The following is a 72,089-nucleotide window of genomic DNA, read 5'->3' as shown; positions in this document are numbered from 1 at the left end:
GTTTGTGAACCTAGTTCTAGCATCATGGCCTTTTTTCCAGTTGCTCCTTTGGGCTGTGAACTGGGATTTATTTCAGATTCACCAAGTTTACAGAACCATGGCTATGGGAAACCTCAGTGATGAGGAATGAGTCCTTTGTATGCAGGAATACCAGCTCCCAGAGCTGCCTTGGCTGGTGTCCTGGCTCTGCCAGTGCGTTTGACAGCATCAGATAACTGAAGTTGTAAGAATGGCACAGTAGGCAGATAAATCCTTCTTTGCAACTTTTTTCCCCTTGATTACAGATATTGAAAGATGAGTTTAAAACCATAAAATATGTGACTCAGCCTTTCAAAATGATATGTTGGTTTCACGGAATCTGACTATCTTTGAAAGCTGCACAAGTTATGTATGGCTTTCAAAACTTTCAAAAATTGTATTTTGATTTTTTTTTGTGTGTCTGTAAACCAGTATTGATTACTTTTTATTTCTGAGTTTCTCTGCCTTTAGTCTCATTGCACGATTCCTTGTCCTTGTGTTATGAGACGGGGATCTTTGATTCTAACTTCTCTATGCAATTCCTACTTTATTTTTATATCCTAGACGTTCTTATTCTTCTTTTGCTTGAACAAAGCAAAAAGACTTAAAGTTGGAGACTTTTTAGTTTCATGCTACCAAGTTGTTCCATTTCCCTCAATCAGAATGGTGCCGATAAGGTTAGTGGATAGGCCATGACAGATCGTGGCACATTTCCCTGTGTGTGCGGCCTCTCCGTTTTCTCCTTCACATTATTCTTGGCTGTTTATGCTTCTTACCTGCCTCTGCCTTGTTGTTACAAGTTCTGTGGTATCCTCTCTGTTTTAAAATATTCCAAATGTTTGGCTTTTTCTGGGCAAGAGGCAATACAGCTAGGTGGATGGACATGCACTGTGGCTGGACAGGTGATGGAGGTAGCTGGGAGCTGCTGGGCCAAGTCAGCTTCTGCCACAGGTTCTTGACAGGCAAGAGACAATTTACCCTTTCATGGTGTACTCATTTTAATAGCACCAGTGTGATACAGGGGTGATGAATTTAAACTGCTCTTTGTTGAGCCTAGAGTACATCTATATATCGTTATGTTTCCTGTTTGAATATGTAGCTTCAGTTTAGCAGGAAGCTGTTGGAGAAAAATTTAGTAGTGAAAATAAGTATCAAAAGGTGAACTTCTGTACAAATACCCAAAAACCATTGGTGGAGAGTGACAGGACAAGGACAGGTGGCAATGCAGAATGCAGTGGAGATCTGAGGAAAGGAGCCTGTTTAGGAGATTAAATGGTTTTCTTGGTGAGGGAGAGGGACAAATGAAGCTAGGATGGCAGCAGGGCCTATGTGAGGCCTTTCCTAGTTTCCTGGAGACGACAGTCAGTCTTTGCATTGTAAAGAGTTTCACACAGAAATGCATTTTTTCTAGAGACGGTGGAAAGCCACTTGTGCTTTCAGGTGGCTCTGCAGCAGGTCGCGGGTGACAGGCGGCTGGCAGCCCAGCCTGGCGGCCCAGCCGTGCCGGGACCGGTCGCACGTGCACAGCAGGCAGGCCCAGGAGTGGCAGGGGCTGTGGTGTGGGAGAGTTGCCAGGCTCTGCCATAGGGGTTGCAAAGGCTGCCCAGGTGTAAGTGGAGCATCCCTCTGAGCAAAATGGAACCTTTTTCTCCTCTAGAAGTGAGAGGCAGTACTGGATGGGCAGAGAATGATGAGGGAGCTGGGGCAGCCCCGCTGCCCCAGAGGGCAGGGCTGCCTCTTTCTCCCCCAGGCAGGAGTCACTGCCTTGTCTTGCACTCTCCCTTGGCACCACCATCAGCACCTCTAGCTTGGAAAAACAAGCAGAAGGGCTAGGAATTTTTACCTGGTGCCAGCAGTCTACTTGTCTACTAAAGCTGCCTGGATTAGAGGATCCTGCACAGAGAAATCTGAAGGAGGTAGCCGGTGGCAGCAATGCGAGTTCTGCCAAATGCCAACATATTGGAAAGCTGAATTTGAAGAGGCATAGCAATGGTATTTTATTGTCTCTTTATTCAAGGTGTCAGTACAGGTTGATGGTTGTATATGTATATATATATATATGTGTGTGTGTGTATTTCTGTGTGTAAGTGGGAGAAAACCAAGAGAGACTTTCTGAGCTTGCTAGCAATGAAGGTCTTTAACATAAGTCTGTTGAAGGGATATGAAGTTATTTTGCAGGGTATTTATAAGTCCTTTCTGTTCAGTCCTTGCCGGTATTTGCACCTTGTCCCATATATTTTTTTTGAGAACTGTGTTATACTCCAGCTAAACTTGTGATGGAGCCCAGGAATCATCAGACTGAATTTTCTTGCAGGGTTGCAATGTACATTTCTGTAAGGGTTCTTTACTATAAAGATTGTGATAAAAAATATGCTCTGATAGAATATGCATGCTTTTCAAATACTTTGCTCAGATTAATTTTTTATTCCCAGTGAGTCCAATAGCAATGTATAACTGGAGTTTTTTCATTAAGTTGTTGGGAATAACTGTACTGCAGCAGATGATAAACATGCTGTATTATTCTTAAAATTCTGTACTGCAAAGCATGGACATAATTTTCTAACTTGTAAGGTACTTTCCATGCTGTGCACAAATCTCTTATTATGTGTCTTGTGTTGTAGTTGTCCTTATTTTTGTTTAAATTTATTGCAGTTCTTTTTCTGAAGAAAATATTTTGATTGGTTAGTAAACATGCCACAGGGGGTAGGTAATTTGCATTAACTGGCAATTCTGTTGAAATTGCTATTCAGCAGTTTAAACTATCTTATTCTTTCTGTACTTAAACAAGGAGGAGCTCCCCAGTACACAACCTAGCAAAAAAGAAAACTGAAAACTGTATAAAGCCCAAAACCCAAAAAACAAACCCTACCGGTTCTAGGTGGGTTTTTTGTTTATTTTATTTTAATAAGGGAATAATTTTCTGGGAAAATAATAGGAGTCTCTCTGAACACCCCAGTGATGTGTTTCTATTGCAATCAATTTCTGTTGACATTGGTGCTGCTTTGTATAAAACTAGGTGGGACTGAAGTTCGTAGTACCTTGAGACAAATTTATATTCTCTTCTACTCCAACTAGCACTAAAAGATGCCTATTAAGCAGCAACTTCATGGACAAAATGAAGCAAAAGAAAGTCAATGTCAGAGATCTGTGAAGTATGAGAATGCTGTTTCCTCCAGAACATGAAGCTTCTTTAAAAGCTGTTGTTTGCTCTTGCTCTGGTTATAATAAATCTGTTAAGTATTTAATAACTAAGACATAATTGATTCAGTAAAACCACCTAATTCCTTAAATATCAACTGAGGATTGTGAAGGAAGGTTTGAGCTGTTAATGGCCTCTGAGTTCTGCTACAGAACTTTTGAAAGTTGTGCAGTCCTGGGCCTTCATTTTCCCAGCCTTTCATGACTGTGTCAGGTTGCAAGTGAAAAAGCATTTGTGTTTGGGAACACCTGAAGTACACATAGTGCTGAATACTTTAAATATGTAAAAGAGTCTGCTCTGGGACATGATGTGTCAGAAAATGTCCTTTGTTACTTTTAGACACTGCGGAACATCTTTCACTCTCTACATTTGTGAAATGTTCCCTGTCAAAACACTTTCTGCCCCTGCCTCACTCCTTCTGTTTCCATTTTCATGCATTCCAGCAAACTACTGAGACCCAAGACCCAGTGGGCCCAAAACTAGATAAAAGAAGTCTAGAAGCCTAATTATGTTCTCAAGATATGTTTAACCACACACGTCTCAAGTTAATTACTGTCTAGATTTTCATTACTAAAATTTTCTGAGAGAAGGAAGTTCTCTTTCTGCCTAGGTATTAAGATGTCTGCAGTATCCATATGATTATTCCTGTCATTTTGCTGCCCTGGAAAATCACAGCATGTCTGCAAAAGATGGAAGAAAAACGCATCCCAAAATGGGAGGGAGGAAGCAGCCTTCCCATGTCTGTTCTAGAGAGCTCAGCAAGGAAGTGAGAGATTGAAGATTTCTTCTCTCTCCCATCTGGGAATGTGCTAGCCACACACCACAGGAAAGTGTCCTGCCTTGCAGCTGCCACTCATCGGGAATGAGGGACAGTCCTGAAACTGTTTCTAACCAAAAGATGTAACACTTATTTAAAAACAGGAATGCATCTAACTCTTGGACTACAATCCAAGCTGTTTAAATTGGCACATTGCGGTTTGTGCTACAGGAGAAGTTGGGTTAAAAATGCTCCATTAGGCTCCCCACTAGCATTTATTGTTCCTGTTGGCTAACTTGGGTGTTTCCCTAGCCAGGTTGCTAGTTTCTGAGCGTGCCCTGTGAGGCAACTCCTTTCCCTATGAATGCAGAGTGCTGTGCATTGTTACATAGCAGCATGTGCTAATTATGTCCACATATAACAAGGTGGTTGAAAAGCCACCAGTTTTACTTTTTCCAGATAGTCTTCTTGAAACCCTAGTGACATTTATAAATCCTGCACATCTGAAGAATTAAAAGTAAGTCTTGAGACCAGCTGCAACACATCTGGAGATTAAATATGGTGATCCAGGGACAGAATAATTCATTCAGTGCTGAGCCACAGTTTTACAGCATCCCTTTCTGTTGTATTTCATGTTGCCTGCAGATGAGCGTGTGAGATTGACTCACCACCCAGATTATACAACACAAGCTCATTAACTTTCCACTCATTTGTCAGATACTTTTTGCACCAATAAAAGTAATTAATTAAAAATCAAAGTACAAGATACCATAATATTGCTTTGCATGCATACATGCAAGCAGTTTCTGTTTTTTTCTTTCATTTCTTACATAAGCTCCTCTGATTCAGTGACAATTCATTATGTAAATATATTTTATAAAATGTGCCTCACTTTTCATTCCAGTTTCAAAAATGGTTGAGTTTGGAATGCTTTGTCTTTACTGCAGCTCTGTAGTAGAAATACTTCCTGTCACTCACACGAAGGCCAGGCTAAGTAGCAAGCTATACCAGAATTTTCCTGGCTTCAGCCTTAATAGGGAAGTGATCAGGAATTTCCTGCTTTGAAGTGTTGTTGATGGAATTTTCATATTGTTGTGACATTCCAATTCCATAGTATTTACATTAAATAGTTGTGCTTTACTCTTTGGTGTTTATTTCAAAAGCCATAGTGATTTACGGTAATTTTTTATTTTTTTTTTATGTGCAGCCATCAAAATAAAACATTCAGATTGGTTTAGGAATACTTTTGGCTGGTGGCCATGTTTCAATTTTTGAAGTTTTATTCATATTTACAAAAAAAAATTCCAAATTTTGTGTGGCAGCAAAAATTACTCAATCTTTGTCCAGCATTAATATTGTATTAAGCTAGCTTTTCATATTGGAACTTATGAATGGAGGAAGAATATGGTAAGGCTATATTTCTTAGGCACAAGAAGAAATCATTATGAATGCCATTAAAAAAAACTGCTAACCTTCAGTTGACAAAGTCATTGTCATAAATATGCTTTCATATGCTCTGGCCTTAAATATTTTTAAAGCAACAGCCACCACTTGAGTATTTTCTCAGAGTTTAAGTATCTCCTTTTTTTTCCCCTTTTGCTCCTATTTTCCCCTTTTGCTCCTAGCTCATGCAGATGAGTTTGGTATTTGTAACATTACAGATATTCTTGCTTCCCTGAAGTGTGCAAAAGCTCAGTAGCTGATGAATTTATAATGACAATATGATAATACTTTTACTCTGTCCAATGCCTAATCTGATGCAGTTGTCTGTGAGGTGGTTCTTATTTACGTATTACCAAGTTAGGAGCAAATTAAGGGTTGGCAAAAATGACACTTTCACTCATAAATAATCTTCAACCTGTGTGAAATACCTGTTGCCATTTGACGTTTTACAGCTGGGCTGATTTCTGTTAAGTTCTGCTGGTGCTAAAGCGAGAAAGAGGAACAACTGTCTACCCCCAAAACGATGCTGTTGTTTTGAAATATTGCATAGAGTCTGGATGCGTGTATGATTTTGTTGGAAAGCTAGGATGAGCCAGTGTACCTATTAGAATGGTAGAAAGTCTATCAACAACTCCCTTTTTAGCTATATGGTAATATATTTTGAGTAATTTCTTTTTTAGGAACAGCCCATCACAGCAAATAAGTTATTTCTGAACAGTTAAACTTGAGTTGCAACAGCACAAACAATTTTTTTTGTTTCCTTGTCCGCATGTGGAGAGATTCAAAATCCAGGCTCAAAATGGGCCACAGCAAACCTCCTTGAAAATGGCAACTTGGCAAAAGTGTGATGTAATTATCCAAAAGAACAAAAGCCACTGTTATTTTATAGGCAGAAAACTAGTTATAGGCCACAGCTGGGGACAGGGATGGAGTGAAAAGAAAGCACACCAAGACTACAAGAAAGAAATGGCTTTTTGTTGAGCAAACTCAAGATGTTCAAGGCAGGCTCATAGGTCATTGGTGCATGGGTTTTTTGCCCACCTGACAAGCAGTACTCCTGCTGGGGAAATATGCATGATGGAAACACTGACAATAGTACGTTATTGTTAACTGTAATAATATTAAATGGCTTACAAGCAGTAACCATTTAAAAAGAAAATGTATTTGAGGGTGTTTTAGAATAAAAATAATTTAAGTTGGAGGGGACTTTGGAGCCCTAGGTCCAGCTCTCCACTCCAGGCAGGACCAACTACAACAGGTTGCCCAGCACCTCATCCATTGCAGTTTTGAGTTATCTCCAAAGATGAGCATTCAACAACTTCACTGGGCAGCGCTCAACTGTTTCATTGTAAAAACTGATTTCCTAATACCTCACTGGAATTTCCTGTGTTACTACCCTTGTCAATGTCACTCATCCTGTCTCTGTGCACTTCTCAGAAACACCCACACACACCCTCTTTCCTCCATCGTCCATTTGGCTAGTTTACATTGCCATGTTATCATATCCATGCTGACTGTAATGGAAAGAAGGAAGGAGTAGCCTGGTTTCCAAGAGGAGTTGCACATTCCAACTCACGTAGTTTTGCAGGGACCCAGAACAAAGAATTAAGAATACAAACCCAACATCTAACATGTAGCATTTTACTTATGCGTCATATTAAATATCAGCAGCAACAGAGCAGTAATTTTTATATCTCATTTGTTTCCTAGTTTAAAAAATGCCTGGTCTAGTATGATATTCAAAATGGGTATTTAAGATGGACTCTTTAGTGTTATTACTAGCAGGACTCTAGTGTACACCTTCCCCCCTTTTTACAATTTCCATTCTAAATATGTGTTGATATCAGTTAATTAGGTTTAATAATGACATCTTCAGTTCAAACATAACTTTGTCTTTGCATGCTCCTTGATATATACCATAACAGAAAGAAGTGACCTCTCTTTGTCATCCTCTTAGCCCTTGCCTGCCCCACTTCACTGCTGAGTAGCTGCTGTGATTTATAGGATAGTTTCTGTGCCAGTTACATGAAGTCTGAGGTGACAAGTTCATAATTAGTAAATAATATATACAGCTGATCACAGGAAAAATTGATTATGCTAATACAGTACAACACTGGCGCCATTGTGGTGCTTTGATGAACCAAGGACAAATGCCTGACATGTTTTTCATGTGTGTAATTCTGCTTTATTTTGTTGTCTATGATGAGTTTCAAGTCACCTAAATCTAGCTGTCTGGACATGCACTAGGCTTGAGCATCTCCACATTGATTTTTCTTGCCTACCTCTAAAGATGTTCTCTACCCTTTTCTGTAATAAGAGTGTGTGCTTGGATTATTTTTTGTTGGGGTTTTTTTGTTGTGTTTTTAAAGCTGCCCAAAACTATATAGATAAATTCTACCTCTAAGCAGTATCTATCCCCTGTGTAATACTCAAGTTCATTTTCATAATAGCACAGCTCTTTTCATACCTTCTACTTCTCTTTCGTGGATTTCAAAACACAGTGGAGACCAGTAGCAATATACCAGTTTCTGGGTGGGAAACTGAAGCATCAGGAGCTGAGAGTGGAAGCAGATAACAAGAAAGCCATAATTAAAATCTTTATTTTCTAATTCCCAACGTAATGCCCTAAGGTCTAGGACAAACTGTAACATCAGTCCTCTAGGGATTTTATTATTATTTTCAGAAATGCTAGAGAATTAGGTTATCATGTGATAACTCCCATTTCCTTTATAAATTTTAATTAAACCCCTAGTTTGAAGATGTAAGACTCAAAACTCTGAATGTGTAAAGAAAATAAAGGATTTTACATACAATCTGTAAGAGAAAGACTATTTTTAAACATAATCTCCTGAGTTTTGACAAGGGTCTTGTCAAAGAGTCATGGCTCTTTCCTGCCAAATGCCTAAGATTTCACATTTTATTCTTAACTTATACTGTCTCTTTTTATCTGTATGTATTTAGCCAGCACAGTGGGCTCTGTTTATGCAGGGCTGGTGGTCAATAACAATAAATATATTGCAGAACAGGAAGAGTTGCAGGTCTTTGCACAGAGAGCTGTGGTAGTAGTAGTTTAATCTGTCTAGTGCAGAGATGATTCAGTATTGAAAATCTGGGTGGTCTTGGAGGGGAAAGAAACAATAGCCTGGCTTAAGTAGCTATATTTTAATCAGACCACCTCCTTGCTTTTTAGTAGGAGGGGAAAGAAAGTAACAGTGGAATAATTTGATCCATCATCAAAAGCCCAACAAGTCTGGAAGGGCTTCTTTTCAAAATCTTTTACATTTTGTTGTGTGATGTTTTTTCAGTTTGAAAACAAAACAGAATCCTGCTGGAATTCTTTATGGGGTTTGCGAGGGGTTTTTGCATGTTTTTTGCATAACAGTGCTGCTCAGATACAATTATGGGAGTCTCTTTCTGGATCGATGGCAATTTACAGTAAGGCTCTGAATCTGTTGCTGTAATTAACAATATAGAGCAGTACAGGTGCTCCCCCTGAACCCCTGAAAGGTCAATGAGACCTTTGTGCTCCTAGAGCTAATTGCAATAAGTCTGCACAGCAGGGCATCATACTGTAGGAAATACCTCTTAAACATTGTAGTTTAGTTCAATGTGAAAGAATTTAGCAGTAAGGCTGATTAGGATTAATGAGTTATGTGAGTCAAAATAATTTTTCTGTGTGGTTATCTTAAACTAAAGGTAATATAATTTTGCTCGTGATTTTCAGTCACCTACAAGTAGGTAGATGCTGATTTTATGTCTGAATATACTATGTGATAATGTTCTGTATATTGTTAAATAATGTGAATTTCTTACCTTTTTCAAATATAAGCACAAAAAATACGAAAATTGCATCACTCTGGTAACCTAGAATGGTGTTAGAAAGATACAGAATGGAGTTCAGAGGTGTAAACATTCACTCTATATGTGGTGAAAAAAAAATCCCAGTGAGGCATGCATAACTTCTTCAGTGTGTGTGTGTGGGGATAAAATGTATGTACTCTTGTTACCACCTCAGCAAATGTATATGTGTCATTTCAGTAAAGTTAACTTACTACTCATAATGCAACAAACAGCACCATTAAGTGATATTTAAGAGAGCAGTTTAATTAAAGTTAAGCCTTTAAATTGAATTAATAGGTTGTGTGTCCTAATCACCCCTAAATAAAAAGGAACTTGTTTTGTTTTCTGTTGAAGAACAAATGGTTTCATACGTAATAAATTGCTTCAGGATTTTTCGTTTCTAAACCTTTAAAAGCTGATTTGGTCTTTACAGAAGAAAATTCAGTTGCAGCTCCCGCTTGTGTTGCCCTGCTGCCAACATACTTAGTGAATGAGGAAGATGGTGCTGCATGTTATTGTGCAAGTTGAAGAAAATATAATGTATTTTCAGTACTGCTCACTATTTTGCATGTGCGCATTTATATGTGTAAAAAGTAAACACCAAGGTTTCTAGCTGAAGCTGTTTGTAAGCATTGATTGGCTATATTTTTTCCCTAAATGTATGGCTATATAATTTTGCATATTTGGAGTAATTTCAGATACTGCTATTTATTTCCTTTCAGTAAATGCTGGCTAGCTGCCTTCATTTCTTTATGTCTGTGCCTGTGATAAGTTTCTGGACAAATAGTGCTATACTTCAGAATTCTGGTGGTATAGTTCAAACATCATTTTAGCAGACAATTGAATGGAATGTTTACTATTATTTAAATGAAGCTGTAGCCTTTTTTAATTAGCAATATAGTATACTTTGCCACATTACATTTATGAAATCAATTTTTAGAGAGTTTTTTTTTCTACTTAATTTTTTATCTGGCAGCCCCTGAAAAATACCTGGAAACATAACTATTCCTGTTTATTCCTTACTTTGATATTTGTTTCTTCTGTTTCCTTTCCTCAAGGTTTGCTTGTTCATTTTTAAGTACAATCAGTCCTTTGCTTGAAATAAAATTTCTAAAATATATGGTATTGTAGTAAGCAAGCGATGGACTGCAGCCCTTGTTATATGCTTGTTGCATGGCTCAGATTTGTATTTGGACAGAGTGCAAACAACCCTCAGAAGTGGAGAATGGCTTCACGGAGAAGGGATAGAGATGTCCTTTTACAGTTGACTGACAAGTTGCTGGTAGAACAAGAGCAGAAGCTGGACCTACAAAAGAAAGCAGCCCTCCACTTAAGGAGTCAGATATTTTCAGGTGACTTCATGCTGTGCTCCCCTCAATGCAATTCAGCAGAGGAGCATTAGGAAACATATATTGCAACAGTATACTTTTACTCTCTTCTGGAACTTGAGGGAAAGAACACTAACCAAGTCAGTGTCCGTCTTAGACTGTTTCTGAGGTTGCACAACTGTGTCCTATTTGCTTGTGACCTGTATTGACTGCAACTCTATTAAAAATGCCTTTTTAGGCACTTAACAAGGGACCAGGGTGGTTTTATTTGCAGACCTCTCTCGCACAAGGCTGTATTTTAGTCATAAGTACTAAAGCCTGTGTGATTGAAAACATGTGACACTGCTAATTAAAGCAACACCCAGCTTGAAGCATTTGTAGTGCTTGTCTTGGTGAAATCAGAAAGCACTTAGTAAGCTTAATGTCATGGGCCTTAATTTTGATGATAGGGAAACTGAGGCACAAAGTGGGAAGTCATATGTCTAGGTCAGTGAGCCAATGGCAGGTCGTGCTCAACCCAACACGCAGTTCAATAGGCCATTAACTTTTCTTTGGCCCATGTGCTGTCTTTGAAATCAATGTGATTGATTCAAGGGCCCTCTGGATACATAAGAGCACTGTGTAAATGATCTGTTCCTTTAAAGTTATGAAAGATTTTTTTTTTTTTTTAATGCTGTTAAATATACATCTATGTTCTGCAATCAGTCATTGGCTTGTGCTTTTAATCTTTTGTTCTCGTATTGTACCTGATCCATCTCTCTTTCTTCCTTACCTGTTAGTGTGTAATGTTAAAACTTTTGTAGTTTGACAAAGGTTGATGGATTTCCATAATAGTTTTTATGCTTACACATACTTAATCTAAAATCAGTTTTCAACAATAAGGATATAGAAGCTTAATTTTAAAAGGTGGAGTAGAATTTCCCATGTCTCATGTGATTTTAAGCCTTGGATAGCAATGGAAGCACTGTTGCTAGTGTTTGGGTTTTTTTCTGTAGGGGAGTGTTTCGCAATTTTGCAAGAATGACAAATGCCCTCGGAAATCATGGAAAAAAATCAAGCATGAGAAATTTTGTCCCAAAGGATGACCTCCCTAAGAAAATGTATGAAAATGCCTGATATGTAGGAATTGATGATAAAAATTATTTCTAAATCATAGTTATTACATTGTCCCTCTGATCCTGAAGTCTGATGCACAGATGCAACAAATAAGATTGGATTTTGTTTGGGTGTTTTTGTTTGGCATTACACGGCTGCTGTTACTGCTAATCCTTCAAGCAGCTTATTAGAGCAGTTACTCTGTTGTTCTGCTGCATCATTAACTTAGCTCTGAGTATAGAGTGGGCCTGCTGCTCCCCTGCAACTTCCCGGTTAGGATGCATGTAGAATATGCTGCTTTAACACAGAAGTTCTTGTCATATTGTCAAGCGAGGGTTGGCTTCAGCATTGCTAAAAATTAAATTGATGCTATGCCAGATTCATTCATGACAAAGCATCGTTGGCTTCAGTGGCATTACACCAGATCTGACTTCAGTCTATTGTGCTTCTGTTGCTTAGTTTTTCCAGGCACAGATACAGGAAAGAACAGGGTGGATGTAGAATAGTTGATATCTTCTTTGCCTTTCCCATGATTCATTTTCCTTGTAAATTAGTTTCATTGAAGGAAATTATATAGCTTAGCAGTTCTTCTCATGAAACACAGTATAGAAAAAAAAATATATTTGTACATTATAATTTGACAGTATTGTGTTCACTAACTGTGTCTGACATATGAAAACATAATAGGACCACTGCATTTGAAGCAAGGAATGAGCAAAAAAAGCATTTCAAATAGGATAGCAGTGACCAAATAAAGTTTCACAATGCAAGTTTTTGTTTACATTCTTTTAGATGTTTTATAACATTGTGGTAATCTTTTCAAAGCCCAACTAAACCAAAGAGCTTACACAATAGTTTGGTTTGGAGTATTGTCTGTTAAAATAGGACACAGTAGAAAAGTGGACAGATTTAGTGTATGCAGCAAATTTGGTCTAACCATCATGTCTCCTGGAAAGATATTTAAGAGGGAAGGCAGCTTAGTCCTGGATTCTACTCTGTGCACAAACATGATTGTTAATTGTGAATCTGAAAGTGACATTTTTGGGAGTATATCTTAATTTACTTATTTGTTTTCTATTCATAATTTTTTCAACAGCTCTTGGAGCCAGCAGAGAAAAGGACAAACTTAGTGTTCATCCTATCTCTTTTGTAGGCACTTACCCTTCTCTTTTCCTCTGTAAATGAAGATTGTTTGTCTTGCCTCTTTTCAGGCTGCTGCATGGTATGTCCTTTTCCTGGCCTGTTGCCTTGACTGTGCTGCTCTTTGAGTCTGTGCACTTGCTACTTATTTTCTACTACCTACCTACCATAGATACTTGTCTTTGCTTCTTATTTCATCTATGTTCCCTCTTGGCGGCAGCTTGCTCTTCCACTGGATAGGTCTAAAATAAAACTGCTCTTGAGAGCATAATCTTCTCCCTTGCACAGGCATATGATCTTTATCTGTGTTGCTTACTAAAGAGATTCACAAATGAGCATCCATTCCAGTTTCTCTCATGTTTCCCGTATGGGATGGAGCTCATAATGGAGACCTGCAGAGCTACTTCATTGCTTTCCTTCGTGTTCCTTCTTTAAACTGTCCTTCATCATGAGACCAATGGAAAACAGACTTTAATAGGTGGCTGTTAGGCTGACCCATACTGCTCCCACTTTGTTTTTTGGGACTTCCATCTCCAAATCCATTTCCTCACCTTCCTTAAGTATAATCTTTTACTAAATAGAAGGACTATAGATTTTTTCCTCATTCTGTTTTCTACAACAGAGACATCTTGATCTATAGCTAAGGCAAACAGCAAGTCATCTTGTATTTGTTAGCATGTTGCTTGAAGCAAGGACATGATGGAAGGATAAGGAGAGCAACAGTTAGAAAAAGTGCTAAATTTAAAAAGTGGCTGAGGTGTCAAGGCCAGTCTTGTTTTACTCCAATGCTGCATGGCACAGTTCCTTGCAATAGGATTTATTTCAGGACTGTTTTTCCTTATAGTTCTTTACGTTTCAGTGTCAGCACCCTGAATTATCTATCTCCAGTGCTCATGACAGAAAATTATTTTGTGGTTTAGAGTTGGCATGCAAATCTAAAAAGTAAACCAGACTGGTAGTCAATCTGCTCTTGAAAGCAGCACTGCTTGGAAATAAAATTCTCTTCCTCCTGCAATCCTGTTCATTTTACATACAAGGATGGGTCTGTGTGAAGGAGAGACCAGCCATGATACACAGCAGTACAGATAAACGTTAGTGGGGTTTTCCTGGGGATGTGAGAGGTGGGGGAAGAGCAGCAATGGGAGGAATTCTGATTATAGATTCTATTGATGCCTGCTTTGCCACTTTTCTGATCTGGTTGGCAGGAAACTGGTGGAACTCCCTTTAAAACTATTTTGGGGATAGGGTACCCTGTGTGCTTCAGAAGTTGCACAAAGTCATTCACTAAAACCTTTTACTATCCTTTTTTCCACTGGCCCCTTGATGAGAACTGCAAATTCCTGCAGATTGCTGTTGTACACTGAAGTTACTGTGTGTACTTTTGAGATGTATAGCTCTGTTTTGGTTTTTTTTCCCTGGCATTGTCTATATGTGAGAATACATCATTATGGTGGTAGGTTCTGCCTTTAAAGGCAGAGTAACATATTGCAATCATATATTAATTTTTAGGTGTGGTATTTAAGCATGTTGCTCTTGAAGTCCAGTCAGATTTCACAACCTAGTGAATTAACACAAATCTTTAGGAACTATTATAGCTATTCCAGCAAATGCCTCAAGCCAAATCCTGTTTGGTTTGTACTAGTGTAACACAAGTTATATTTGCTGATCTAGCATGGATTTACACTAATGTCACAGATGCCTTTAGTTCTTTGGACTTTGAAAAATTAGGCTGCTATTAAATGCAGCATAAAGTAGAGCAGAAAGCAGAAAGAAAATCTTTCAATGTTATGTTTTACGTTATTTTCTAATAGTGATGGACCTGTTTATAGAAAAAAAGAACAGACTCATTTAAAAAATGCGTTTTCTTATTTTTTTAATCAAAATGTATTTTCATAAAGCTTTTTTTTTGCTGACGGTGCTTTAAGAGGGAAGTAGAAAGCCATAACTAACTACAGAACTAATCCAGTAGCTTATTTGTTATTTACTGCTTATGAAAATTGGGGATTAGAATATTTTTTTGACATGGAGATAGAACTTAATGGTGCATATGACATTGGGGTTTACAGAAGCTTAATTGTCAGGGGGAACTCTTTCTTGTTGAGCAACAGGGCATTTGTTTAGTGGCAGGAGAGTATCCCGTGCAGCATCAGCTATGCCTTCCCCAACAGGTGGGCAGCCGAGACGGCTGCTGAGTTTGCTCTTGGACTGTGACAGGTGAAAAATGCTATTTAATGAGTTTTCTTCCCAGTCAATTAGCAGAAGGAAGAGCTTTCCCATCTGTGCCTGACAGAACCGGGGTTTGCCGGTTGCCACATTTCCTTTGTGAGAGTGATGAGCAATTCATAGAATGGGGTAGTAACAGTGACTTTGCTGGCTGCAGTCAGTCTCACTAACTGCTCTGATCTGTTTAGTCTCAGGGTTTTGTTAATGAAATACTTCCCACTAGTGAAAAAGGCTGATATGAAAGATTCTCACTGAGACAGTGCAGTGCTGTATGTGCACTACAGATGTCTCACAGTAGAATAAACAGAAGAAAACCAGTAGCTCCTAAGCTGTGCTTAATATTCTCATCTATACATGTAATGTGTCAATAAGAGATGCATGTTTGTTTGGATCACTCACTATCTGCAGGAGCTACTGGTAAATGTTGTCTTATTTTTGACTACTACTATCTTTCCTGAAGAAGGATTTTAGCCCGACATCAGTGAAATATGCATAAATCCTTCTCAAGATTTTATTAATCTTTTCCCATGTTTATTTTTTCAGGGTATCTTAGTAAAGAAAATTTCAGTCTGACACCAGAAAGCACAAAAAAAAAAAATAATTCAGTTGATTGCCATTCACATGAATGTAATGTGCCTTCCTCTTTGCAAATTCTCTTTTTAATTTAACCAGAAATTTCTAATTGAGTATTTTATTCATTCCTAGATTCTATTAATCCGTCTAATGCATGGACTTTAAATTTCTTCACACATCAGTTCTGCTGAAGTAATGGAAATTAGAGCATATTAACATATCACATCCTACTGCTGATACATTATATTTGCTTGCAGTGATACATAGAATTTTTACAGGGGAAAGGGCAAGATGGGTAGCTATGCCTTCTGTACAGCAAATCAAAATCTCATTGCAAGTTTTCCTGGAAAATAAGATTCTTGTAAGTATATAGCATTTGGTGTAGAATCTATATATTGAATGGCATTTGATTTCCTGGTAGCAGTGTTATTGCTGTTACCTATGCTCTTAGTACTTATTTTTCGCTTTCCAAGAAATATTTTTATCTTAAAATCTACTTGAGCAACTTTATTTCATATGTTTTATTGTGAGTTTATAAACTAGCATAAATACAGTTTTGAGTAGAAAGAGTTGCTTTGTTTTTTCTTTTATTTTAAATCTTCAGTTCTGTGAAATATAGTCGCCTTGGGGATTCCTTTGAAAAACCTGATAATGAATGTAAGATGTGAGTGACTGGTGTGTGATTGTGTTGATGTTTTCCCTTCTCTTGAGCCCAGTTTGAAATTCAGCTCTGCACAGCAGGGATTGTCCTCAGCCACATATGACTATTTTGAGGATTGTGTGCTCGAGTAGCTGTGGAGGCTTTGCGCAACTGGCAGCAGTTTGTCATGGTTGCCTTTAGGCTAGTAAACCTTGGGGATTTTAATCCTTGCCCCTCTCTGTCAATCAAGTCTGGTTTACTTTTTAATGTAGTATTGTATATTTTCAAACAAATGGTGTTCATTCTACAGAAGGTGCAAGAAATACCAAAAGGCAAAATGCTTAATGTCAGGGGTTGTCCTTTTTTCCCCTGGCTGTGTCACTGAAAATTATTTGCTCTGTGATATAATTGTTCATATTTAAATAATCAAGCTCACTTGCCTATTTTCTCATTGTTTTATTTTGATTGAGTACTTTGATGCTGTGAATCCTGCTGCATTTAATTCACTATAATCATATGAAACTAAACCCTGAATGGCTTCCAAATGAATATTATTTAATTTTCTTTGGCATTCACACAAGCAGCTTCTTTGCCAGCTGAGTAGTAAGTATAGACATGGTTTTTTCACTTCTGTGTGACACAGATTTCAGAGCTGTTCTGTTTTGCATTCAGTACATTTCTAAAGTACTGAATAGGCTGTTCTGAATATTATTTTTACAATTTCTCCTTCCTTTTAGTCCCAAAATGTGAAAAGTAAATGGCAGTTATAGGCTTTTTCAGTGATGTACTGAAAAGGGACTTTTCACACTTAATAGCTAGGTACTGTGCAAAGATGATCAGACATTACTGAATGTCCAGGAAGAATAATTTGATGTTTATTTGTGACATATTTTGTAATATTATATAATATGGAAAAATAAAAATAAATGAAAAATGGGTTTATGTGAATGGCCATGCTATTCCATTGCAAAAACCTCAAATTGCAATGTTGACAGTTCTTCCAACACTTCAAGTGAACTTGTTTTGATTTTAGGCTTCTGTTAGTCCCTTTTTACTTCTTGGGCAAATCAGTGAATGTTCTTCATAGTCTCTATAGGTAACCTATACTAAAATGTTAGAATTTTTATTTCAATAGTTATCAATACAAAACAAATTAGAAACAACTGTACTCAAATATGGGTGATTTCAGGAGGATGCTGAGATACCCTCTTTTATTGCCCAATGTGTAGCTTTCAAAGGCTTTTTTTGGTTGCTGAAATGATATAAATCTTTGCATGTCTGAAAGGAGGAGGCAGCCAAGAAGCCAAAGGTTGCTCACAGTGAGCTGGTGGAGCTGCACTGCTAATGGTGGTGTGCTAGAAGCAAACCAACAAAACCCATCCTCTGCTGGCTTCTTCCAGTGGGCTTTGCAGCATTTTTTTGCAAAGAAAGGGCAATATTGTTCCTGTTATGTGACACCTCCAATGTTGTCACAACGCATGAAGCTCACATGCTTGGATTTAAGCCCTGTTCTTTTTTTCCACCTGTTGGGGATTGCTACCTTATTGTAGGAACATACATTTGGTTTTTTAATGAAATGCAGGATTATCAATTGAGGGAATTCCCTCTCCTACAGCAGATTATATGGTGAGCAACAGCTTCCATGCTATGTTAATACGGTTAATGCCAGGTTGCCTGTCTTCTCCTGACTTCCTTTCGAGTGTGTGAATTAGTAAGTTCCGAAAGCCCTTGCTTAGAATAGGGAACTGGTAAAAACCTTCCATGATGGACTCTACATGGAACAAAAAGCAGGAACTTTGTTCAGAACATAGAGGTCATGCTTTAATGATTGTTAACATGGGCCCTCTGGTCACCATAGTACATGCGCTCCTATGAGATGTCTTCCATTCTATTTATTTTGTTTGGTTTTCTAATAGGGTTTGAATACATAAGGCTGCACTGCATGTGTTTGAGTGTTATGAGCATTAGCCCAAAACAGGAATCAAATGGGAATCCAAATAATTAAAACATAATGTGGCAGCCAGTCCCAATAGATGAACAGGAAAAAGGGGAATGGAGGAAATGCTTAAATCTCATGAGATATTTGAGACAGCTCTTGAATCCCATTTCACTATGACAGTGAGGAGGCATGTCAAATACGAATACGACATAACATCTTACCCTTCTAGTGTTCTGCAAGTCTGACCACACACTTGATTTTATAGGACCCCTGATTCTACATGCCAGACCGAGACCTGAATTTCCTGAGGGACATGCCTAGATATGTCTACATTTCCTGTAGTAATTCTGTTTTTAAGGTTTATTTTGCCTTTTAATTTCCATACTGTTATTATTCTCTTACCTATTCAGTCAACTAAACTCTGTATTTTGCAAAATGTTGACCCCAGTATTCATCAGGCTTTCAGTCTCCCACATTACAATTACACAATGCATGAGGGAGGTTTAAAATTTTTTCGGTCCCTTAGTTTTTAACAGTTTTACATATGATTAACTACTAATAGTCTCAAAATGCTGCTGTAAGCACCATCTTTATATTCCACTAGAGATGTGCTCTCGGGAGAACAATGAGACATTTATAGTATTTGGGTGGGAGTGAGATTAGAAAGTGTGAAATAATTTCTTACTCATAAACTCCCAGTAAATTATCTTTTAATTTTGTAGCAAAATACTGTTTCAATAATGATATACATAGTGGATCACTAGAAAATGGTACTATATTTCTAGTCCTTACTGGAGGTGAACGGTCAAATAATCAGTGTTTTTTGGAAATTGTTTCTCACAAATCTTTGGATCTTTTTTTTGTGGAAATTCCAGTACTGAGCGCTTTCATTTATACTCCCTCTCATCATCTCATTTGCTTCAATTCAAAACTGAAGTGCTTTAATTCAGAACTGCTTTACTTCAGGTTACTGAATTGTGTGGCCTACTTTTCATTTAAATTGCAGTACATTAACAAAGGTAGTATGTCATACTCAGATGGTAGTGCCATTTTTGTCCTGAAAATAGAAGGCATAGAGTGCAAGACCCAAATTTTCCTCTGCCCCAAAAGAAGACATGGTCCCACAGAAATCCAGTCTCATCCAGTCTGGTCCACCTGCTTCTGTCGCACCCTTGCAATGTCTTACATGGAGGATACAGTCACATTTTGTAACATTCTAGGTGATGACCCTTTGCCTACCTGGTCTTTAGCATGCTTTTCTAAAGAGCTCCCTAGTCTGGTTGAATTTGTGTGGCAAAGTAACAAGAGAGTGATTTAATATTATGGAAGTATTAGACAACTCTTCCTGGGTCCCAAATTTCACCTTTCATACATAAGGCTGAATGGACACGAGGTGATTTGGACTCAAGGATGTTAGGACAACCCACAAGTTTTTCCTGCAATTCAGATAATTGGCATTATTCCAGTTCTGTTTCTGGAGCAGAGATGCTGAGTTTGAGCTGAATTATCAGGCTGCAGCATCACATTTGCTCAAAATTTGCCTCGTGGGTTTAAATTCTTCAGTCTTAACCCTGGGAATAGAGGTAGAATTACTTTTATAAATGTCATCAAAGACACAAGGTAAAGAGTCTGGAAATCATGTCCTTGGGAATGGAAGTTATTCTCATTAAATACCTATCTATGTACCATGCTTACAGTATGGATCTTAGTCTTACTCTGACGATTGGAAAACCAGACTGCAATGCATCTGGCAACTATTGGTTAGAGATTGTGATTATCTATAAAGCATTATTTTGATACAACTCCAGACAGTTGGGTAATGTCTAATAGGTAAACTGAGGTACACATGGTATTCCCAGTTAATAATATGCCTCCTGAGTTCATGATAATCCTTATATGGTTATTCTGTATTATAAAATAAGAAATAATTGTGGCATTTTCTGATATTACCACTGTTTAATTTTATTTTCAAAATTATACACAATCCATTCTTATGCTATCTAATTCTACACTAAAGTAGAATTGCAGTAAGTTTAGTTTTCTAGATGCTTAGTCTTTGGCTTCAGACTTTTTCTTCCTCTCTGGTTGATTCAGGTTCCTGTTTTTTTCACTTAACATCCAGGATTCAGGAGCCTAAACTAATGTACCTGTGTGTGTGTCTCTTCAAACAGCTCACATCGGTATCCAGTCAGCTGAGTGCTGAGCAGCTGGAGATTCTTTACCAGTTTCTCTGCCCAGCATTTATTAAGGGGTGTGCAGTGCCTGGCTGATGTGTGGATAACTTTTTTAATTGGGAACATGTTAGATGGACAGAACAGATTTGACAAAATGATTACTTTTCCAAGGGAAGTTCAGCCAATTTATTTATTTTTTCTTTTATTTGTGAATTTCAAAATATATGACCAGACTTCAAATTAGCTGATCAGCTTGCTTGATCAGAAGAACTTGCATAAAATTACCATGTTTCTACACTTGCTTCCTTCAATGCAATAGAAAATGAGGGGCAATATGTGAATGGCATACTGAAAGCAACAGCTTGAGGATGTATTCACAACTGAGCAGTGTTGCATTGACTAGCCTTAAAAAGAAAGTGCAGTAATCAAGGTGTGAGATGCTGTGGGCTTGCCATGAGCATTATAGCCATGTGGATGGATACAGAATCATCCTATCTTCCTTCTTCCAACAACACAGACAGCCTCCTTTTGCTTGCACTAGTGCCTCAGTTTATAAATCACAGAACTAAAAAAAAAGATTAAGTTTAAAACCCAAACAAAAAAACCCCAAACCCACAAATGCTACATATAAGTACAAAGAAATAGAAACTATTTACCATACTGTGTTGCTATGCTTACATGTAAAGTAAGTCAGTCCCTGTGGAATTATGTAATTGCTTTTTTTATTTTAAAATAAAGGATCATACCAATTATGAGGTCTTCTATTCAGTTGTTTTCTTCATTTGTAATACAATACATATTTATAAACTATTAATACATATTTATGGATTGCTTTTAAGACTGCAAGTATTCCACAGTTTGTATAGAAAATGGTTCACACGGCTCTACTATGTAATTTTCAGAGCTTGTGGAAAAAGAACAGATATGTTACCTTCTTTTGAGGAGATTCACCCTTAGCAGATTTCACTGTTAAATTTAAAAAATTTCGATCATGCCTTTATAGCTACTAAGGTTTTGCTTTTTTGAAACATGACAGGAGCTCAATTGTCCTGAAATGGATTTGTTTTTCCCCCCTGCCTCCCCAAACTCCAAGCAATGGAGAAGGAGTGGTGTAAGTCATTTGTAGCCTTCCCACTCACAACATGTAGTACAGTCTGGTGTGTTGGGACAGAGCCTTTGGACCAAACAGAAACATTGCTTTGCTGTTTTGGAGAATGAAGCTGTCCTCTGGTAGCTGGGAGATGGAGCTGATGTGAGTAATGGAGCATCCTCTGAGAGGTTTAATGCAGATAGGAGACATAAAGGTGACTTAGCTTCTTCATGCTCCTGGATTAAGTCTACTGCACTTCTTAATTCACCCAGCACAGGATATAGCAGTTGATTTTTGTGGTCCAAATAAAACAGAGCTAAGCAGATGAATCCGAACCAATCTCTTTTAATACATGTCTTTGTGGCTGCTTTCTTAAAATTATCACATTTAATGAAGAGTTGGACAAAAGAGATGACTAGCAACTTCCTAGCAAGTTATTACAGGAAGGAGTTGTGGCTGCTTTTTAAAAGTAGATAGCAGTGGGAAAGAGGTATTTCCAAGATTTAAAATGTTCTACCTTCATAGCATAATATTACTGATCATTGTAACTTTTGTGCTTGACTTCTACAAGGAAAAAAATGGGGTTGTCTGATTCCTCAGTTCATTGATGTTTGTAGCCCCTCTGCTGCCGGGCTCAGTTCAACAGGCCAACAGCAAGTCTCCCACCTACATAGGAGGTAATCAAAGGTTCGTATTATGTGGGTCTTAGTTTCTCAGAATATACATTGTCTGTCAAGTGAATCTTAAGTTCACTTTAAGAACAACTTTTTCCCTTTTCAGGATGATGAATATATTGCATACCTAACTTGAGGTAGCAGAACACCTCTGTGCTGAAGCTCACAGTAAGTGAATGGAGAAAGTGAGAAAGATGAAAGGCTATTTCTTCACTTTTGCTCATCTCTAAATTATGAGTCTTGTAGTGTCCCAGATTCATGTTGGTACAAGTCTAGACTACACAGTAATTCCTCCTACTCCTGTTGCCCTTCTCTTTTGTCTTTTCCCCGCACCCACACACAGGTTGGATGACCTGCAGTTCAGACACAGTCTTTGTGACTAACAAGCCCGGAAAGAGTTATTTCCAAGATTTAAAATGTTCTACCTTCATAGCATAATATTACTGATCATTGTAACTTTTGTGCTTGACTTCTACAAGGAAAAAAATGGGGTTGTCTGATTCCTCAGTTCATTGATGTTTGTAGCCCCTCTGCTGCCGGGCTCAGTTCAACAGGCCAACAGCAAGTCTCCCACCTACATAGGAGGTAATCAAAGGTTCGTATTATGTGGGTCTTAGTTTCTCAGAATATACATTGTCTGTCAAGTGAATCTTAAGTTCACTTTAAGAACAACTTTTTCCCTTTTCAGGATGATGAATATATTGCATACCTAACTTGAGGTAGCAGAACACCTCTGTGCTGAAGCTCACAGTAAGTGAATGGAGAAAGTGAGAAAGATGAAAGGCTATTTCTTCACTTTTGCTCATCTCTAAATTATGAGTCTTGTAGTGTCCCAGATTCATGTTGGTACAAGTCTAGACTACACAGTAATTCCTCCTACTCCTGTTGCCCTTCTCTTTTGTCTTTTCCCCGCACCCACACACAGGTTGGATGACCTGCAGTTCAGACACAGTCTTTGTGACTAACAAGCCCCAGTAGTATGGGAATCTCCAGGTGCCTTGTTGCTGCAGCACCAAAGGAGCCGCCTGTTGGGACTACAAGGCAAATCTTGTTTTTTATAGAGAGGTTGTTGTATTCTGAAATGCTCTGTATCTGCTACATCTTGAAAATTTGACCTTTAAGCTTTTTTTTGTGTGTGTGATTTCTCCATATTCTTTTTATTACTACTTTAACGTTATGTACTTATTGTTTTGTGGAGACTTTGCTACACTACTGCAAATACGTTTGCGTTGCAAAGAGAAATGCTTTAAAAGAGAATTGAAATTTATAGGTGCTTAGAATCTTTTTTTGTAAAGTAATTTATGTTCATCTTTATCAGGGTCCAAACCAGTGGGTTTGCAAGATCTTCCAGCTTTAAATGTTACTAGTAACATTGCTAATCACTTTGCTTTGCACATTTGGGAGGATAACTGAAGATACCATTGCAGTTTTGCCTTTGCATTGTGTAGTCTTTGTTGTCTGGAAATGAGGAAGGACCTTCATGTTGAGGGGAAGAAGAAAGGAGCTTTCTAATGAAAATTCCAGAGAACTACAGTCACTGTACTTTTTTCAGAGGACATAAGTGGACATAATACTTCTTCCAATATTTACAGCCTGTCTTATGTGGCTGAAGATTGGAAAAAAAAATAAGAAACTACACAACAAACTAAAACTACATAATTTAATATTCCTAACTACAGAAGTACGGTTTTGATAGATCTGAAAATAGAATTTCCTGTCTCGGGGCTTGGCAAGCAGTCTGGGAGCATAATGCATATTAAAACCATGGCTACTAAACTGTGTAAGGTAAATTAAGCTGTGATTCTCAGCAGTGTTCCAGGTATCAGTATCCAGACAGGCAGCAAGGGAATTCATAGCAAGGCTGAGGCATTACAGAGAAGTATAGGTGGCAAGTACTTCTTGTTTCCTATCACTTTTAGGGGAAAAATAATGTTTTAAATGGATCTGTACACAAGCTTGACAGGCTTTAAGAGGGGATTTCTGCTCTTATTCTCTTTCCTTTCACTTTCTTTAACTGAATCTGTTATCATGTATCAAGAATGAAGAGTTTTACAGTACTAGAAAATGAATGAGTGTGGTGCCAGTGCACTCCAATTAACCAGCTGATACAGTCCTCTGCTGAGGGCGATGCTTTTCGGTTGCCACTGTTTTCTTAAAGTTTTCTGACTGTCAGAGTAGCTGTGATACATGAAACTGATTTCCATTTTAAATAATTTACCTCAGTGTTGGCAATTCAGCAGGGTTAGTTAGTTTTAATGGCTGTAATATATGCTCGTTCACCTTCTCTGCTCCCCACCCCGCCTTTATATTTACTAATGTTGTCATGCATATTTTTGCTTAGTGTGTTCTGTTTATATTTTTGGGTGGGGATCTTGTGACCTAATCATCTGTGGTGTACACATCTACATGTTAATTCAGCTACCTTTGCAGTTCACAGAAGTGGCACTTGGAGAAAATGATTCACACATTCATTCTCTGACAGATGTCTAGAGCTGGTCAGGTGAATCACAGCCCAAAAATGCCCTTCTCTCTCATGGTGAATCTAGGCAGCTAGCCAAGATGTGGATGTCTGTGTTGCAGAGGTCTGAAGCTATGTCCTTAATATGAAATGTCATTGCTTTCATTTCCTGAACAATGCAAGCTGTGGCATTCTAACACTATTAGGCTATTTAGATAATGGCAAAAAAGTTTACTTTCAGAGTCTGAACTTTAAGAAAAACATTTAAAATGATGGTTGAGTAAGTGAAGTAGATGAGAAAGTGCATTTATTTTAAATGTCAATTAAGTAATTTTGGTATTTCTTTTATTTTCTTTGGGTTGTGTTGTGTTGGGGTTTTTTTTGTGAAAATACTAGAACTTGTACCCTAATATCTAATGTGCAAAATACTTTCTCTATATTCTATGGAATATGCTGTAGGCGCATAGAATTTTTTGTTGATGACTGCAAAGGCAGATGCTCCCTCTAGTGCCTGAGACTATTTTATTTTCATGGCAATAGCTTTGTCGGGCTTTCTGCCATGTTTTACAACCCAGTTTCTTGAGTCCCTCAGCTATCAGTCTTACAATGGGTAACACAAAACAGGGATACAACCTTTAGTATTGCATGCCTCTTGCATCTTTCCTCTTGTGTGTAGCAGAGGGAGTCAGATAATGCATTAAGATAAAACGTACAGGAAAGTTAATATATTATTGTAATGTAAAGTTTTTTATAGCATATCAGGTCAGTAAACTGTTTCTTCAAATGAAGTGGTATCTGGGAAAACTGTGGTACTTGTAAGCATTTCTGAACCTAAGGAGGGTTCATTGTGTACATGGAGCAAAGAGTGACTCAAAAAGTACCTGGACACTAATTTCAAATTTACCTTTTTGATATTTTTGTTAGCTGTTTGGTTTTTTTTGTAATGGCTATTGAAAGTAGCAGGGTACAGTTACATGATGTGTTCTAAACCAGTATATAACATCATTGTGCAGAAAGAAGAAAAGCCTGAACTATCTGGATAGCCATACACACTGTTTAATAAGTGGGTGTAAGCTATAAGCATCTATGCTAACATCTGGGAGGAGGAGGGGAAAATGGAGTATACTTGAGTGCCACGTGAGATGCCCAAGGGTGCTAATCCTCCTGGCTTTTTAGGCTGTGGCTTCATTTGTCCTGGCACACAGTCATTTCTGAAGGCAGCCTTTCAATGCTGTGTGTTGTAAAATTTTAAATGTTTTTTTTAAAAAAAAAAGATGTATTCTACAGTTTTGTGTGTACCTGTAAATCATACTTAAAAATACATTCCATTAGAAATAGTATGTGTATGGAAAAATACGTATGAATCAATGTATATTTATATTCCTAGCAAAATTCCACAATAAATTCTAAAATGCAAGGTTATAAATAGTGCTGCAGTAATTCCTTGCCTTACGCCATTATCAGGCTTTGGTAGCTGTGACACCAGTGGGATTTAAGAGGATTTGAAGGAATAGAATAGTTAGGGGTTTCTGGACACATTTCTCCTAAGTATGATGGTGAGTGAATATTCTTGTTCTTTGTATTTATCCTGATTAAATGCTGTCTGGAATGGTGAGTTTTTAGTTTGAGGGGTTTTGTGTTGTTTCTGTAGGTAGTCTGTATGTCCCTTCTCCCTCTTTTTACTTCCCCCACCTTTCTCCCCACAAGGAAAACAAATGGAAAATCTACTGTAACGGCTCTGTGGACTTCAGCATTCAAACCCAAGCAAAATGTATACAAGTAAAATGCTTGTTCTATTTAGGTGCAGTGGGAGTATCAGTAATATTTTTCATTGTTTTGCTTGCATTTCTACAGCTGAATGGAAGAGTGATGCAGTGCAATTTGAAATAGCAGTCAGGAGCAGCCTCTCTTCTTTCCTGGATCCTTGAGTCTTCCTCTTTTCCAGGGGGAGGGAGTGAGGAAGTGTCGCAGTATTTTAGCAGTCTTTCTTTTGAACACATATTAATGCTCATTGTAAGAGATAACTTAAAGTAACTAACTATGCCTGATTACATTTTAAAGTTGTCTGAAACCAGATCGGTGCACAAAAAAACCAAAACAATTAAAAATCCAGTAACTTGTTACACTTACAACTGATTGGCTGTTAAAAGTTACTTTCTCAGCATTGCCATTGGCAAAGCCATTTGCCTGCTGTAAAGATTCCTGTTCTCCTTGTGGTTGCATTTTATCAGCCTTACTGGGGATGATAGTAAGCAGCAAAATCATGTTATTTAAGAGCTAGACTCCACTACAGATAACTCCTCCATGAAAAGGATGATTCTTAGATTACCTCTCAAATTCTGACAAGATACGTTTACATCCTATTTGATGTCTCCATATGTTTTTTACCACTTGGGAGTTTAAATGCTGTGCACTTATTCTTTTTTTTCCAGCTGTGCGTCGTAGATTTTGTGCACTTACCAGCTTCAAAATTACTAGGTAGCTTAAAGACTTAGCCAACCAAGTCTACATTTTATTGTGGGATTTTTTGGGTGGTCAATAATCTCAAAAAGGACTCATCTTCTCTAGGAGGGGAACTCAGCCCCTAATTTATTATCACATGCTATGTGATCATCTTTGCTGAGGTGCACTCAAAAGAAACGCTGTTTCTTGGCAATTGCAGTATAATGTCAGTAGAGACAAATATGGTTCAACAGAGTCATATTCAGGAATTTTAAAGATCAGGTAACATGTCAGCATTCTGAAATACAATATGGAAATGTTCACGCATGAGGATGCTGTTTGCATGTGAAGATCACATTTCTTTTCTTTGAGGAAATAGGAAGGAATTTATCCATCATGAGCATTTGCATTCCTGCTTCAAAGAACAGTTTTTTTCTTCAAGCTGTGTTGAGTCAGCAGGATGTAGCCCGTTCCTACTATAGCAATTAGCTGATAACCTGTTGGAATAGCGAATTATTACTCCCCCTCCTGCTGGCTCTGCATAATGAGGAAAAACAGAAGAATAAGATTTTGGATATGAAATGCTGAATTACCTCCTTTTTATCTGATGATCAGTCATTGTGAATTCAAACTGAAGATATGGATGCTATTTCTGAAATATTTAATGAAGTAGACTTTTTATCGTAATCCATCCCTTCCTTTGTCTTATAACCATTGCTGTTGCAGAACCAAGATGCTCAGACTTGTTATCTTAGGCCTGTTCCTGCTCCACTGCATGTGATTAGCTTTGTGCTTCTTAGTTAAAATTGTGATGATCATTTAGAAATGACTAAGAACAGAAGTGCACAGCATCATGCTGCATTGATGCACTTATTAGTATAATTTCTTTCTAAACTTCAACTGCTATGGGGTTTAAACTTCACCAAGATTTTTAGACTTAGAGTTTTGGTTTTACTAGTAAAGGATAAAGTCTGCACTGCAACTCTGAAAATGCACTGGCTTTTTTTTTTTTACTATATAGGAGTTGATCAGGTAAGGAGAGAAGAATTTAATGCAGCTGAATATGTATTTTAAACATTATTGTTTCAGTAATTGTTGCTTGGAGCTATTTTATTTTTGCTTCCCCAGTCCTGGGAATGAGGCTCTGACCTGTAATTTTGTTGTGAATTCAGGCTCCATCATAGCTATTCTGATTTGTATTGCTGCTGAAGTTCAACATTTATATGTCATTAAGTTATTTTTTTGATATAGTTTTTCATTTGTTCAAAAAAGATTACTGTTGACTTTCTTAAAATTGTAGGATTTTTAATGTTTTCTGACAGTCCTGTTGTTCTGAGTTAAAAGTCTTCCCTGGATGCGTTTGTACACTGTGTGAAAGCCAATTTTTCTATGATGCAACATGAGAGCAGAACTTAGTTCGATTCCATTTCATTCTAATAGTGACCTATTTTACATATTTTGCAGTTTTATACTTTATATAGATATAAATTCATATCTTGCATCTTGTATCTTTGCATTTCCTCTGGATTTTCTTAGGATGGACCTAGTGGAAAATGCTGTCTTTGACAAAAGAGCTTTAAGATGCTAAAGCTACTGCCTGGATCAGACCTGTCTTTTCTGCAAAATGAGGCACCATAATAATGAAACAAAACCTCATCAAACTTTTAGCATTACCCTACATTACTGATTTAGAAATATATAATAAAGCCATTGCTATTTAAATTTCCTTTTGTAACAGTTTATCATATCAATAATCTCATTTACACTATTCATCTGACATGTGCTACCAGGGGCATTCTTTTAGTGTAAATCAAGCTTTTGGAAATATTCCAGAATATATCACAGTGTGATATATGTCATTGTATAAACATGTTGGCTTAACGTACCTCCACTATAACTCCAGTGAATTGGAAGTATGATCCACCATGTTCTTATATTTCCAGTACCTATTTTTCCTTTTCACACTTTTGAGATAGTTGACCTGCTTAGATATTCTCTGATTTGTATGGTCTTTCTAATTTTCCATCCAAGTGTTATAGTGCTTTATGCATTTCCTGACAGCCAATTAATTGGCTAGCTCTTCACACAGCCAAGAATAGAGGTAGCAATTCTACACAACCCCTCATGTCCGTTGATGTGTACAGCAGACATCCTAAGAACAGGGACACATTTCCCTGGTCTTGTGGCTGCATGCTGTTCACATCAATTTCCCATTAAAAGGTAATTTAAAGGTGTAGCCCCAGGCAGACTCAGGAGAGAGTTATAAAAAAAGTTTAATTAACAGTTCAGAGTAAAATAATCTAAGGTTGAATAGTCTGTAACAAGCTCTTTTTTTTGTCACATTTGTAATTTCCTTTACTTGTGGATTAGAGGAGTTTCCTTGTTTGGTAAAGAGTGCAGTGAAATAAGTCTTCGAAGAAGCCCTGTAGGATGTGTCTTGGAGCTAGATGACTCCGTTGTCATGAGCTTTAAACCTGCCACTGCTTATCTCTCCTCTTAGCCCACCTCTTCTGGTCAACACATTTTAAGGGAAAAGATTTAAGTCACCTCACAGCTGGGACCTCCATGCTTTTTCAAAGCTTTACCACTGCTGTTTAAAGATCCATATAGCCCAACTTGTTCCCACATCCTCTAAAGAAATAGATTCTTCTCACGTGAAAAAAAAAGGTAGAAGATGGAGCTAGAATAGATATAAGAGGCTTTGTATTCAAAAGCGAGTAATGTTGTCACTCTTTTCTGCCTCTGTTGGTTGTATTTTTGGTAAGACTTTCTTCAAGGGGAGATTGTTTTGCTCTTTTTTTTTGTGTAAGGTTTGTTTGTTTGTTTGTTTTCTCCTTCTCCTGTGTTTTTGTGTTGTGCAGGTTTCTGCACACATCCAGCCAGGCTGGATATAGCAGGATGTGTTACATTCATGACTCCTAACGGCCTTCAAATCAGAATGATTTTCTGTCACATTGGCCTGACCTTTTCCTGGAAAAATGTATTACCTTAAAGAAGAAGAAAAAAAGCATGTAACGGTATCTGAAGTACTGCCTTCCTTGAGGGCTAAAGATATACAGTACTTGTTGTCATCTAACCATCCACCCACCTAATTCATTCTAAAATGCCAGCTATAAGTGCAACAATTTGTGGACATGACATAATCTTGTGTGCTTGGTATTTTAGGGCTACAAGCCTGACAATTTTGTTCTCCCACAGAAATTTGTGTTGCTTTCTTAGATCTACCTCCTTTTCTAGCAAAAAATATAAATGCATTTCTTAAAAACTTCTGGTTTTTACATAGATCACCTCTGAGGTGATCTGCTAGAAGCAGTGACTGAACTCTTGTTTTGCCCTGTGGCCTGGTATGTTAAATCATTCCACAATTAAATACAGCTACACTGTGACATACCCTGCACAAGTTAAATAAGCGGGACTTGTCAAGTATTGAGTTTGTTTTGATTGCAGAGAAAATTACATGAGGCACGGTTCGATCTTTATACTTTTGTATGCCAAGTTTTTAAGTACATTATGGCAGTTGAAAAAAAAAAAAAAAAGCAGCAGCAAAACTGGAATCTTTTCATATGATTGATAGAAAGATCCCTTAAAATGCTTGAAGTGACTACTCCAATGAAAGCTGTTGTGGCACTAAATCAGTTTTTGCAGCATCTAATTAACACTGCCACAACATCCAGGTAGTTTATTAATTACCATCATGCCTCTCCCTCCTATTCCTATGTCATGTAGGCACAAAAGTTAACATGCACCTCCATAGTATACATCAAATGTGTGAATTTTCATCATGCTCTCACAATGGAAAGCTATAGAGGTGATCAAAATAAGTTTTAACCATAGCAATTCTGAAGGCTTAGCAAGCTTATGAGGTAAATGTTAATTTACACATCTATTTCAAACATATGGTGGGTTTGTAATTGTAACTATGGAATGATTTGGAGGGGAGTTCTGTCATGTAAAGCTGAAACTAAAAGCAACCTTTTTTCAAATGAGCCTGAAAAACTCCCATCGTGCTGACAACAGCTTTTCCAAAGAGAGCATAACCCAAGCAGGCTTGATGTTAAGTGCCAAGAAACTCTGACTTCAGGGGTCTCTAGCATTCATGAGTTTCAGGGAGGGGGTAAAGGAAATTAAAAATAAATTAAAAATAGAGCTGTGTTTTTCAGCTGTAGCATAGACCTCATGAAAATAGTCACTGTGTTACTCCTGTTTTTTGTTTGTTTAGGGTTTTGTTTGTTTGTTTTATTGTTTTGGTTTTGATTTTTTTTTTTCTTTTTCTGTCCCGCTCCCTACCCCCAGTTGTAATGCCAGGCTCTGTCCTATGTAACAGGCCCTGTATATCTAAAGACATCGTATTTCCATACAGAGGTGAATGCACTACAGTAAACATGGACTTTACTGTCCTATATGCATACACAGCACTTCATTGCAGCATTGACAACTGCTGTGGAAAAGGTCTAGTGCTTGATTTGTATCACTCGTGTGGGACACCAGAGGTGCTGTGAGTACGAACAGGCACATCAATAGGTGCATTTTATTCTTAGCTTTCTGTTTGCTAACAGGTAGTTGCTGACCTATACAAACAGTATATATGCTACTCACTAAGCAAGTGTGGTTAGTATATGCAGATGTCTGGAAACAACGTTGTGCTGAGCTGCAGTAACTACCTACTCTGAGAGGAATGTGGAGAAAGAAGTCCAAATTTCTCCTGTGATGTAGGCTTGAGGACTTGGCAGCCCAGATGAAGATGAAAAGGAGGAGATGGAAGCTTCTCACAGGGTTGCATCATGTGGAAATCACTGCCTAGCTGTAACCCACCTGGGCCTGAAGATACATCTGTGTGAAGCTGCCACTCCATCTTGTTTTAGGATCTCCATCTTGTATTACAGCAAGAACACATCTAGCCGTGCCTGAGACAGGGTACCTGCTGAGAGGGGCACTTGACAGCCTGCCCCTGAAAGCCATTGCAAGGTGATCCTGGACATCAGTTTGGCTTGTCTCTCAAAAGTTGGCTCAGATAGCCGGGATAGTGAATTTTCTGTGAAAGCATCACTGAGTAACTAGTAACATTGGACACTTCTTAGCCTTCCTGTGTGGTAGAGACAGTGCATTCAAGAGTTTATTGACCATCTCTGTGCAAAGGTGACTGAAGGACAGGGAAGTGAAAGACTCTGCCTGCCTAGAAATTTTCAGACTCAGGAAACAGTGAGATTAGACAGAGTGGGCAAGCCCAGTTTGAATTTGGTTTGAATTAGAGTTTCCAAACTCTTTACAGTGTAGTGGCTGTGATTAAATTACTTCTTCAGCCAGAATTTATAGAAGTAGAAGCAAAAGGAGCCTGCAGTCAAGGGACGGACTGAGGAAGATTGAGTTCAAAGTGGCACCAAAATATTCAGAGGAGGTATACATCAGACATGGAGAGAGCTGGATCTATTAAGAGTGAGTGGATCCACAGATGCTGTAACTGCTCAGTGCCAAACTGTCTTGTTGAGTATCTTTTGATGGACCACTTTAACTGCCACAACTGCAATCAAGAGAAATTCAGCACAGTTTTCGAATCTATTTGCAGTGCTCTTTCTTTTCACCAGCTGTTCTGTCCTTACTTTGTAGTAGCTTTCAAAGTTTTAATTATTCTTACCCACAGTTTAAATTATGCTTGGTGTGGGTAAACGCAAGTGCATATCTAATGTCAGAGATAATTGCAGGCTGTCTCAAGAGACTTGATAGATTCATTACCTCTACATATGGCAGGAAGAAAATTGTCACATTTTATTTAAACTTTGAAGAGCCTTTAGAAAGGGTTATAAACCATGAAAGAAAGAGCATCAGTTTGCTAAACAAGGTCCCACATGTTGTTGCTACATTAGTGAATATATTTAAGTTGATACACCATTCTTGTCTTACAAAAAAAAATCTATAAACAAAAAATAAAGGATTTATGGCTCTTTTTCTGATGCCCATAGGTCTTCCAAAATGAAAGCACTTCATGTTGGACTCTGCCATTTGGAATGTCTGTAGGAGGTCTGTCAAATGTACTGAGATTATTTTTCAAGCAAAATCTACGATGCATCTGATGCTATTACTTAATAGGAATATGGCCAGTCCAGCAAATATTATAAGCAACATGTTCGCTTTGACATCTTATTTTCTCTATTCTATTGTATTTTTCCAATGAGATTGCACTTAACAGCCTCATTGAGTTTTAAGCTGAATTGTATGAGGCATTGTATGAATACAGATAATTCCTGTCTTAGAAAAATAACTGAAATTCTTATTAGCACCTAGCAGGAATTTAAGTTGGTCTCACTGCTGGCTGCATAGTCCCACATTTCACCTTTGCTTGCTGCACCATCTCATCCCACTCACTTGTGCCAGTTCTGATATTCACCAAACCTACATTTCACCACAAGAAGCCAATAAAGCACTTGTCCAAGTAGCCAGTAGCTGGTTTGTTTGACCTCTTGTAGAGCCTTAGCCTGGAGATGCAGTTAAATGTTACTGCTGAGCCTATCAAGAGCTATAGAGAAGAATCCTTCCTTGCTTTTCCTGTTTGCTGTTAAACCACACAGTTCTGCCCATCTCCTTTGCTACAGCTTTGCCTCTCACTGTCTTTTACTTTAATTCATTCAATTTGCTAATTCAGCAGAATGTTCTTCAGGTCCTTTTCTTAGGCTTCTTTTCTGCTCTGACCCTACCAAGTGCAAAAATAAACGATCGCTTGATGTGATGCAAAGGAGGATGAGGGGCAGATGAAGTGACTAGGATCAAGAAGAAAAATGGCAAAAAGTTGGAAGCGCTGGAAGCTTCTTTTTCAGTAGCAGCGTACTTCAGATGGGCTCAGGTCATAACGTGCCAGTTATCCCCAGCACTATAACTGGAGGAGCAGGTAGAGCCAATGCCAGGAAATAGAGGTGCAGAGAAGCTAGTAGCAGCAGAGAGCTGGGAATTAGTTCAGGAACTCTGCACCCACCAGACTGTGCTGTCATCATGCTTTTTAATGTTCCTTATAAACTTGTGGCAGAGTTTTGAAAATTACATCTGCCCCAGAAAAAAAACGCAATAGATTTTATTGAATGTTTTTCCATTTGAATCCTTCTGCCTTCTCTGAAATATTTACATGGACATAGCAGATAGTGATAAGATTAGTTGTTTTTTTTTGATACACTAGAAACACTATAGGCTAATTTCAGTGTGTCAGTGAAGTATTTAAGTAATAAAAGTTTAGTGGTAAGAACAACAGGTAGTTAGTGATACAGAGGAAATGTGAAGGCTGTAGGGCTGTGTGGTGGCCTAAGGAGGTTTTCCAGTGGCGCTTGCTGGAATTCTCAGAAGCTTAAATCCTTCCTTTGTGCTGAGCTGTCATGGGTGTTTAAATCTGTCATGAGCAAGCAGAGAATTGACAGAAATACAGCATACATTTGACGTAATAGCAGCTAAAGAAAAAGGGATTAAATCTGTTACAGATGTTGACATATTGCAGTTAGCTTGAGTGGAAATATAGCTTGTCTTAATTAACACAGAGAAAGCCAGAATACATATAAAGAGGAAAGTTCTTCAGAGTAGATATGGGGTCTTTTAGCTAGTTAGCCAGCTTGCTCTCATTTCATATTCAGAACAACATACCGTTGGACAGAAGAGTTGGATGATGAAGCACAATTGTCTCATTTTTTCAGCATTTAAGGATAAGGAATCTGGTTATCCACACAAAGCCCATTTGTAAAAAAGTTCTGCCCAATATCTGTAGCAAACTGTTGGGAAGCTGCAAACTGGTGAAGAAACATTGAGGAGAATCACAGCTTTTCCAGTTTTGAAGTCACTTCTTCCAGTCAGCCAAGCACCACACAAGTGCACTGCTACCATATATGGATTGTTCAGGTACAAATTTTATATTAAAGTAGATGAGAAAGCACATAAAGTAGCTATACTACTATGCAGAATAATCTCATAAAGCAGCAAAAGCAGGTGGGATACTTTCTTCCCTGTTTGACACATCTGAGAAACAGGGCTGCTCTTCAGAGTGGCATGTAGGAAAGCAATTTGTTCATTGTGTGATCTAATGTGCATAAAGAGTCATCAAACTCTTCTTTAGGGTTTTATTTAGAAGTAAAAGAGCACTTGTTTGTTGTTATGTAAGCCTCCTTTGAGAATAATTTTGTTTTTTTACTCTTGCTTTCAATTTTGTCAGTGAAAAATTTTCTGTTCTCTCTGCATGTTCCTGTTTCTCTCTCTACACTGTAATTTACTCTGTTAGTCTGGGGAAGAGATTTTTTGAGGTCAGTAATTTAGAAATTTTGCAGATGTCATCCAGTATGTGAAATTTATCTCACTATTGCCTGAGCTGTAGAAATGAGCTTGCGAGGTTAACAGTGAAATAAAAAATGAGGTTTGGTGTGATCGTTATTGTTGTGATTTATTTGTGGTAATAGCCTCTGTCATACAACTAATCACTTTACAAGTGTTCAAGGAGGACGTTCTCTGCTCTAGGGAACTCTTCACATAAGGAAAACCAGTCAAGGGAACGAGGGACAGTGACAGGCAATTTAAAGCTTTGAAGGTGATGACAAAAAGTTTAAATTTGATGTGATAGAAATGGAAGGTTTCAAAGAGGGGAGTGACTTGACATGATCAAATTGACAAGTGTGGAAGATGGCTGTTTCAGCTATGTTTTGCATGGAATGAGGGAGTCTTTTGGCAGGTCAAGGAACAGGATTAACCAGTGCTCAAGGTGGGATATAATGAAGGTCTGAATAAGGGACTTGCTTGTACGAAACAGTAGCAGGTTCTTGGAGATGTTAAGAAAGAAGCAGCAGTAGAACTGGAGGATGACTCAGCTGTATGGTAAAGAGCCAAATGAAAATTAACTCTGAGGTTGTAAGTATGAGCGATTGTGAAATGAGTTGAGTTGTCATCTTTTATAAAGAAGTAGAAAAGCAGGATAAGGAAAAATGTGGCTACTATTGTGGCAGTATTCTATAATAGACCTGTGCTTTCTTACTGGATGCTGAAAAATAAAATTGGAAGTGTAACATCTTTCACTTCAGATTTACAGGCTATAAGACAAAGAGACAAAGCAAATCTTGCACTGTGCAGAAGTCCTCAACTGTGAAGAGCAGAACTGTACACACTGTGGAAAATACAGGAGGAGTATAGAGAAGGAGAACCATGAACTGGGTGAAAAACTTCTCAGAGCAAAGCCACATTTTACTGGTTTAAAAAAAATTATTTCAAGTCTCAGAAGTCTGTGAGATACAGGGAAGCTGTGTTCAAGTGAAATCTAGGTCCTCTGGCTAAAGAAAGGGATTAGAAAACTCAAAAGTCAAGCAAAATAATTTTACTACCTCCTGTCGAGTTCTAGAGTATTTCAGCGGTCTTCAGTGTGCAGCCAAGAGTACCTTAGTCTGAAGAGCAAAGACCTAATCAAACACAAAGAGCTGGTACAAATGAAAGTAGCATAGAAATTTTCCAAGTTGGGTTGTTATTTTGGGGTTTTGTTGTTGTTTTGATTGTTGATTTTTTTTGTTTTGGCTTTTTTTTGGGGGGGGGTGGTTTTTTTCTTTAGTTTTTTTGTTTGCTTTATTTTGTTGTGTTTTTTTCCCCTCATTGCTGGTAGTTGATTATATTTTTTTAGAGAATTTTTTCTTTGGATGTGGGGGATCAAGGCTCAAGGAGGTGTTTTTTTTAAGCATTCTAATAGACCAGTGGCATTCGAAGCCACAACTCTTTTCTAACCAGATTACTTCAGGAGGGTTGTCTTTGCATGGGCATCTGATTATGAGGCAGTATCTATGGAGAAGATGCCCATTTCATCAGTCTGTATCTCACTTCTTAGCTTCTCTGAAGCTTGAGGGACTCTTATCCTCTTGATGTCAAAGGAATATTTAAAAACTACAAAGTGTGTGTTTTCTCTAGATTTCTCCATATATTTTTCCCTTGCTTAACTTACAGAATGTGAAGTCTGAAAAAATTATTATTTTGAAGGTTATAATTGTGCATGTTATTAAAAATAAAGGAAAAAAATAGTACAAAAATCAAATTAAGTCAGATAACTCTTTAAAGATACTCTAAAATTGTTGCCAACATAAAAATGTATTGAAACCCAGGCACAGCTTATTTTAACCAGTCTCACTGCGTAACAAAGAATTATGATCTGCCAGTCTGTCTTTTTTGTAATTTTTTTCTTAGCCTTGAGCTTTATGAAACACATTTATTTTAATTTTACTTTATATTACCATCCAAATAACATGGTGGCTGAATGTCAGGCTACCCTTTCCTCTACTGCAGGCTTTCACACAGGCTTTTAATTCCCCGTTACTGTAGAGTATCTCTTTTCTGAGTTCTCATAGTGAAATGTGCCGCAGTTCTCTCTGGCTGTCTTGGGTGTTTATGGATTGCTGCTTTAAGAAGCAGAAAAGTTGGTGTTCCTTCACAAACATAACCCCTAAGGTAGGGTAATGGAAGAGGCAAGATAGCCCCTTTGCTACTGTAGTGGCACAAGCAACGTTACATTTCATGTTGTACTTGCTCACGGTGGCCAGAAAGTGCTAGTTTTTTTACTGGAATTACTGGCCAGTGGGACAGAGCTAACAGGAAACTTCCTTAAAAGACAGAGTATCTGATGCATAAAGGCAGAGGGAGAGTATGTATCATCTTTGTTGTGACAGAAATCACAGGCTTCCTAGGAGTCATTGGCAGTTGCTGCAAATAAAATTAGTGGGCAGGAGCTGTATTGACTTAACCCCAGTCTGGACAAGGATGTCTTTGGTTGCATTTTTATTTTGATCAAGTTGCAGAGACTTGGCTTTCGAACTTGCACAGTGGATATTTCTAATTATTATTAGCTTGCTTGGTTTTTCCTTCTCTCTCAGTGTAGCTACCTGATGACATAATCTAACTTTCAGTGACAATGTCTTTGTGGGGTTTAGATTCCTTTTCCATGGAAGTGTCTTGGAGAGGACAACATGGGAAGGGAGAACCCTCAAAGAAATTACTATGTTCACACTAAGTCATATTCTGTGTACTTATGTATTACTTCTGTATTATTTGCCTTTTTCTACAAAGTAACATGCAGGGATTTTAACCTTTCAAAATATGATTATCGAACACAGACAGACTGGAACAGAGCTAGGTAATGTAAGGGCTCTTTTATAATAGCAAAGATATTATGATTCAAGAGAAAAACTCTTGGTTTTTTAACTGCTCTGTCTATAAGAGTTACTGATGTTAAAGCAGGAAAGAACTTCAGAGATGTGGAAAACAGGAACCCAAATTATGCACTGAGAAGTAACTGCATAAAAGGTCTGTCTCCCCAGACTTGTGTCTTTACTCTTCAGATTAAATTCTAAAATCTCCACTTCTTTGTGTATTTTTGTAAACACTGGACAGTTTCTCCTCTGTCGCAACTAGTATTATTCAGGTGGGCTTAAGAGACTATAGTAAAGAGAAACCTTGAAAGAGAAAGGAATTCATGTAGCAGTAGTCCACAGGAAAAAAAAAAAGTACACTTGCATATAAAAAATGCAATATAGTAGTTATTTTAAGGCCATTGCTTTTAAAGTTTTAGCAAAATCAGTATGTATGAAGACAGACATTCAAGTGAAATTGTATATCATATTTTTTATGACTTATATACTTTTTCAATTTGGTTGTATGTTCTTGGAAGAGGAATTTATCTTGAAGTTTTGAGAAGATACTGTTAAGAAGGCTTTGTCCCAAGTGCCCTAAATTACATGATCATGTGCTATACTAGTATACTAGTATTAGAACTGACTTCTGAGTTCGAGTTCTGAGATTGGTAGCAAAAGATTAGCCATTTGTGAGCATCCAGAGGTGAAAAGAAAGCTGGTTAGGTCATTTTTTAATAATTATTTCCATTTCATGCTATCATTTCACATGATATAAATGTTAACAAAATCTTAGTTTAAAAGAGAAAACCCCAAATTCTTTATTTGGAGGCACAAAGAAAAGACATATGGATATTTTGGTAAAGCATATGGAGACTGTTATGTAAAGACAAAACAAAAGTAAAATGAAGTTACTGGCCAGACCCCTGAGGTGCAAGACGTAAGATTTTTTTTGTGGAATGTTGCCAAATCTCTTTTCTTATGAAGAACATAAGTTTCTTTATATCCCAAACAAGTAAAAACAAATAACACCATATACATGTGGTAGCAGCACAGAGTAACACACAACTTGAATTGTGTTTTTTTTATAGTGGTTATTTTCACTCAATGCCCAGAAAGTAGTGACCTTAAAAAGTTCATGGCAATTACTGTATGACACCAGTTGGCTTATTCCACATGAGTGGAATGCACTTTTTTTCTCAGATTGTGTATCCACAATATACAGAGATTGTTCTGTAGGAACCTCCTGTCTGTTAACAGACATTTTTACCCTGAAATAATGTTTTCCCACTGTAGTAACTTAACTATATTTGCAAATAAAACTTCACTGGCTGAGCCAAAAAACACAGTTTAACGCAGTTACTGTTTGTCTTAGTTTCATGCAATTTTTTTGGTAATTTTTACTTCTTTAATAATGGTTCATATCTCCTGTTTTCAGTTAGAGCAGCTGTGCAAAAGTCAACATGTACTTAAAAAAATTAAAATATTTATATTTTGCTGAATATAGTATCTATTAATAGCTTGTTCTGAAGATATTTGAATCAACCTCTCGGATCTGCTACACCCTGTCATTACTAAATTAAAAATGCCAAGTACTGTTACAGCATATCCATACACTCATAATACCTTTTCACTCTCATGTCCTCCAAAGCAGAAGCAGTATGGCTATAGGCAGTCTATTGGGAACAGTTTCTATTGTGTACTAACCCCTGAACCATGGCACAACATTCTTGGAGAACATGCTGGTCACCACAGCCAAAAAAGATACTCCAGTGATTTAACAGTAGATAGAACTAAGGTTTGGTACCCGGGAACATTCCTTGGCACAGTAAAATTTCTTGCTCTAGGTGTAACCAAGGAGTACCTCTAATGAGTCATCTTTTAGGCTACTGCTGCTTGTCTATTCATGTACTTTTGACAGTAATGGTCTTTGTTTTTAGCCTATCTTTTAATGAGATCCTTAAAATTATTAACCAGGACCCCCTTACCAATTACTGTTGCAAATTAATAAGAGTGAAATTCTACTGCGGATTGAGCAATTTCTTCTTTATCTTACACACTCTCTCATTCGATCATGTTGATGGAGCACTATGTTATGCTACAGCTTTACAAGATTAAAATATTTGGGGCAGTTTATGCAGTGTCCATGCAAGGAACAGACACTAATAGACACATTTCTACTAATATTTTTGTCCCATGGCAGTTTAAATATGCCACATTATTAAAAGGCCCATAAGAGAAAAACAGAAAAGCTGGAAATTACAAGTTTTAGTTAACAAAACCTGCTTATTTCTGTAGTACAAGATGGTTACATGAATTTGAAAGCACACACTGTCACAATATAGAGCTCCTTCTTTTGAATGCTCATGCATCAGCTCTGGCTGGGTCCTAACCCACTGAGCTCTGTTTTTGCAATCTTCCCTCATGGTCCCTTAATACAAGTAATTTGCCTTGGTTTTGCTTTGTTTGGACTCAGTGGCATATGATGGTGGTGAAGGCTCTCCACCTGTTAACCTTCCATGGCAGTAGGTACTTTTGTGATTTTACCATGGTAGGCCCACAAACTATTGCTGGTTCATCAAAGACATTCTAGGTGTGCAAGTATCATCTTCCAAAGTTAATGATTCTCTGTTGTGCTTGCTATGGGAGGTGAGTTTTACTATTTAGAAAACAGATGATGGATTCCGGGTATGGTGAGGCATTTTCTGACAGTTTGATAAATCAGCGAGAATTTATCACTTGTATGTATACATTTTTGGCTCTACAGACACTCCTGAGACTGTTTCTCAGTCTCCTTGAGTATGGCCTACAGTTATCAATGGGCTGAGTTTAGGGAGAAAAGGCCCAGTATTGAAAGAAAACGTTACAGCATACAAAAGGGAAAAGAAAATGGAAGTTAGCAAAAGGTGCCCATTTCTGTTGTTGAAGTACAAGATCAGCTGGAACAGCTGGCATTCCACACCAAGTGGTCTGCAAGGTTTTCATGTTCTGCAGAAGGATTTTCAAAGGTTTAAACAAATTCTCTACACAAGCAGGATGTTCACTATCAGTTTTACTGAACTAGAATGTCTTCATTATAATTTTTTGTCCTCTTTCACTAACTTCTGATAGGTTTTTTGTAACTTTTAATATTGAGAGCAATAATAATTACAGATAAAGCATGAATGCAACATAGTCCTACAGGTGTACTGAGATGATGGAGCAGTATTACTTCAGAGAGTTTTAAATGTACTCATATATGCTTTGTTTTCCTTTTTCTTCAAATCAACAAGGTGATAATTTGTTTTGCTGAATTAATTTTTAAAAAATTAAATAATTTTAATGTATAGCTTAAATATAACTTTAGATCTTGAAATTTTTTTTGTGTGATTTGAGTGGTGGTAATAGTAATGGAAGCGCAAGTTTAGGATAATATGCTTGCCTTCAAAATCAAAGGCTCAATTTTAATCAGAATTAAAATAAGAAAACTTCCAGAAAGGGAGCTGTGATACATCTTCATTGGTGTACATGTGGAGAGTCTGCTGATACCAGTGGTTCATGGTCTGTGAATGGTCCCACGAGTTTTGGTTAATTTGAGATCTTCATCTCTCAAATTGGTTTCTTCAGTTTCTGTTGTTGGGGACATGTGCAGAAGGGACTAAATATTCAGTGAGCAGTTTCCTCCTCCTTTCATGGAAATGGATCTTTTTATCACCATGTAATTTTTTAATTTCTAGTTCGATTAATCAAGATAGTACATTATTTTCACCTTCCAGAAAGGCTCAGACTTCCATGCCTTAATTTTACAATGTTGCTTTTCTGGATGGAAGTTTCATTTAGCACCTCTGGTTTCCTATGTAGCACATTTTGAAGAGATTTTTCCGTGTTTAGCAAAATGCATGGTGTTATTCAAGACTATTAATCTCAAGCTATGAAAATTATTTTTGACAGCTGGAATTGCACACGATTTAACTTTCAGAAGTACCAGAATGCCAGGAGGGAAAATAGATGTAAAAAAAACCAAAACATAAAAAAATCTTAAGCATGTCTAAAACTAGAACTTGGTCACACGAAGAGCCCTTAAAAAGCCAAACTCCAGAGTGCTCTGCTTTCCTTCAGCCTTCACATAGGTGCTGTCCAGGTATTATAAAGCATAACTTTAGGACTGCAAAGCTGTCACGTCCTCCAGCCATGCAGTGCTCCCATTTACAAAGCTTCAGCATGTGAAGAAGATTCACTAGATTTAACAAATTGAAGGGAGCTTGGGAGGAAAATTAGTAATAAAATTGATTAAGATATTTATAGCTGCTTCTTACCGCTAACGTGGTTGTGTGTCCTTTTTATGCCTCTGACCTTGCAACTGCATAAGAGGATGTTTACTTTAGGAATATGTGATAACTTGTGTATTTGTAAATTTTTATAAGCACTTGTTTTTGTGGGGAAAAAAAAATAGAGCATCACTGCAAATGAAAGTAATTCACTCTAGAAAAATGTAATTTTCAAATTAACAAAAATTATACTTGGTTGTTAGTTTGCTATAGATTTTAAAAGAAATTATAAAAATGTTGAATGTATGAACATTTATAACCTTCCACTATAAAACAGATCCACTTTTCATAACTAGGAAAAATTATGCATATTTTATATTTGTCAGATTAACTGCTGGATTTCTTTTTTGTCAGAACTCCTGTTACAAGACATAAGTATTAAGTTCACCTTATTAAAGCTCACCTTGTTATTGCTCCTGTTATTATTCTTTCTTTTTTTTCCCCTCCTTTTTCACTTCCTTAGCTCACTGTAATCATTCCTGCCCTGTCTCCAAAGTTCTTTTTTCAAGTAGGACCAAGTCTGTTGTCAAAACTGTTGAGTATATAATTAAGAAGGTGATAGTTATGCTCCTGGGCCTTTGCAATGGAACAAACTTATGAAAGAGTACATGAAGAGTGTCACAATGCCTATTTTTTTTAGCATTTCAGTGAATCCTTACATTTCAATGCTTATGCCCTGTCTATCCAGTTTTTGTGTCTTTTGTGTCTTCTTACTCTGAAGTAAGAATGAGAGAACGCTTATATGATTTCTTATTGTCCTGTAAGCATGGTTTTTTTCCAAACAGTATCATGATTTGTGGCAGAGCACTGATCTCAGTTTTTCATATCAATCTTTCAAGGAACCAAAGTTTATTCCTTAGTTATATGTAGAGCTGAGCAAAGGGCAACTCATTAGGCTGCACTGACTCCCCGTAACCTCAGTCTTCCAGGTGCATTAGTTGGACAAATATGCTGAATGTCTGAAAAAGGTATTAACTCTAGATGATGTTCAGGAGGTTCATGTGTTAGATCATCCTATGAATACAGCTGATGCTGAATAATAAACACCTCATTCCCACTTTGCAAAGGAGAGGTGGCATTTCTCTGTTTTCTTCCCTCCTTTGCAGCTGCTCTTCTCTATTTCAAACTGAAGAGTGCTGATAGTAGAATATTTGACCAGAGGTTTCAGGTTGCTTCCATTTGTCTTTGTTGATGTAGATTAAATTAATTTAGAATTTTGAGTTACTTCAATTACACAGCCTTTTCTGCCTGCTTCTCTTTAAAGAGAATCCTTAACTGTCTTAGTTATACATACTGTAACTGTTGTTTTGTACAAGCTTATTATTCGTTGGTTTAAAATAGAAAATCTACTACTACGGAAAGAAGAAATCTCAGTATATCTGATGTTGATCTGGATGTTTTTTCCCATCTGGTTTCCTAATAATGATAGATTGAGAAAAAAAGAATGTTGATATTTACAGCTGTAATGAACTGCATGATCACATGAAGAATTGGTAGGGACCTGCTGTGGATAATTCAGGAAGGAGGAAGTGAGATGCAGAACAAAAGTGCCAAACACTGTGTGTAGCTAGAAAATCTGCAGCACATTCTTACAAACTGTGGCCACTCATCTATGCTGCATATTTGTCCTTAAAGACATGATCCTGTGAGATCCTGACCATGATGTTTGCAGGGTGCAGTTCTCATTGATATTAGTGGGAACTGAGGGCATATGTCACCTTGCATGAACATATGCTCAGAGGGGTAACATCAGTTATCTCCCGCCATGCAAGTGCCAGCTTTGATCCATCACCACGCAGTTTCCCAGATGTATCCTGGGGCAAATCTCTGTGCTCAGCCAGTATTGTTCACCTAGAGGGCATGTGTCCTGTATCTCTTCTGTACCTCTTTCTATACCTGGGAGCCTATTTGAGTCAGTGCAGCTCAATTACGGCAGTGACAGCCCTCAGGGGCTTGTGGGTGGGTGGGTCTCTGTGTGTGAGTGGTGATGGCATATTTACTTTTTAAAAAGAAGAAAAAATACAAAGCTTAATTCTCCTTCTAAGGAACTGCAGGCTGATGGGCTGTTTTATTCAACTCTGTTAAAAGTGCTTAAAAGATACTTACACCATCTCCTTGATTATTGTGACAAAAAAAATACACAGGAGGAATTTTGCTGGAGGCATAGACAGCACCAGATTGTCTGGCGATTATATTAACACTTAAAAAATGATCTAACCTCTGCTTTTAATCAGCATCTTTAGTAAAGTTGTTTGTTGAGGAGGCGTGTGTGTTTGTGTCTGTCTTTTCTTTCCCCTTCACTTTCCATATTGTAATGGAAATGCAGGATGCCTGTGTACAATCTTTCACTTCAGACAGCATGTACTGCATACTGCACACAGCTGTCATGGTAATGACAAGTCTGGTGCACCAGGATAATTGGGTACTTGAAGAAGATTCATAAGGCAATATGCTCCACTGTACTGTGTTGTGCCCTGGGGCAAAGGGAAAAAGAGAGAGGGTACCAGGCAGAGCAGGGAGTCAATTTGTGGGAAATTATAATCTAGTAATGTGATTTTGTTTGCTTTTTAAGTGGTTTTCCTTGTTCCTGCCCACCCCACAGAATTATGTTAAAGGTTTCAAAGTTGGTTTGTACAACATAGGAAATTGGGTTCCATTTTAATAGTAACAGAATTGAAATATTGCAGTGGAGTGAAGGAGGTGAGTGTTGTCACAACGCTGTGGCTCTCTGTGAGAAGCAGTTTGGTGTCAAACCACACTGTAATCCTGCCATCTGACAGCTCATTATTAAGAAACAACAATAACTGACTTTATTACTGTAGACGATAGTTGGCTTATCTGCAAATTAGCATCTTTTGTTCCCTGGTGACACATCTCTTTACTTTTCTGGCATCTGTCAGAAGGTCTTAAAGGGGACCGTATTTTTAGAGTTTAATGTGATAACAATTAACCTCTGATCTCTTTTCATGATACATCTTCTTTTTCATTATTGTTGAAACTATTTGTCTTAGAGTGAAGATGAAGCGCTTGGATACCGTGCACTTACATGCACTGATACTGATAGTCTGCATAGTGCACTCACTAGTAGATGTTCAAGAGACTACTCATTAAAATTTTTATTATGGCTTCTCTTCAGTGAAAGGAGAGGGAAGTGTAGGAAGTGTTTGTCACCATTAAAAGCAGGAACCTAAGATTCAGTGCTCCCACATGAATATCAGATTTTTTTTCTGCGTCCTTGAACAAGTCATTTAATCTCTTGGTATGATGGAAATAATAGCCATGGTACCTCACCAGCATGTTGAGAAACCTAATTAATTACTGTTTATATAGCACTTGGGTACCAGCGAATGACTTGTGGCAGAAATACTAAGTACTATTAGTAATAATGTGTTGGAAAAAGTAAAAACTGCCAATATTGTTTTGCCAGGATATTTTTTGTGCTATCAAACAGTTTTCATCCAAAAAGTAAGCTATTAAAAATGAGATACATAATGCAATTTATGTTGCAAATAATTTAATGATACCAGCATAAGGCAGCAGCAGCACCTGTAAACAAGAGCAGACTTGCAGTTATGTAGAGAGAGGTCATGTGCTTTTCCAGTGTCACAAATTTTGACTATTACAGAAAATGAAGCATGTATCATAGAATGATTTGGATTGGAAGAGACCTTAAAGATCATCTAGTTTGAGCCCCCCTGCATTGGCAGGGACACCTTCCACTAGACCAGGTTGCTCAAAGCCCCATCCAACCTGGCCTTGAAAACTTCCATGGAGGGGTATCCTTTTTGAAACGGGAGGTTTTATTTCCTCTTTTCCTTGTCATATTACGAAAAAAGGGATTGACACAGGGTACAGAGAAGTGCTGGAAGAAACACTCCTTAACCACCTAACTGGTGAATTATGCTGAGTTTCCTTTTTGTACAACTTTACAAATAACTTTTTACAAAGAAAATTTCTTGTTTTGTAGATCTCACCCTTTGTGAGCTGAAGTTTTTTGATAGCCTTCAAGGAGACATCTTCAAAGAGTACTCTAGAAGCCACTGTGCAGTCTTCATATATCCTCTGCCTGGCAGACGGAGACTGTATTTTGAGTGTGTTTGGTCTTCCTCTGAACAGATGCTTCCCTTCATTCTCCCTCATTCTTCTCATCAAAAAAGGATCTGAGCTTTTTCACTGTCCCTGTGCAAAGATGCCTTTGTATTTTAACCATCCAAGGACCACTATCTTTAGACAGTTCAGTTCCCGTTGGTTTTAAGTGAAACTTCTATGTGTCATCCTGCAAGGTGCAGAGCTCTGCCACCTGACAGTGTCCTCAGTGGGACATAATGGCTCTTTGTCTCCTTGAAACGTTCATGCTCCTTTGCAATGTTCTCTTATTCTAGTAATTCTGTTAGAAAGGCAAGTTAAAAGGCAGCATACAGGTGCAAATAATGAACTGCTGAGTCGCTGTGTTAGCTTTGCATTTTGATTACTTCAGTTAAACCATTTTCTTTTTTTAAATTTTAAGTGGATAAACTTATACTAGCCCATACTTTCTTTGCTTAAATAGCATTGTACACAGCTCCCTCAGCAAACTCTGAGTGTATATGCAAACCTAAATACATAGAACCTTTGATCAACAGTGGACTCTCATGGCCAAATTTTCCTGAGAATGGAATATAATTGGTTTTGACTCCTCTGAGAACTGAAGACCTAAATTATCTCTTTGGATGTTATTTTCAGTGCAGTAACGAAGCACAAAGGGTTATTTTTGTGTTAATACCTCTGAAATCTCTAATGCCCAATCTTTATTATTTGTTAGCACAGATGTTTCAGGATATACTGTGGTAGCATGTCTCTGTCTTCTGAGGGCACATCATGCAGGAAAATTTCACTGTCCAACCGATAGTCCCATCTGGATATCTGGAAACCCCTGAGGCTGTTTTGTTGTTGTTTGTTTTGTTGGTTTGTTTGTTTTAAATTCAGTGTTTCTTCTTCAAATGCAGCAAGACTCAACCTTAGGCTCACTTAGAAACAAATGATTTAGTTTTTTAACAGGAAGATGCATGTTACTGCAAATGAAATTTATTGTAATTTTTTTTTTCTTGTTGTGTTACAGATGAAAGAAAAGGTCAAGTAAGGAATTAAATCTGTAGCAAATCAGGCACAAGCCCTTTACATCATTCTGTATGCTATGAACTAAGGAGTGAGCTTCAGAAGGTATCATGGTTTTGTCCTGTGGGGGCTTGTAGGGTTTTTTGTTCTTACCCCACTGGCTCAGTCTAAAGGATTTTCCATGAGATTGTATCTATGCAACTGAAATCTGGTTTTACTCTACTGTTGCACAGAATGATAACCTGGGACCTTAATTCATTTTGTGAATATGCTGTAGTTTGCTGATGACAGCAGGCAGGTAACTGAAGCCACTTAGAAAAAAAAGTAAAGACAGCTGCCTGGATTTCTAGCTGCCCAAAAGTACTTGTCTGCAGCTCCTGATTCTGATGAAAGTCTGTAGCAATGTGGATGTAGCACAGTCATTTTTTGAGATTGTTTTGTAATATGTAACTTGAATACATTGCTTGGTAAAATGAAGCCCTGACCGTATTATCTGTTTCCTTTAATGTATTTGTTTTACTGGGTGATAGAGAGGTAAAAGATAAATATGCCAGGTGGAGCAATCTGCCTACAGTCTGTCCCTGTTGTCCTGCCAAAGAGGCACCTTGTTGCATCTGAGGATTTGACTCACGTATTTAATATAGTGAGGTTAAGCCTTGCAAAGCTAATGGGGAGTGAGTGTATATACTTGAAAAGGTGCAAACCTGTAGTAGGTGAGGGAACTCTGACATTTCAAGTTTCATTTTCAGGAAACATGCACTCTCAAATGAATTTAAACATCTGCCTCTTTAGATTGAAGAACTGGGATTCTTCATCCCCACCTATTTGTATCATGTTAAAAAGCCTTTTGAACCTCAGGAAAAGCATAATCCAGTTTAATGATACCTAAGATGTTAGATTTTTTTTTGTTTTCCATAATTCTTGCTAATTATAACTGTGCATGTGAGGAACTAAATTGTAGAACAAACAGATTAATGTTTATAAATATTTTTCTTATTGAGTTCATTGCTGCTGTTATCAGTCTTTACTCATTAAAAAGATTGTATAAAATCTAGTTATTCACAGACGTGTTTTGTTTTTTTCTCATATGACATTTTTGAGACCCATTAACCATACCAGCTTGTAATTTCATGGAAGCCCACATTCCTAAGTATTGAATGAAGCGTATTAACTTTTTATCCTAATTGGAGTATATAAAACCACAGTAAAAATTATGTTTACAGAACACAACCAACAAATCAGAAAATACTCTTCAGTAACAGCTTGATGTTCAACATCTGAGGCTCTGAGCAATCTCTTCTAGTGTGAGATGTCCCTGCTTATTGTAGGGGGGGTTAGACTAGATGACCTTTAGAGGTCCCTTCCAACCCAAGACATTCTATGATCTGAATTATGGAGTTTGTACGTATATAAAATTATCTAGAAATGACAATTTGTAATTAATGGTTTCATTTCAATATCAACTTAAAGAGAATCATGAATGGTTGGTATAAGAAAACCTACTTTTAAATAAGTGACTACATCTTTTATGTGCTAAAAAATTTGTAACTTTTTCAACTTTCATCATTAATCTCTTTTTTTTTCCTTTTGAATACCATTGTTTCAGCTTATATGCAAAACTGGCAGATGTTGAGATTAGCCTGCATTTAAAAAAATTTACAAGTTACATTTATCTAGAGGAAACTCTTCAGTCTTTTTTTGATTTTGTTTTATTTCATAGAATGCCAGGTTGCCAGGGACCTCAAGGATCATCTGGTCCAACCTTCTAGGTACTACTACAGTTTACATGTTATGGCTCAGAGCCCTGATGTTTTATGTATGTATGAAAAAAAATCATAATGATCCTGGTTTCCCCACTCCACAGAAACACAGGTATTAAAGGGATTAAATTCTTAAAGATTGCAAGGCATGACCCTTAAAGTGCAAACACAGATGGTTCTTCAGCATTATAGACCAAGAATATATCTGAGGAAGTCTTTCCATTTTTGCAGAGCCTGTAGGATCTCTAGTAGGGACTTATTTTGTTATCACTTACCATCATCACTGTTTTATGGGACCACTTTTAGCTTTCTTTTGCAGTCTGTTCTCCCTGGTAGGCTGTTTGCAGCATCAGTCAGTGGGAGCCTCACAAAGTCTTTCCTTCTGCAGCAGCTACTACAAAGCGGAAGCCAGTTGGAGGCTCATTGGCATAGTCAACTTGGATATCCATGGAAATCAGATGGTATATTTATTATGGTATCTGCTTCTTGACTACTTCAGGTCTTGTCCTAGAGATGACTATGATCCACAAGGAATGTTAATATCAAATGCAAATATAAAAGGTGCCTGAAGAGAGAAAAGCAGCTTCTCCACCTTTTGTCACTCTTACCCTACTCACACAGGTCTAGTTGATCTGGTGGCTTGCTTTCTCTTGAGTTACTTTTTTGAAACGAGTGGGAATAGTATCCAGAAATTAACAGAACTGTAACTGAGGTATGAAGGTAATGTAATAATAAGTGCACATACGAAGTTCTGATTCAGTGTTTCCTATCTGGGTGTTTTTTTAGGATATATGGGAACAGGGCAGGAAAAGGCAGACAAGCAGCTCTCCTGAGGCATTAGTTTTAAATTTTGATTATATTTTTGACATGCATGGTATGCTGTGGGAGAATAGAGAGAGTTGTTCCTCAGGGAAACTAGCACATTCCTTTATGCAGATTGAGGCTTAATGTGGCCAGATTGACAATACTGCAGACACTATTTAAAAGTGTGACACAGCAAAACTCCACGTTGTTTAAAAACAGTATTGCTGGAAACAATGATGGTAAATGTGATTTGCTGGTGGTAAATTGAAATCACTGATTAAATTACATCTTTGGCTAATAAATTCACTGGGGGAACAGTGCACAGCAAGTGCCAACACAGCACAGCCCTGAGGCGTAAATAAAAGTTATCTAATTGATGGCAAAGATAAATCAGAATAGAAACAAGTGGCTTGTTAATGTGCTTACACAGGATTCATTACATCTGGTGGAAGAAACTTCTCTCTGCGTGCCTCACTGCACAAGGCAGCCCTAGTGTCTGTCACTTTTACCCACTTGAATTGGTTATGTTAAAATTTCTCATTTTTGTGGGCTCTTTTGAGGGGGTACAATATGTGTGAGATACTCCATTCTTATTGGACTACATCATGGCTAAATTGACACTTGAGCTGTCCTGAATTGCTTTCATAATTTTTCTCTTTTGCTGGAGAAGCTCTGAATATTTTACCAGTAGGTATGTTCAGTTAGTGGAGTGAGTCAGGCTCCCAAGTTTATTTCAAACCTACCACTCTCAATGTAGTGAATGAATTCCTGAACGAGCTCTGGTGAGGGGCTACAGTTGTTTCTAGTCAGTGAAGTTGAATGTGCAGAGAGAAGGGGATGCACTCCTTAGGGATGCTTTCCCTGGAGTGGACGTCAGATTAAAGCCAAGTTTCGGTCTGATGACTGAATAGCCATTTAATGGCACTCAACAAACATGATGGGGAAATTTTCCTTTCTTTGTAAAACTTCATAATATTCTTGGTTGCTACTTTGGGCTATATGAATATATGGCTAGCAAACGAAGGCTTAAAAACATTATTATTGCATTAGAAAATGAGTCTGATTCTGCAGCCTTTGAAATTTATATTTAGAATTGGGAATTTGGATATTGTAGTTCTTCAGACTTAGTTATTCAGTTCTGTACTAATTCATCTTTTGTGTCAGAGTCAACTCTAGCACAAACAAGTAAACGTCGTGGCATGTCCTGTGCTGTCTCATCTGCTGCTATTTATGGTTGTGTTCTGCTCTCAGTGTCACTAGGACTCTCAGGTAACTGCTGCTTTTAAGGAATTTGTTATTCCTCTGCACGTAGCTGAACAGAACTTGTGCTGCTACCTCAAGCGGACAATTATTACAGATCTAGTCACTTCACAGAGGTTAGTTATATTGTGCTGCTTCTTTGACATGGGGATTTTATGATTGATTCGCACAGTGTTTCTGCAGACTAAAGCTTAAACATAGATATGCATGTTCAAGTAACAACAGCAGACTTAAGCTTCCATAGAAATCCCAGAAGCATTTTCAGTTGTGTAGTTAAAGGCAACCATATTTCCCACATAAGACAAAGTGTAAAAGAATATAAAAGTTACAAATGCAAGTAACTGTTGGATTTGAAAAAAATAACAAAATGCAGTTCAAGCCTGACAGTGGTAAACTCTGAAAGACTTTATAGTCTTTCTACACTAGCACAAGCAGTCTGGTTTCTCATTGTTCTTTGAAAGTTCAGAGCAGCAATTTAGTGGGAAAACCAAATAATCTTCTCTCTTCGAGGCAGAAGGGCTAATGGCTCAACTTTTCCTATCTCAATAAGTTAAGAAAAGAGGCCAAAATTGCCTTACTTGAAATGAATGTATAATTCTCCAGAGGCAGAATGACTGAGCAGTCATGATAACCTTAATGGCTTAGTTTACCTCCCTCGTTCAGTGGGCAAATCATTTAAGTGAATGCTAGTCAAGCATTGCATGATCCTTTGCAGCATGTTGCTGATTTTATTGGGGTTTTTTAATCATGAAGAGCAACTTCAGGCACTGATGAGTTTGTAAAGAGAAGCCGGGTATCAGGAAAAATTATTGTAGCGAATAGGAGACTGAAATGGGAGGAAACTGACTGTTAAATAAAATTATACATAACAAGATAAGTGGGAAAGCCTATGTTTTCATCTCTAGACTAAAATTTGGTTTTCTATTGCAGCATGTTTTTCTCTAACCTATCCTTTAGTTATGTTTATCTACAGATTGTGGCCAACAATGTTCAATTTTGAATGCAAGAAAATGAAAATTTATCGAAGCAGCTAAAATTGAGGTTCCAACAGTCTTTCATTACCCAACACCTCTGAAAAGAGTTTATTTTGCAGTAATGGGTAATTGAAGGTGCTCAGCTCTGGGGTAAAAATAGGCCTGTTTTTTATACACACAGACATTTATTCAGAGTGTAATGTTATACATCAACCACATTCATGTATAAGCTGAAAGCTAGCCCTAAGTTGATACAGAAGGCTCTTCTTCCTTGTGGATCCCATCGTGCTCATATTCAGTGACAGAGTGGTGGGTCCATGGCAGCCTCTGAATGTGATATAAGGTAGTGCTGGAAGTAAACTAAGAGGTAACTATCATTTGCCTCTTAGACTAGAGGCTGAAAAAAAAAGAGGTGATGGAGTGGCAGGCCCTTTGTGGAGGGCTACTGACCCATTTCCCACTTTGGAAATAGGTTCTGTAGCTTGAAGGCCTCCATAATTCCCTGCCCAAAGGCAGATGCTGCTGCTCTTATGCATAGGGAGGAGTAGATTTCCCCTGTAATGAGTATAGCTGTCTCTTTAGCACTAAAATACATGACTTATTATAAATGGCAGCATTGGAAAACCTCCTGAGATTATTGTCATGGCTATGTGCTATCACATGCCCTGACAGCTCCATTTAAGGGATTAAAGGTACAAAGAGAATACTTAATGAGCTGATTAAATCAAATAAACAGATTTTTAATTCTCATTAAAAAACATGGAATAGCTACTGCTTTTACCAGCAGAGGGGAAAAAAAAGGCTTATAAACATCTCTAGCTGTAATTCAGAAAATTTAAGGCAGTGTTTGTATTAGAAATATTGAACTAATGGAAGTGGATCTTGCTCAGTGTTGCAAACCTTTTGCATTATAAGCAGCAAAAATGCCAAGATACATTTTGTATTAATCAGTCAAAATGCAGAAAGTAAAATCTAAAACCTCATAGAGCAGCAGAGGATATTCCTCAGGGGCTGTTTCTATGGAATTACCTGACTTTTGCCACTGCACAATCCAGATATCCAGTTATTGATTTAGGTATAATTATATGCTTTTAGTAATGTTTTACATGAGTATTAGTAGAAGTTTCAGGATTGGAGGAAGGTGGTTAAGAAACAGAGGCAAACTGCTGGGATAATCAGAACTTGAGGAAGATAAATTCAGAATGATGAATTGTTGTGAAACAATTTTATGCTTATGAGATGGGAGAACCACATAATCAGAAAGCCATTTTATTGCAGGCATAAACACATTTTGCTTAGCATTTTGCTGTTATAAATGTGCATTTATATTGCTCACTATTGGGAGCCCTGTAAAAGCAGAATTAATATGTTCATTTAGTTTGCTTGTAAAATGTCCTGAAAAAGGACCACTGGTTTTCAGACTGGAACAGAAGAAGAGGCAGAAGGGAGAAAACAGGAAAAAAGAACTGGGAAGTATTAGATGAACACCATCTTGGCTTGTCCGTCTGGTTCCTTCTTTCCTTCATCCGTCTTCCTTTCATCCTCCTTTTGACCATCTGCTTTGGTAGCAGCTCCCACAGGTGCTGGGAAGATGAGCAGATACAGTGAATAGCCTCCATTTGCTGGAACTGGGTGTTCTCTCATTATAAAAATGCCAACCACTTTCGACCACTATTTGAACAAAATACTATAATGAAAGTTTTGTTGTAATTTAACAAAATAAAGTCTCCCAGTTCAAGCATAAGGGTGGGCACCTGGGGGTTGGGGGCTTTTCTGTGGTCCTCCTGGCAGCTGTAGATTGAAAGTCGCTGCATTTGAAAGGTGTTTTTATTAAAGTAACAAAACAAAGCAAAAAGAATTAATAAGCAAAGCTCTTTCAAGGCTCTGGTATATTACTGTGAGGTTTCTTTAGACTGGATAGTAAGCATAGTACTGAATATAACTAACCATACCTTGCAATTCTCTGTTTTGAGATTACTAGATTAGTGGCAAGAATATTGAGGTCCCAAGTGAATAATGGTTATTCCTTGATGGCCCACCCTAGCAAAACAGTGAAGCATGCACAAGACTAAATACACAGAAAGAAAAAAAAAAAAAAGGTACTAGTCAAACGAATATAAGTTAACACAGCTGGAATATACATAAAGCAAGAATGACAGCATACTGTGTGCTTCATGAACTCTTAGCTTGCTAAAGAACAGTTGGAAAATTAGTCAGTTAGTGGTTGAAAATTGATATTTGAAGGTTAGCCTTTACAAGAAGGGTAGGAAGAGAAGTGCAAAAAAATAATTCTAGTTTCCTATTCTGCCATTAGTATAATAAAAAGAACTTTTTTTTTTTCCTTCTGATCAGATTCCTAGTGATTTTCCTAAGTGAGTTGAGCCTGTTTCTTAATTTTCTCCTCATTTGAAGCATGATCCATTACAAAAAAATATCTGTTGTAAAAACAGTTGACTGCAGAAGTAGTCTGAAGTAGCAAGAGATCATCATTTCAGGAGGACTTGTTATCAAAAGTTTGTAATTTTGAGATGTCTGTATGTAACAGTGAGTACCTGAAGACATTGACAATTCTAGTTGTGACTTAGTTTGAAAGTGGCGGCTAAATTACATACCTTAACCCAGAATTTACTCAGTATGCTGACTATTTTAATTACTTCCCACTCAGTACTATGATGTGTGTCAAAATCCTTGCATGTACACAGCTTCCTTATCTTTTCCGAGCTTCCGCAATACAGCAGCTGAACAGTTGTTTTATTTAATAAAGTGTTGGGGTTGTACGGATGTCTGACCTTGCTCCTACATAATTTGATTACACTTTTTCCCAAGTAATTATCCCCACTGAAGTTACACAGTCCCAAAATACTAGGAAGTGAGTAATGGGATGATACCATGGAATTTCCTAACTGATGCGTTCTGTGGATTCCACTTACAACTTGGGTGATAACCTTATCAAATTCTTTTCTTCTGATTCATGTAGTTAACTAATTGTGTTTATTATCCCTATGGAAGAACAATACTAAGGTTTTGTTCAGAAAACCCAATGTGGACAGAGGTGACCCTTAAATAAATGTTAATAGATTTATTTTTTTTTTCCATGATGATAAATTATCTGGTTTTTTTCCTTTGTCAGTCTCACTCTAATTTTTCTCTCTATTTGGAAAAAAAAAAAAAAGAAAAAAGAAAAAGAGAAGGATTAAATTATGTCTCAATTACTGCATGGAATTAAGATGTAACTGCAAAATAGGTCTATTTTTCTGATTCTCCTTTTCCCATTGCCTCCTGAATGATTGACTTCTGTTTCTTTCTAATTAGAAAAGCCACATCAACGTAAGCCACAAAGCATGTCAAAGAGTATGCAAATAATGCAGAGTACTTGAAAACCTAGGGCACTTTGCCTTTAAATGTCCTGTGTGGTTTATTAGACTATAATTGCACTCTCTGAAATGTTGTATTGCAATTATATCCTGGGTTATTAATTAAAATAAAAGAAACTATAAATGGTAAAGCATAATTTTGCCTGTGAAAAGCTTTATTGAGATTTTAGAGAAGGGCATTCAGGCAAAAAGTCATTTGTGGGAAGAGCTCCCATTGAAAGAAAATGAGATGTTTTGATTCCCTTCTGGGGAAGTGAACCTGTATCCATTCTCAGCAGATTGGAAACTGTATCTAAACTACAGTGAACCACAGAGGAAGAACTGTAGGCGATAATGATGGATACTTATGCAAATTAATTTAACACTACTTATATAAAGAAGCTCTTATTTTTTTCTAGTCATATCTTTGAGCAAAAAACCTATTTGTTTTTTAAAAATATGTGTAATGGTTGGAGTTACCATAACATGAGAATTGTTAATGTTCTTTAAAAATTGATGCAGGTGGTGAAACTTCTAACGGTGTCATCAACATTGCTACCACCTCTACTAAAAGTGAAGTTTGTGTTATTTTTCACTCTTTAGGAATGGCACTTCAAAAGAGTAAGTGTTTATTCACCTGATAGGATTCCACTTTCCATTTTCTATAGAATAATATGGCATTTTTTAAAAACTGAATTTAAATTCATGATATATGGAGCAGACCTAAAATGCCCATCTGCTAAAGCAGAAAAGAAATCAATCTTGTGTGACTTCTCTTTAGGAGTTTGTTTATGATTGAATCCATCCTGAAAATGAGGGATTTCAGCTTGGCCAGAGCTTTTTGGTATAAAAGGGATCAGTTTTCTGTGTTTTGTTGTGTGGGAATGCATTTATGCTTCTTGGAAGTTACTGTGCTGTTGGACTATATTGCTGTGATGGTGCATGTTGAAGCATTTGTTCATTCTTATTTTCTATTAAAGTGTTCCTCCTGTGCAAACTGCATGCTCACACATTATTTATTTGCATCTGATGTCAGAAAATAAGCCTGGCAAGGTGCAATGTGTACTTCTGCCTACATGGACATTCTCAGTCAGACCATAAATAGACTGGTTTTGCCTCTCTATATGTAAACATGGGAATGTTTTTTCATCTTCAAAAGAATCCTACAATTAGCTGTCTTTGGGAGGGAGAAGAACATCTGTCAGGTTACTTGGTAGGTTTGTCTCCAAAAACAGTTTTTCTGTGCTTCTACATATTAATGATAGGTCAGGCTGTATGCAGTGCTTCTGAAAAGATGATACCACAGTAGCTGTTTTTTTTTTATTTAAGCATTGTTCTGTCAGTGCAAGTCATAAGCCTGCTTGCGTTGGAAGAATGTTAAAATTATGTCCTTTCAGCATATGGCCTTCATTTAATTCAAGAGAGACAGATGAAGCTGAGTCGAGAGGTACTGGCAAAGGAGGGACCAAGAACAAGATTTAAAAGTCAGCTTTTGTGTTAGTCTTGCAGGTGTAAGTAGTTCTTATGGTCAAAGAGGCTTTTGGAGTAAATAAGAAAAGTATACAAATAATATATATAATCTGCACCTTAGACTGCACAGGCAGTTTGTTAGGATAAAAAGACTCTGGCTCCTATCTTTTTATTTCTGCTGTTGAGAGGAGAATAAGCTCAGGGGATTGGTTATTTTGTGGAATATTAATCAGAATATGCTTTTTGTTATACTGTATATTTTAATTGAGAGAACAAGAGGCAAAGGAGAGAAACCATCTTAGAGGCATTTATTTCATCTCACTGAATGAAGCAAAAGCAAATCCTCTCCCTCTGTTAGGAAAAATACACCCAACAAACCAAAGCCCCACCATATAACTAGTGCCTAATAACTATAACTATAGTGCCTATAACTAATTCTCCTTCATTTAGTCTCTTTTGGAATGTCAGGCACTGACATATTTAGGACAGGAAGAAAGTTTCTCTGAAACTGGTAAGCGAATTTGAGAGTTGCAGGAGGGGGGAAGAGCACTTCTTGGAGACAAGCCACTGTTCAACCCATTCCTCCCATAGGAAAAATGGAACAAATATGATGATTGTTTTTTTCACAAAGTGAGTAATTGAAAAATAACCTGTCTGAACTGCTAAAAAGTGGAGTTGGTTCCAGAATTAATCGGGAGGTCACTGCTTCTTTGTAGCCAGTGATCTTTGGCAAGCTCAGTCATGTAAAATGGTAAAGCATCTATATCACTGTATGAGACTTCATCTGCTCTCTCACTCTGATAGAGGCTGTCTTTCACCTTCTGTTTCTTCAGTTACTTCTATTAGAGATACATCAAATTTAGGAGCTCTTTGATCTAGCTGGGCAGAATAGCTGAGAAGTTTCTTTCAAAGTAGAATGTTTATTGAAAAAAAGTCCCAACTGTAATTATCTAATTGTTCAAAACCTAAGTGATGGAAAGAAAGTGTGTCTTTCAGCAACAGGCTATAAAGAATTGATAACATGATGTTTTATATAATTTCTTTTTAATCAGTTCAAGAATTCTTAAACCTAAATACTTTCTCAGTACTGGGTACTACAGCTGTTTCATTAAAGCATGCTTAAAATAATACAAATACAAATGTATAGCAGTACAATTCAGACTAATTAGCAGCTCATCAGTAGGGTCAACATTTGAAAAGCTCAGGAAGTTTCATCTGTTTGTTTCTGTGAACCTACATCACATTATGGTGAAGTTCCGAACCAAAGCACATATTTAAATAACTATATAATTGAAAAGATGCTGAAGAGACTCGGCCATGAAGGTGCAATAAAAGTGAAGTTGTAGTACTGTAGTACTGTAAAAGACTCATACTTTGGCACTTTTAGACTACTTTTAATTCCTTATGAATCCTTAGAAATAAGTTTTTCAACTCTTTATGTAAAGAAGTAAGGAATAATTTTTTTTCCTACACAGTAAGGCTGTGCTGAGCTTAAGCACAAGGACCTGTGGATTGACTGTGTGAGAATGGGAATTGCTGCATCTGAATTTCCAGAGTTTCATGTGCTCCGTTCCAGAGAACTGCATAGTTTATAGCCCCGATTTCTGAGGCAATTTGCAAGTAAGATTGTCAGTTTGGAATTAATAATTTTGAGGGAGTCTACAATGACAGGAATAATATTGAAGGATAGCAGATTCTTTTTTGAGAGGAATGACAAAGTATTTGCATAACTAGGGAAGATGTGACTTAGTATGTGAAATATTAGAAAGCAGAAGAGCTGGCTAACAGGACATGACAGTGGATTGTATTGAAAAAGAAAATCCTAGCTTGAGGGGGGAAAAAGCCAGTGGATTTTCCCAAAGATTAAGATAATAGAGTTAGTCCTAGTTTCATTAATAATATTCTAGCAAGTTATATTACTCTGCTGTTGCACTTGATGCAAATTTAGGACTGTCAGCAGAGAAAGAGGTTGAGACAGTGCAATCACAGAATGTTAGGGGTTGGAAAGGACCTCAGAAGATCATCTAGTTTAACCCCTGTGCCAGAGTAGGATCCCCTAGGGCAGGTCACACAGAAACACATCCAGGTGGGTTTTGAATGTCTCCAGAGAAGGAGACCACAATCTCTGTGGGCAGCCTGTTTCAGTCACCCTATGTCACCTTCACAGTGAAAACAGTTTTCAATGTGTTTATGCATGACCTCCTATGCTCCAGCTTGCACCTGTTGCCCCTTGTCCTATCATTGGACCTCTCTTAGAAGAGAGTGGCTCTATCATCCTGACCCTTGCCCTTTAAGAACCAGGTGAAGTTGAAGGTTATAATAACAGAAATGTAATGAAATTTAGTTTTAGAAAATGCAAGGTCATTCCTGTAGATTATACGTAGACTGCTGAATACAATGGAGAACAGGTCATGAGATAAGGCAGTGCCTATAGATTATACCACTAAATTTTTAGCATGGTCCCTAATTTTTAGCATGCTTCCTGAGGTGGTTTTAGGTCATGCCACAACTAGCCGAGAGGCATGGCATCAGTGTGCTCCAAACACCATTCCTGAAAGCCAGTTTGGACAATATTGGTGTTGGCACCACCTAACCCTGAAATGTCAACTTTCAGATGTTTCTGTATGCTTTCCTGCTGCACCCTTGTACTGTACATTGTACATAAGCTCCATTTTGTTGGATAAAAACACTACAGTGGTGGGCTGCAACATGGGGTTCTCATTTCAGTACTTTGAACTGAGACAAAACACTCAACAGCAGTAGTAATAATACTAATAGCCACAATGGTAGTTATTGTCATCATCATCATGTTCTTGGGCCAAATAGGTACAGAATACACCCAATCTTTGAGACTAATGCTATGTGGTGTGTATGTGGCTTTAGGGATTAAGAAAACCTGGGATTTGTTTTCTTTAGCCTTACAGGGTATCCTATCAGTTTCTGCACTGATGTGCCACCTTCTGTCACAAATTAACAAGTAACAAAATAGACCTGCTAGGACCCTCTTACCAGAGGCACTTGGAAGCAATCAGGCTGTTGTATTAGATAGTGGAGAAGAGTGCATTTTGGTAGAGATGGAACAGTGTTCATGACCTTGTACAGGACAGTGGAGAGGCCTCACCTGACAGTTTTGATTAGCTGCATTCATGGAAAATGAATTTGAGCTGGGACTGCTGCAGCTAGAGTAGTTAAGGAAACTGAAAGGTTGTCATATGGAGGGGACAAAAAGAGCTTGGTTTCTAAACTGTACATTTAAGGCTGAGGGCTGTGATTACTCCTTCAGGAGCAGGCACAACAGCAGGAAGTGGAATAGATAATTAGCCCTAGCTAAAGGACAGTGGTAGCATCAGCACAAAATGAATGCCACTGTCTCTGAAATATTTGCTTTTGGAGGTTTCTCACCATGAGAAACTCCATTCATGGTTCTGAAGCAACTTTTCAAGAGCAGCAGAGGGAGTAAAATAACTGGTTAGTTTAAAATGGATCAGTGATGACTTGTTAAGGGACTGGTGATCAGCATAAAAATTTAAGAGGTGAAATTACTTGCACTCTGGGCTGTCCCTTCCAAGTTTATATATATATATGTATTTTTTTGTCTAGCAGAATGAGCAAAAATATCTGGCCATTCAAAGAAAAATGAGCTTGAGCATCCTTGAGGACAGCAGTCTTTAGTTTTCTCAGATTAAGCTGTACTCAAAAGAAGCTGCAAACACTGTGATTCCTCTAGTGCCAATGAATAAAAACTCTGTACATCAGGTTGAACAAATTATGTGAAAACAACACAGAAAAGCCTTTTTATATTTTACTTATTAATTAAATCTTTGTGATTTAAAAATAAAGTTGAAATGTCAGGAAGTGCCTACTATAAAATGCCAGTGTTTTCCCACTCTAGTTGCTGACAATTTTCAAAGATGAAACAGATCTAGACTTACTTGTTTTCATACCATAGGTAACCACATAATACTTTCAAGGACTCATGTCTCTTTCTTTTTACCTTTAATATAGCATGAGCTTATATTCCTAAAGAATGCTAATTCTTAGTGTGTTCACAGTGAAATTAATTGTATACATCCTGTATGGTCTTAATTGTAACTACAAGATTGTAATGCTCTTATAGGCTACATGAGATCTATTAAATATATTGGCTACACTTTGCCATTTTATTTTATGTAAAAGTTGATTAATATTTAATGTATTTTTAATTAGAGTGTTCTTTAAGAGAGCCTGTTTAATACATAAGAATATTTAATGCTTTATTTCCCCTCTCACCTTTTTAATTAATCTTACAGTAGTTCTGAGGATTGTTATTTCTGAATTCATTCAGGTATAAAAAGAATAGCATTAGGTTAACCAAGGTTTATTAAGAAAAAGTATTTTTCAACTTTTAATAGTGAGATAATACTCAACACCACCATTAATTTGACAGTCTTATATATTGTGTGCTGCTACCTTTTGCAGCTCTTGGAGTTATTATTTGGGAAAGGGTAGAACTTAGAAACATTTGCCATTCGCTTTTAGAGAACTTGTGACCAGTTATGGTTTCCTGGACAATGATCTGATGATAAGTGGGCAAATTCTAGAGGGAGAAGATCAGTAATAAACTAAAAATGTATTTCTCGGGGGGGGTGAAGTTGCTATTAGTTACAAAGATATTTGTTGCTTTAGTGAGAGAGACTTAAGAGTTTCAAGGGTAGCACCTGGGTTTTGAGGCTCTATATCCAATGTTTGCCATGGTGGAAAAGGTTATTCATTAGGGACCACATCGGGACATCTACCAACCCAAACTTATTTGTAGGAAAAGCTGCTGCAATAATCTCAGTTTCTCATGACAGCCTAGTGTTGTTGAAATTTCTGGCTGTGCTATATTAAAAATACCCATTCCAAGCAGTATTGCTGGGGTGGGAGGAAGGCCAATTTAAATATATAATGCAATTATCTTTATATATTGGCATTCTCAAATGTTATTTATGTCTAATAACTTTTCCTCTGAATAAAGAGACCAAATATGTGCAAATGTATGAGGCGGAATCCATTGTTTGGCTGCTTTTGTGCCTGAAGGCACTTTATGAAGCGTCAGTAATTACAGGTGCTTTTATTTTGGACAGCATTTCACCTAAAATAGCATCACCAGTGAGAAGAAAACAAAGCCTTGCCAATATCAGCAACATAAATTAACTCAAGGGTGCTCAATGGACCTTCTAGCAAAGATAGCTTGCAGGGACATGGTCTCCTTGGACTATTTGATTGTGTTTGCTGGGAGGTTTTTATGAGAGAGAAGAATTAGGCCTCTCAGAAAGCAAGTGTGAGTGGCACTGCAGCATAACGGGGCTATCTTTTATGCCTCCCCTTGAAGCACCTCATTGCAGTAGTGTGAGATTCAGGAAATGTACTGCTTGCCTACGGTTCCCGCTGTGCAAAGAAGCTGGAGAAAAGCTAAAATATATTGCAAATAATTATAAATAAACTCAAAGGGCCCCTCAGGAGAAATGCTATGGCATTGTTACAAACACAGGGCCTTAAGCATTCTCTCACTTCTCCTTTCTCACTAAGCATCCTCTGTCGGAGAGCATTCTGTTCTGAGCAATGCCCTGAGCTGTCTGTTGTGACATCAGCCACTGCAACTCTGCAGGAATCCTCCCACCCTGTCTTCTGTTTCTGGCTACTGTATTTCAGTGTTGGTTATTGTGATAACTGTTGATATCCCCAACTAACCGTAGCTGCAGGTAGGGAAGAATGAATAAAAAATCCCCATTCTTAAAGATGAATGTTCACATAAAATTGAGATGGTAATACTTGGTCCATGGTAAATATATTATCAACACATGAATTACCATTACAGATTGCAAAATACAGAACAATCAAGCTCATATTTTCCTATTATGTTAAGTAATTTGAAGTATTTTCCTCTCTGATACATCTTGTTACGCATTGTTAGGGCACTTGCATAACATCACAGCTGGAATCCTGTCTGAGAACAGGCTCTTTCTCCTAAGCCTATTTTGCTGAGTAGAGCCCTGATTTGAAGATTTGGTTTTGCTACATGCCCAGACCTGCCTGGGGTGCTGAGGATGCTGTTGCTTTCTCTTCACTCCATAGCTCTCATGCAGAAGGGGAAGAGAGTAATTCAGAATGGCTAAACAATCAACCTGAGGGACTACCAAATGCAGTCTCTAAGTTCTAGAAATACAAACCTAGATGTGGCATCAGGTTGACATCTCACATCCAGGTAGGGAGAATGTGCAGTGCCAGTGCACTCTAAGGTAAACCCTTCCATCTGATTTCCAGGCAGTAACTCACAGCTCAGGTTGTTCATGCTCTGACAGCTACATTTTCTGTACAAACGTAGACATGCTTCTTTATGTAAGCATGCACTTAAATGAGAAAACTGCATCTGACTTATTGCTAGTTTTTGAATGAAACTAGACTTAATGACAGCTGTTCTGAGGAGAGAGTGTGTTTGGAAGAAATAGTTTGGAAGAACATTTTTTGTCTTTTATCTGAATTTTGTTGGACACTGCTGCAAGTGTAGAACAGGAAAATAGCAATTAAATTAGTATGTTTCTCTTGACATGAAACAAAGTGTTGCAGGCTTACTTAAAGCAATCTTGAGTAGATTTTTAAATTTCTATTTTTAGCTAAGACTTGGCTACCTTGGTAAGAAAGTTTGATGTGAAAGTAAAGCTAGAAATTATTAATAGATTTCACAGATGAAAATGATGCATACTTGGATACTGGGAGATTAATGACTATATAATGCAAAATAGCAGAGAGCACAAGAAATAGATGTGTCGAGCAACATTTCAGTGTGCCAGCCTACTGTGAACTAAAATGTACAATAACTCAAAAATCAATAAGAAAATCCATTTTGGGGAAACAAAGGATGAAAACATTGTGGAAAATATGTTGGTTCTCCAATAGACTCTTTAAAAAGTCATCCTCAATTTCTGGTAATGTCAAAAGAAAGTTAATATAATTTTCTACCGTGGTAGAAGGCAGTGCACATGAAGAGTTTCTACAGTGAAATAGATGAAATATTGGGTGCAATTAACTTGCATCTAACTTCTTAGTTTTGCATAGCAGTAAATGCCATTATCAAATTTGATTTTTCCTTTATGATAGCATATGTCAGGTCTTGTGTCTTATTCATGTCTGTATGGAGGCCAATTAATTTTGGACTGTTTTTTACAAAGCTTCTCTCTGAACCAGTTTGTACTGTAATGTATACGACTTGCTAGAGAAAAATAATGTTGCGTGGTTTTCAGGGGCAATAAGTCAATAGACTGTTGTAAGTAACCCAGCTCCAAGTTGTCAGACTGATGATCCAAATAAAGAAAGTACAGTTCATGGTTACAGTCTCCTTTCAATGGTGTAAAAGGCAGTGAGCTGAAGGGTAAAGATGTAGAGGCCTTGCAGGATAAGGTGTATGCAATACGTGAAATAAATTAATTTGGATAAATTTATACTATGCTAATAATCAAGTAGCTATCAGTGTCTCAATTGTTTTCAGGTTTCTAGAAGGCTTTTGACATACTAATTAATTAAACCTAAGCTGTAAAAAAGGTTCTCCAAGCAGTTTTATATTGTATACCATTTTAAAATTAAAAAAATAAAAATAAAAATACTTAAAAGCAATTATTAAATAAACAAAAATCGTTCTAAAGCATGAAATTCCTGTGTAAGCTGTGGGCAAATACAGTATTTAAGAAGGTTTTTCTGTATTAGGCTAGTGAAACAGTCATGGACCAAACCCAGCCTAATTGCTTTGTCATTGAAATTTCCTGGGTATCTGCACAGTCGTATGGCCTTAAAGAAGAGAATTAGTGATTGCAGTCATATCTTGCTAATCAAGCCTTCTGCAGTGAGCCCTATTGGAAAATCCTCCACATACACAGAATGTTTCAATCAGCTTCTAAGTTTTTCTCACGCATTTTCACAACAGTCCAATGTTGTATATTTGCAAATATTCCCTAATCTCATTAAAGAAAGCTTGGAAGATGGATAGTTTTTATGGGAGGAGAATAATGTCAGCAACTTCAGTGAGAAGTTCAGATGCTGTGGCTGTTCTGTAAGAACTCCTGTTCCGTTTGTTGCTCTGATGTGAGAATTGAGAAAGCTCTGAGGTGCAAAACCAACATTGCTTTTGAGTGAGGAACAATGCCTGATCCCCTGGAGAAATTCACAGGCTCTGTTTTTTTTTCAATTGATTTTTCATTTAATGAAAAACATGACAATGTTCTAGATGCCCCCAAATAATAATCTCATAAATAAAAACGTTCATTTTTATAGGCAACATTCTTTATGAGACTCCTCTTTGAGACATCTCAGCTCCAGCCTACAAAATCACAATTTCTTCCACACCTACATTGTCATTTATGTTCACGCAGCAAATGAGTATTTTCTGCAGGTTCTGCCATAAAGAAGTGGTATTATAGAATGATTTAAGGCAAGGAAGGAAACCAACCAAACAAAAAACCTATCCCTGAATTATTCAAAGTATGATAGAATTCTTTCTCCTTATTGGTTCCAAGCAGTAATTTAATGAGGTCTTTTCCATACACATTTAATGCCTGCTAGCTCTTTCCCTTTAAAACTGTTTCACTGGAGGAGGAAGGATTTTTTCTGTCTTTGTTGGATGAGATACATCTAACAGCAGCAGCACAGGGGAAGACACTTTTGTTTGCAGTAAAACACTGACTTTGTGGCAAATTTTTTCTGCCTGGTTCTATAAATTGACAGGGAATTGAGCTTGGGGTTTGAAATCTTGGATTCCTGCATCCTAACAGTGATTCTCTTTATTGACTCTCACTGTCCAGCCTTGTACAGAGATGGCAGGAAGTGTAATGTCAGATTAGATGATCATAATGTCCTTTTGTAACCTTAAGAAAAAAATCTATGGATAAAGCACTTCAAACTCTCTGTTCCCCAGTCTCTCCATTTATAAATTAAAATAATTCTTCCATACAGAGGTTATGGATTATGCTAGGTTTACTTAGTGTTTGTGAGTGCAATGAAAATAGAAGGCATTTATTTTTTAATGGGAATACTCAAATACAGCTAGAGACTTTCTTTAAACACCAAAGTATCATCTGACTGTCAGAGTTAATCTAATATGGTTGACCATTATATTATTGTGATATGCAATGCAGGCATTTCAATACACAATCACAAGGGATTGCTTCTGATTAATTTGCACAGTAATCCATGGTCATTTATTATATTTGGTGCCTGTTTGTATAGGATGGTTATATTCTATGTCAAGGTGTTTGTGAGCTGGATAGCTAACTGGATATAGGCTCATTAAGCCTCAAAGCCTCTCACTTTCTCCCCTGCTAGCAGTGTTCAACGTGCTGTGGTTTTGTGATTTGGAAGTACAGCACCAAGGGAACCAAACTGAAAACACTAGTGTAATTTCACTTTGGTCTTTTTTCACTTGACTGATCAGAATGATTTTCAGTCACTCCAGTCACGGCTGGAATCCCAAAGGTGAAAAGTCAGCGAGTAATCCATTTAGCCACCAGATCCTCCAGGTGGAATTTAGCAAACTATAACAATTGTTGTATTCTCTCTTATCATAGCATGGCCATTGCTAATCTTGTGTTAGAGCTTCCATTTTAAATGTTGCTTTGCAGGTGGTGTAGAATTTGCTGTAAAAATACCCTACATGATGAATCTGAGCACAAAAGGTAGAAATGCAGGAGCCATTTTTAGCATCAGTTGAAAGATGAGCTTCAGTGACTTTTAATGAAAAATTTACTTTTTCATCCAGGTTATTCTCCCCCCAATTCCATGCACAAACAAAACCTTCTGTGAGGGAAAAAAAAGATGTATTTTGTGGGATATGTGTCACCATTTCTCCCAAGTTGCTGCATAAGTTGCAGAGGGCCCCACTCTTCAGTACTATAAGAAACATGGTATAGCAAAATGGCACCTATAGACTGACTCCTTTGATAAACATAGTAAAATATATTTATTTATTCTACCAGTAGCACCTGAAATACTGTTTAACCATATAAATTGCTTCTCATGCTTTATCGTTTGGTTAAGCCCTTGCACTTCTTTCAGGTTGGAGAATATGGATCTGAGAAGTCACTTGTGTAAACAGGCAGTTTCAGTTATAAGGTTCCCTGTCTTCAGCAAATACCACAAGATGTTTGCTTTGATATGAAATGGTGGAATTTTTTTCTAAAATAAATTCATTTCTTGAATCCTTAAAAACTCCATTTTATTATTAATTAAAATTAAGTTTATATTAAATTAAAGTCACATCCATTCCTTTTAAATACCTGGGTAAATCACATTTGTTTATGTGTATATATATGACATACATATATTCTCACATGTGAATTTTTAACTTAAAAATGAAGTGACCTCTGTTGAAAACTTGAAATCTTACGGTGAAAATGAGATGGAAGTTGACAAGGTCATTGCTATTGTATTAAAATCAACTGTTGAATAATAATTCTTATGTATTGTGAGGCCTTGCTGTGAAGGACTACAGACATGTGAAACTGAAGGAACTCAGGAAGAGTTAAAAACACTCGAAGGAGTGTTTTTTCTGAACACTGTTCCATTTACAGTAATTTCTCTGGTTTGGACTCGGTTTTTTGGTGTCATATCCTTCTATTCCTCTCACTCCCAAGAAGAAACCATTTGAAGATTAATGGCTTCTCTGTTCCCAAGAGAGGTTATAGGGTTATACTCTTAACTCATTACTGTTAACCATGCAGGTACCTTCCCAGACATTATTCTTCCAGTTATTTCAAGTACTACCATTTTTCAGGATTCAATGGCTCCATGGAATCACATACAAGCTTTTGGTACATGCACAAGTTATACTTTAACCATTTCTTTGAAAATTCAGCCTCAAAAAAAAACCAACCCAAAACCAAACAACCCAACAGAAAAACACCCTTCTGTTTTGTGTTACTGACCTTTCATAGCTGTTGTGGAAACCTTATAATTTGTCCTAAATTTTCAGTAAATTATGTAACATTTAACAGTATCACCAGATTTTCTGTAATCCTTTGTACTTGGATCTACTTTTATACAGAGGAACAAGGTGGTATTTGTGAATTTTATGCGCTCACAATATTGCAAGTTTTTTCACTTTGGGAACTGAAAAATAGGGAAAATTATCAAATGGAGGAAATATTTTGAATGTGCCTTTCAGTGTACAGAACACAATAGGAAAGCTGACAAGACATTCCTGAATTGAATATCCTTTGTTTATTACAAATCATTAACAGTCTTTTGGCTGTTAGAAGTGAGATGGATTAAATTATTTAAAAAGTGACAAACTCTAATCAATATTCAGTTATTGGTGTGTTAATTAGATGATGCCTAGTCTCTGTTATTAGCACAGGCAATTTGCTGCTGAACTTGTTTTTTGTTTTGACTGTCCAGTTAAGAGTCAGTATCACTACAGAAGCACAAGCAATGTCACACTTGTTTTCTCAGACCTTTAGGTTCTCATTTGACAAATCAACCTTCTCAAGAAACATGAAATTCCTTGTTTAATGGCACTGCTTTTCATCCTTTGTGTACAAGGGTGAGAAAATGAATGTTGCATGTTGAAAGGGAGAAAGGGACTTTGTGGGGAGGAGTGAGAATGGGTGCTTTTGCTCATCAGAAACTGCCAGTGTGTAACCCACTCTAGCTTGGGCATGTTTTGAGATACAGACTTTTGCCTGATTACTCTGTCTTACCAGCTCTGTGCAGAACTGAAGTCCTCAGTATTCTTTCCACCTCCCTGCCCTTTCTTGTGTGATATAGCTGGGCAATACATAATTAAACTCAATTTCCTCTCTTTATGCTTCAGGTATTACTATGCAGCACCCTTCAAGAGGTAATTTGTTTATCAAAGCTGTGAATTTAATAATATCAAAGCCATGCTACTGTGCTGTCACTGTAATGAGATGTATTGACATTTCTTACAAACAGAATTTTCACTTCCTAAGTGTGTTGTTCCTCTGCTGAATATTCTGGGCTTTCATAAGAAATAAAAATCCCAACGTTATCTGTGTTATTTAGTCATACTATTCCATTATCCTCACCTTCTTTGTTGTTAGATATTGTCATCTAGAAAACAGAACTTCAGCATTGCACTATTTGACTGCAACAAAAAAAAGATCCTGTGTTTTATCAGCTGCTACTTCTGATTTAAGGCATGAGGGGAATGACAGCAGTGCCCTTTCAAACTGCTGGAGATACAGGTAGTCTCAGCTGCACTGATTAAATAACTCTAAAACTGGTCAAAACCACAGTTTTTTGTTTCCTATGGAAATTGTGCATGATTTGTTAAAAAGTTGGATTTTTTTAGGAGAGAGAGTTCTGAATAAAAAATATCATTTTTTAGAAAGTAGATACTTTCTTTGATACAATGAAAGATTGCTTGGTGATTTTTTTTCTATACAGTTTCACAATAATATGCAGTATGATTACAGTGTTTGTTCTTTGCTTAACTACTGTGTACAGTTTGGCTTTTTGGGTGATTTCCTCTCCTTTCAAATATCTAAATATCCAAAATGCAAATACTAAAAAATGAACATGGAAGTATGGAAAAGACCAATATCAAACAGAATTACCAAGTCTACCTTCCAGTCCCCCCTTTTTTATTTTACCTTTTCTTTATTTAAATATCAGGAATGTAGCAGGGTGGGAAAAGGAGCATCTTGTAGACTTACAATCTGCTAAGATTTAGGTCAAATTGAATTTAAAGGTTGGAATATGCAGTATATTGATGCTAGTATCTGTGGCAGCCTTGTGGCAGCCCTGTAGTATTTTTGAATGAAAAATTATTGTTGAATATTCAATCCAAATTTTTAATAGCTTTTTATTTTAAAACTGTAGATTTTACTGCTCTGCTGCTATGGTTTTGGGCCAATTTTTAAATGGTTGGTTTTGTTGTTTTGGGTTTTTTTGAGAAAGTATGAATTAATTATTTTCTTACCATTAAGAACTATTAACTGGTGTTTCTGGTCCTCTATTTATATAGACAAGTCAATTACTCAGTTCTTTTATTGCTTCTTCTTTGAATGAATGTCTACAAAGATTCTGTATTTGGTTCATATGTGTCTTATGTACATGAGACTAGATTTATTTTGAGTGTTCCTGTAAATATTGTGATCATGGATGATACTCTTGGCAAAAGATTACCCTTGCTTATCTAAGAACTTGCTTTCTGTTGACAAAGTACTTCCTTAAAGCAAATGTAATTATGTGCTGGTTGCAGAATAGTTGATGATCCTAGCTGGGCATTGTGATGAAAGGGTATGGTGTCACAGAATGACCCTGACAAAACTAAGGTCTGTCATTATCTGCACTATCTATAATCTCATCTGCTAGTTTAGTGACTGTACGTGCTGGTATAATCACATAGTCAAATTCAGAGAACTTTCTCATCATCTGTCTTCTGTTCTTTTCCCTCTTCCCTTCTTGGTAATGCCCGCAAGAATGTGGGAGTGAACAACCAACACAAGAAGACAAGTCTAAATCCGGACATGGTCCTGGCTGCTTGAGATTGCAGAATTGCTGCACACTTCACAAAAAAAAAAAATGTGCAGCATATCTTCAGCTACTTATCAGCATTGTCCAATGATTTCAGTCTTATGGTCAAAGAAGCTAAGGGTGTATTTCAACCTTCTCCAGGTCAACTGTCCCAATACTAGTTAACAGAAAAAGGATCAAAGTCGTCACCAGCTTTATCTATGTTGGTTGCACTCTTCTCAGATCAGTAGCAAGTGGCAACAAAATCTGTCTTCTCACTTTCAAAGAGTATTCATATTTTAGTTGTGAAGAAAAATACATATCTGATTTTCACTTTGCTTTACTCTGAAGTACAGTGATACTGTACTTTTTTCCATTTCTCCCAGAATCTTGGATTCTTTACATTCACTGAAGTCAACACCTTGAGCTGTTTGAATAACACAACCTGTGCTAGAGTTTCACTGTCATGACTGACATGTAAAATGCTTAGGGCATACTGAGATGTTCTTCAGTACTGGATGTGATGTAGGTTTTCATTAGCATCGGGCTGAATGCACACAGTAGGAAGTCTAGGATTCTCAAGTGGGACTCTTCCTTCCAGTTGCCTAAGCAACAAAAGAGGAACTGGTGGTATTTAATCAGCTCAGGAGACAAGTTTTGCAACGACAGCATAATTAAAAGTAGTCCTGCAGGGGATGCTACAAAATATTTTAAGATCTTAAAATGCTTCTTGAATTAAATCTGTGAAATCGTCCCAGTATATAGTAACCAGAGGCTTTAAGCTGAGAGAACAAATAAATTATGCGACTACCATAGTGTTTGTGGTGAAGAATACATTCAGGAAAGAGAACTTCAAAGAGAATTAGTCTCCACCTTTCAGTTGTGTTAATTTGCTTAGTTGACTTTAAAGTGTTTGTTCTTTAACTGTCTGTTCTCATATGAATGTTCACATAGACTGTGAGAGTACATCACAGTTAAGAAATGTTTTTTGACCACAACAGAAGTCCAACAAGTCAAGCTTAGTGTCAGACCAAATGCTCTGTCCCTTCTATAACAGAGCTTACTTATGTGAGAGACAGTTGTATTCTCATTTTACGAGTGGATTTTATTTCTCCTATTCCTTGAGTTTCTATGAATTCCATCTTTGGAAGGAAAAAAAGTAACTTTATATTGATCAACAGTTTCTCCCTACTGACTATCCTTTTAAGGAGGCTACTTTAATCATTGTGGCAGATCTATAGGCCTGCCTACCATCCATGTTCTTCAACATGCAAACATTTTTGTGGCTTCATTGGCTCTGGAGACAGTTGACAATTAAGCTATTGCTGTTAGAGGCTCCAAACCTGCTGTTTCTGAGAAGCCAGGAAAAACTTCAAGGTTCCTATTGTTAAAGTGCTTCTGTTCTTTATCCGAGGCTCATTATTCCAAGATTTAT

This window comes from Chaetura pelagica, unplaced genomic scaffold (assembly GCF_000747805.2).
Source record: "Chaetura pelagica isolate M959 unplaced genomic scaffold, ChaPel_1.0 scaffold135, whole genome shotgun sequence".
Taxonomy (NCBI): domain Eukaryota; kingdom Metazoa; phylum Chordata; class Aves; order Apodiformes; family Apodidae; genus Chaetura; species Chaetura pelagica.
The sequence above is the reverse complement of the archived record's forward strand: the minus strand, read 5'-3'. Positions refer to the sequence as shown.